Source organism: Drosophila willistoni, unplaced genomic scaffold, assembly GCF_018902025.1.
Source record: "Drosophila willistoni isolate 14030-0811.24 unplaced genomic scaffold, UCI_dwil_1.1 Seg757, whole genome shotgun sequence".
Classification (NCBI taxonomy): Eukaryota; Metazoa; Arthropoda; class Insecta; order Diptera; family Drosophilidae; genus Drosophila; species Drosophila willistoni.
Genome location: NW_025814660.1, coordinates 80370 through 152458, shown reverse-complemented (window position 1 = coordinate 152458; position 72089 = coordinate 80370).

The following is a 72089-nucleotide window of genomic DNA, read 5'->3' as shown; positions in this document are numbered from 1 at the left end:
TGATCTTCTGGCATAGACTCCGTGAAAACAAAAGTTTTATCATCGATGTATTACTGAAGTATTGCAAATTTTGACAACTTGCCCATTATGTAAAGGTAGCTGCAGTAGCAACCAACTTAAATATATACAGTCAGCAAAAAAAGTTTAAGTAAAAGAAGATTTTTTGACAAATTTTGATGAAATAGGGCTAAAACAAAAGTAATTGAAATGAAATGAAAATGAATGTGCTAAGATATAATTTATTCAATATTTGGCAACATAAAAGTCTTGAGGTTAATCCATTTTAACATACAGAACAAAAAAAAAAAAGCAAATTCATAAAAATAAACACCTAAATAATAATTTGGAAGCGGAACTAAGAGAAGCAAGTTTTACCTCGCAGCCATCAGTTGCACCGATTAGCGATAACCCTCGGAGCTACCGCCCGAATCTAAGAATCAGTCGAATCAGTTGATAGAGTTCAACTAGAAAACTTTATACAGTCAGCAGTCCAATCACAACAAATATTACCTCAGCATTAACATCGACACTTCAGAAATCTGTTCAAGAACAAATAGCTTTTTCGAATTTGGTACCTAAAGTACATATACAATATTAACTCAGCATTAACATCGACACTTCAGAAATCTGTTCAAGAACAAATAGCTTTTTCGAATTTGGTACCTAAAGTACATAGCGCACCTGAGCACAGACAGAATAATCCACAAAGAGCGTTCGAGTTAGAAATGTCTCATTCGATGTTAATTCAATGAATGGCAGTAATATATAGAATCGTCATGAAGCTAGGTCAAACAGTTCAGTCTCATATGATAAAGCAGCTAGTGTAATTCAAAGCTGGCGTCCTAAGTTATGCAAGAAGAATCTTTCTTATATTGCGTTCGAGCTTTAGCCAAACAAAACCTTAATGGTGATTTTCAGCTTTTGTGTGACCATTTGCACATGTTGTTTACAGATAAGACAAATGAATGGTATTGGAAATTTCACCGTGCCAATCAAAGTGTTACTTAGGTATAGTTTTGTAAAGAATTTCTCAAGAAGTTCAAAGACACCGATTCAGATCTTGATATCTGGGAGTTAATTAACATTCGGAGACAAGAAGATAATGAAATTGGTCGTCCACGTAATCCTATTACCGAGGAAACTTTAATTCGTCTTTTAATAAGGGATTCAAAACCTCATTGGGTTTTGAGCTTATACATTTAAATATTATGTCGATAGCACGTTTACGTCGGAAAGCCCGAACTCATGAACAGTTTTATAAACAAGTCTTGGCATTTACAAATGCCCAGGGTATTGGTGCATTCAGACCTGTGGGATGGTGTTGATCTTGGAGGATTGGATCGAAAGGCCCTATCAAGTATTACGTTGAGCGTAAAACCACCGAAATTGGCATACATAAAAAATTGTTTAACGGCATATGAGGCGTGGACAAGACTACGAGATGTCATGAAGCTAGGTCAAACAGTTAATTGTGCTTAATTTGTTTACACTTCCGCTGGTGTTGTTCGCTTGACTCCCTTGTGTTTTATTTCCATAATTCGCCAAATTAATCAGTTTAAACAGTTTTTTCTTTTTCGTGATTAGTGTTTGGTGCATTTACATATTTTTTTTTTTTCTTTTTTTTTTTTCTCTTTCGTCATTGCTTCTGCAGTTGCTCCCCTCATCGCCCCCATCTTACCATCAGTGCTAGTGGCTTTGTTGTTCTCTCTGCTTTGTGCTTGTGCTTAGCTTCTCTCCCGCGTAATCACTTTTGTAAGGCCGCCTCTCAAAGCTCGGCTTATAACTGTTCTTGCACTCTCTGTTGTGATGTGCACTCTAGCTGTCTCTTTGTTTTATTTGTAATTATTGATTATTTATCAATAATTATCTTTGTGCTGTGAATTTAATTTTTCTATATATTCTTATATATATATAATTTTTTTGCCTTTCTTTCGGCTTTTCAATGGCTTGTTGTCTACCTAATTGCAAACATTCTGATCGTTTTGATGATCAGTATAGAGCAATTTCTTGTTGGCTCTGCGATAATTTTATTCACTTAAAATGTGCTGGCCTCAATGGCCGCGACTACGACAAATTTTCTGGTTTGTCTGTGTCTAAGCCTGAGCTTCGCTTAATGCGCTGGACTTGCCCATCTTGTGCCAGCCAGCAGCTTGATTTTAGCCGTATGTATAGGGATCTTCGTTTAAGGTTTCTTTCTTTAAACAAACTGGCCAAACAGCTGTCAAACGAGTGTGACTTTAGCGTTCAATTATTGTCGCAATTCAAATTTGTTCCACCTTCTGAGAAATTGCACAAGAAATGTACCCTTGAATTGCCTCGCAAGCAGTCGCCAGCTCTCTCTATTACTTCCTCTCCGATTTTACTTTCGCCTACACCATCTTCTTGTCCCTCTTTATGCTCTTCTTTTCAGATTGAAGTACCCATTACAAGCCCTGGTGTACCTCAATCTATTCCTCACGGGAACTCTGATCAATCACAGGATCATGCCGGCTCTCAATCACTTGCGGATCCCAATGCTCCTCCGCCTCCACTAACTGTAGTGCCTCATCGCAAACAATTATTTATTTCTAGGCTTGCTCCAGATACTTCTGAGTCGTCTGTGGCAGCTTACATTGGTAATATTTGCCCTGCTAAGGTTTTAATTCAAAAGTTTTCTAGGCTTCGCGAAATCTCCTCTTTTAAAATTACAGTACCAAATGAGTACTTCTCAGCTATGGTTGACCCTAATTTTTGGCCAGAGGGCCTGGTTGTACACGAGTTTGCGCCCAATAAGCGCTTTCGTCCGTTGCCTGTCCACCTTCCTACTTTATCTTCTGCTTCAAAAAACTAATAACGTCTAGTCTTTGCATTCATTATCAAAATGTAAGAGGACTTCTTACCAAGCTGTCGAACCTTTTCTGTGATAGCCAAACCTTTTCAGCTGACATATTAGCTTTCTCTGAAACTTGGCTTAACTCCTCTGTTCTAGATAATGAAATTCTTTCTAATAATTTTATTTCTTATAGGCTTGATCGTGTTGGTCGTCGTGGCGGTGGAGTTTAGCCTATATATCTCTTGTTCTTATATTCCTCCAGCTTCTGATATCATGATCTACGTGCACCATGCTGATGCTTTACGAACTATTTTTGGTCGTCTTAAAGATCGTGATGTTCTTATAGTTTTAGGTGATTTTAACTTGCCTAATATTTCTTGGCTTGTTGATGATAATCTATCTTTCTTAATTCCTTCATCTCAACATGTTTTTCTTGATAGCCTACTTGAATGTCCACTATATCAGTTGAATTCTTTCGTTAACTGTTCTAAAAGAATCCTTGATCTTGTTTTTGTCTCTGATCCCACTGTTAGTGCTGTATCGCAAACACAGCCACTAGTGAAACCTGAAGATCCTTATCATCCTACCATTGAAGTTACTATTTCTTACAATTCCGTTACTAATTTATTTAAAAACATCTCAAATTCTCGTCGTAGATGTTTTCGTAAAACAAATTTCAATCTTCTTAACAGCCTTATTTTTTCTTTTGATTGGTCGTTTCTCTTTGAGTGCTGCGATATAGTTTGTGCAGTGAAGTTTTTCTATTCTGCTCTTAATTCTCTAATTGATAAATGCGTTCCTTATGTGAATGTCTCTACCGTCTCCAGCTCGCCAGTCTGGTTCACACGTAGGCTCTCTAATCTTCGTAACATTAAATCGAGATATTTTAAAAGACTTAAAAAAACTGGTTCGCGACTTGACTATGCAAATTATTGAATAGCCAAATCTCAATTTTGTCTCTTAAATACTCAATGCTACAACAATTATCTCGTTCGCTGTAAGGCTGAATTTTATAATAACCCCAAAAGATTTTACAACTTTGTCAATTCCAAAAGACGCTCTAATGTCCTACCTACAGTATTACTGAAGACTGTATTCTCTCTAGCTTGTCATCTATGAAGTCTTCCTTCGTTCCCGGGCCTGATGATATACCTAGTTGCATCCTTAAAATGTGTTCTATTTCCCTATCTAAGCCTTTAGCTCGGTTATTCTTTATATCGAGTGAGACTTGTAGATTTCCTGATATTTGGAAGGAGTCATTTATTATTCCGCTTTTTAAAAAGGGTAGCAAATCGGATGTTTCCAACTACCGTGGCATTGCCAAACTTTCGGCAATACCTAAACTGTTTGAGAAAATTATTACGTCTTCTCTTCAACATCTATCCAGATCCACTATTTCTCCTTGTCAGCATGGTTTCATGAAAGGTCGCTCGTCGCTTACCAACCTTTTAGAATTGACTACCCTTGTACACCATGGCTTCCGTAAAAAGTGTCAAACTGATGTTATTTATACTGACTTCAGTAAGGCTTTTGATACGGTTGATCATTCTTTGCTTCTCGCGAAACTTAACATCATGGGTTTTTCACCAAAATTATTGGGTTGGTTAAAGTCGTATCTTATTGGCAGAACCCAAAAGGTGTCTTTTCGTTCCTCGATATCTAAAACTGTTCGAGTTACGTCAGGTGTACCCCAAGGCAGTCATCTGGGCCCACTATTATTTACATTGTTTATAAATGATTTGCCTTTGGCCTTGGCGCATTCACGCGTGCTCATGTTTGCGGATGACGTCAAGATTTGTTATTCCTATAATGATCCTTCTTTCCAACAGTACTTGCAATCAGATCTCGATGCGTTCTGTGATTGGTGCCACGTTAATAAATTACACCTTAATGCCTCTAAGTGTTCTTTTATGACTTTCAGTCGTTTGTCTCCGCTCCTAGCTCATTACTCTATTAAGTCTGTTCTGTTAGATTGTGTTCCATCATTCAAAGACTTAGCGTTATGTTTGACCCAAAACTTTCATTTAATATTCATATTTCTTCAATTGTCAATAGAGCATGCAGCCTTCTTGGCTTCGTTAATCGTTGGGCCAAATAATTTGATGATCCCTATGTAACAAAGGTTTTATACACTTCGTTAGTTCGCCCTACTCTAGAATATTGCTCGCCAGTGTGGAACCCGCAATATGATGTTCACCAGCGTAGTATTGAATCGGTACAGAAGCAATTCCTTAAGTTTGCGCTACGCGGTCTAAATTGGGACCCGGGTCTTCGCCTACCTTCTTATTCTGACAGACTTCTTCTTATTAATCTTCCTTCACTTTATAACCGTAGGCTTGTTTTTGGCATTCTTTTTCTCCATAAACTAGTCAACGGCGAAGTCATTTCTACCAATTTACTAGATACGCTGTATTTTTGTGTTCCCTCACGTCGGACCAGAAACTTTTTTCCTATTCACCTTAGTAGATGTCTGACTAACTACTCTCTTCACGAACCTCTTCGTGTTCTTTGCCAATCTTTTAACAACCTTTCTCACCTTATCTCTCCTCATCTTTCTGTCACTTCTCTTCGCGCTATACTTTTTAATCATCTACAGCGAAACCAATGAAAATATTCTGGACTTGGATTGGCTGCAACTCATCCCTGGCCACATTGGCTGTGAATCGGGGCATAGCTGGCACCTTGTGCAAATAAAACACCTCCACCGGGCCGGGGATGTTTAGTTGTGTATAAAGCTAAGCTACCTTCTTCATTTAATTACTATCTGTCTTTAGCTTAAGCTTTTTCGTCGACTGCGACAAGCGGAACGAGGAGGATTGCATTCAGTTGCAAAGTTGGCTCAGCGAAATCAAGATTCGCATTCATAGCATGAAGCAGGTGTGAAGCACATCCTGCGGTATTTGGCGTCAACGATGAATAAAAAGCTACGCTATAGAAGGACCGGCCAAGCTTTTTCTGGATATGTAGATGACGACTGGGGTGGTGACAAAACTGACCGGAAGTCCTATACCGGCTATGTTTTCTTTTTGGCCCAATATCTTGGAAATCTGAGAAACAGCGCAGTGTGGCGCTAAGTAGTACTGAAACTGAGTATATAGCTTTGTCGACCGAATGCAAAGAAGCTACCGTTTTGCGACGCTTAATCATTTAACTTGGATGTGGAAATGCCGAGTTGTTGTTTTGTTTGTTGAGTTGAAGTATGTTTCGACTGATTTAGCAATAGATTACCAATCATTTTATTAGTTTTAGGATTATTTTGTTTTGTTTCTAATCGGAAACATTTACATTCAATATTATTAAGTTTAGAATTTATTGTTTTAATATTATTTTTTTTTTGTTATTTTTTTATTTAAATTTATTAAATTATGAATAATAAATCATTTGTTTTATTTTAGAATAATATTTTTAACTTTTAGAGTATGTGAAGGTGCATTAGGTTTAACAATTTTAGTTTCAATAATTCATACTCATGGTAATGATTATTTTCAATCTTTTACAATTATATAATGTTAAAATTAGTATCTTTTAAAAATTTTTTAAGTACTTAATGTTTAATCAATAATATATATTGAATGGTACAAATTTTATTGTTTTTAATTAGATTTGTTTTTTTATTAATAAATATTTTTATTGATCAGAAATTTCGTATTTTTTAGGAAGAGATATACTTTCTTATGGTTTAATTATATTAAGTTTATGAATTTGCTCATTAATATTATTAGCTAGAGAAATAGTTAATAAATATAATAATTGTTAAAATTTATTTTTATTAAATGTAGTTTTATTGTTATTATTTGTTCGTGGAGGGGCGGAAGGATCCAAATAAGACACAAGTGGTTGGCGGGTGCCAATTTCTTCAGGGGTCTGGTGCGTGAGAAATACAATTAAAACGCGCGAGAACTTCGTTAAAAATTAATGGTGGTTTATTTTCTGTATGTTACAAGATGTCCCGACACACACGAGAATGGTTCGGGTTGGAAAAATGTACAATATCGGGAAAAAACGCAATGAAAGAACGGGTGTTCGTGTTAGATGCTCGTACTGGATTAATCGGATCGCCAAGAATGGCGCGCAGTGATGGCGGAGATAGAAGTTTTTCCCATCTTGAGGCGGCGTCACCCGAATCATATGACCCAATTCCTCATACTCTTGATAAAAACACAAAAAATGGCATCGTACTGCGTTTTTAGGACGGGATCCTTGACAAGGCGTGCTTCATTCCGCAGGAATTGAGCCATCGCGATCGGTCTTGAATGACCCAAGTCGACGCTATTCGGACCTTTGAACGGTAGGGACACGACATATCGGCCGTCCTTCCTTCTTTGGGTGGTCTCCTGGAAATTCCGCTCGCAGAATACGTCACGAAATCACCAATATCCTTTTTGATCCGCTCTCCGAGGATGTGGGGAAACAGGTCTACACCGATAATCATATCAATAGGCGCGGGCTGGTTGTAGTACGGCGTCGGGCGTCGGAACCGTGTTAAGGATGGAGCCGTTGGAATGGCCAATTGACAATTTGACAATTTGGATACGACCAGGGCGGAGACCTCAATCTTGTTCAATCTGTCACATGGAGGAGACAGCATCAGCAGACACACCTTGTCGGCGCATCCTCCATCACCCTGGCCCATGCCAGTAACCGCGGCGTCTACTGGATAAAAGGGGGGCTGAACCATGTTGAAGACACGCTCGGAGAGAAAAGTTGAATCGGCCCCAGAGTCGATCAACGCACGAATATGGTGCTCCTCACCGCGATGGTGCAGAGTGACAGTGGCAAAGCTTGCAAGACGCCCGTTTGAGCTGAGCTTTCGCGGGAAACGCTTGGACCTTCATCGTTGCAGAGGATTTGCGGGGGCCAATGGGGATGGCTTGGACACTTGGGGCCGACTTATGTTCTTCGGTGGCATCCAGGACAGTAATGGCTTGAGTCATGACAAGCAGACGGCTATTTTTGTACCGTGCGGTGAGGTTCTCCCACGCGGCCTGGAAACCCTCATTTGTCAGGGGGGACTTAGCCACGATGGTTCTCGCTTCCCCTCGCGTCTTGGCGTTCAAGTGATAGAGCTTCTCCACTTGTGACAAATACGGATTCGCGATATAAATGGCGGCGAACAAATCGCGGAATGTGGCCCAAGCTAGGCTGTCGCAATCAAATGTCTCCACCTCACAGGGAGGAACTCTATACCCCGGCGGCCCCGACGGAGCGGTTGGCTGACGCATAATACTCGTCATCTTTGCCGAGAGCTTTCCTCCTCGGATTGGACCGTCAGGGCCTTGTGACAACGGGAGTATTCCATCTCGACAGTTGACTAAAGGGATTTGAGCTGCTCTAAGTGCATTTTAATGGAAAATAAGGGCACTTCAGAAGTTAGAGCTTCACTTTCACGAGCTTCAAACAGAGTCAATGCGTCGCACGCCAGAACGAAATCGGAGAGGGACATTCTGGATTCTACGCTGTTGTGATACGGATCGGGTGACGGAAGCGTCACAACAGTGCGTCACACTAACGTTCGGGTTTCAAAGGGAGACGAAAGACTGTTAGACATCGGCGCAGTCTTGGACGGCTCCGTGGACATACTCAGGGGACGACCTTACCGACGAACACCGAGTTTGGGCGCTTTTTGATTTTGGAAAAACAACAAAAAGAAGATAAGTGGACTGTATGAGGACGCAAGAATTTTCTCACTGTGCACCGCAGGATTGCGGGAGAATTCTCTTGCGTGTGGCTCGGAAACAGAGCCCTTTTAATGGGGATATATGTGGAACAATATACGAACGCACGAATGCGGATCGAAAATTACACGTAGACCAAGCGAGTTGATTACAAAACAAGTTTAGATGGATTCGTAAGTATAAAACAAAACACGGATGAAATATATAAATAAAGATGTATAGGGCAAAAAAAATATACGTTTTTATATAAATCTGGATCTGGATATATATATGTGCGCAAAATAATGGCCGGAAAAAATTATATATGATTTAGAAATATGGACGGATATATACATATATGGGCACGATAATACTGGAAAAAAATATATATGTATTTATTTAGAAATATGGGCGGATATATATATGTGCGCAAAATACTGGCCAGAAAAATTATATATATAATTTATATCAAAATTTGTTTGAGCAGGCTTCAGGTCAATCTTACTGATTTATTTGTAAGACTTTAAATCATAGGCAGCACAAAAGGTGAGCAGGTTGTCTGTATAGCTATTTCAAGAACCACCAAGTTCTATCATCAGCAGACTTCGCTAAAGAATCCACAATTGTAATGGCCATACCATATCTTCAACACTAAAACTAGTTGGGAATTACATTGCCAACTAAATGAAGCGAAAAAAGAACGGCAAAGCTTGCAACTGCAGATTCCACCTTTTTTGTGTGCATACCCATGGGCGCCAGCTGAATTAGTGTAAAGGGCTTCGCCTTAACCAACTAATCGTCGCGCCCAAATATTTTGTAATAGTATATTGTACTATATGCAAAAAAGGGGTTTTTACAGCAAGTGTAAAACGGCGGGCCTTCCGTTTTTGGTATTTGTCTAGATTTCGACCTTATTGAAGTTAATCAAAAATTTGTTTGAGCAGGCTTCAGGTCAATCTTACTGATTTATTTGTAAGACTTTAAATCATAGGCAGCACAAAAGGTGAGCAGGTTGTCTGTATAGCTATTTCAAGAACCACCAAGTTCTATCATCAGCAGACTTCGCTAAAGAATCCACAATTGTAATGGCCATACCATATCTTCAACACTAAAACTAGTTGGGAATTACATTGCCAACTAAATGAAGCGAAAAAAGAACGGCAAAGCTTGCAACTGCAGATTCCACCTTTTTTGTGTGCATACCCATGGGCGCCAGCTGAATTAGTGTAAAGGGCTTCGCCTTAACCAACTAATCGTCGCGCCCAAATATTTTGTAATAGTATATTGTACTATATGCAAAAAAGGGGTTTTTACAGCAAGTGTAAAACGGCGGGCCTTCCGTTTTTGGTATTTGTCTAGATTTCGACCTTATTGAAGTTAATCAAAAATTTGTTTGAGCAGGCTTCAGGTCAATCTTACTGATTTATTTGTAAGACTTTAAATCATAGGCAGCACAAAAGGTGAGCAGGTTGTCTGTATAGCTATTTCAAGAACCACCAAGTTCTATCATCAGCAGACTTCGCTAAAGAATCCACAATTGTAATGGCCATACCATATCTTCAACACTAAAACTAGTTGGGAATTACATTGCCAACTAAATGAAGCGAAAAAAGAACGGCAAAGCTTGCAACTGCAGATTCCACCTTTTATGTGTGCATACCCATGGGCGCCAGCTGAATTAGTGTAAAGGGCTTCGCCTTAACCAACTAATCGTCGCGCCCAAATATTTTGTAATAGTATATTGTACTATATGCAAAAAAGGGGTTTTTACAGCAAGTGTAAAACGGCGGGCCTTCCGTTTTTGGTATTTGTCTAGATTTCGACCTTATTGAAGTTAATCAAAAATTTGTTTGAGCAGGCTTCAGGTCAATCTTACTGATTTATTTGTAAGACTTTAAATCATAGGCAGCACAAAAGGTGAGCAGGTTGTCTGTATAGCTATTTCAAGAACCACCAAGTTCTATCATCAGCAGACTTCGCTAAAGAATCCACAATTGTAATGGCCATACCATATCTTCAACACTAAAACTAGTTGGGAATTACATTGCCAACTAAATGAAGCGAAAAAAGAACGGCAAAGCTTGCAACTGCAGATTCCACCTTTTTTGTGTGCATACCCATGGGCGCCAGCTGAATTAGTGTAAAGGGCTTCGCCTTAACCAACTAATCGTCGCGCCCAAATATTTTGTAATAGTATATTGTACTATATGCAAAAAAGGGGTTTTTACAGCAAGTGTAAAACGGCGGGCCTTCCGTTTTTGGTATTTGTCTAGATTTCGACCTTATTGAAGTTAATCAAAATTTGTTTGAGCAGGCTTCAGGTCAATCTTACTGATTTATTTGTAAGACTTTAAATCATAGGCAGCACAAAAGGTGAGCAGGTTGTCTGTATAGCTATTTCAAGAACCACCAAGTTCTATCATCAGCAGACTTCGCTAAAGAATCCACAATTGTAATGGCCATACCATATCTTCAACACTAAAACTAGTTGGGAATTACATTGCCAACTAAATGAAGCGAAAAAAGAACGGCAAAGCTTGCAACTGCAGATTCCACCTTTTTTGTGTGCATACCCATGGGCGCCAGCTGAATTAGTGTAAAGGGCTTCGCCTTAACCAACTAATCGTCGCGCCCAAATATTTTGTAATAGTATATTGTACTATATGCAAAAAAGGGGTTTTTACAGCAAGTGTAAAACGGCGGGCCTTCCGTTTTTGGTATTTGTCTAGATTTCGACCTTATTGAAGTTAATCAAAAATTTGTTTGAGCAGGCTTCAGGTCAATCTTACTGATTTATTTGTAAGACTTTAAATCATAGGCAGCACACAAAAAAGGTGGAATCTGCAGTTGCAAGCTTTGCCGTTCTTTTTTCGCTTCATTTAGTTGGCAATGTAATTCCCAACTAGTTTTAGTGTTGAAGATATGGTATGGCCATTACAATTGTGGATTCTTTAGCGAAGTCTGCTGATGATAGAACTTGGTGGTTCTTGAAATAGCTATACAGACAACCTGCTCACCTTTTGTGCTGCCTATGATTTAAAGTCTTACAAATAAATCAGTAAGATTGACCTGAAGCCTGCTCAAACAAATTTTTGATTAACTTCAATAAGGTCGAAATCTAGACAAATACCAAAAACGGAAGGCCCGCCGTTTTACACTTGCTGTAAAAACCCCTTTTTTGCATATAGTACAATATACTATTACAAAATATTTGGGCGCGACGATTAGTTGGTTAAGGCGAAGCCCTTTACACTAATTCAGCTGGCGCCCATGGGTATGCACACAAAAAAGGTGGAATCTGCAGTTGCAAGCTTTGCCGTTCTTTTTTCGCTTCATTTAGTTGGCAATGTAATTCCCAACTAGTTTTAGTGTTGAAGATATGGTATGGCCATTACAATTGTGGATTCTTTAGCGAAGTCTGCTGATGATAGAACTTGGTGGTTCTTGAAATAGCTATACAGACAACCTGCTCACCTTTTGTGCTGCCTATGATTTAAAGTCTTACAAATAAATCAGTAAGATTGACCTGAAGCCTGCTCAAACAAATTTTTGATTAACTTCAATAAGGTCGAAATAAGGTCAATAAGGCCTTTTGTGCTGCCTATGATTTAAAGTCTTACAAATAAATCAGTAAGATTGACCTGAAGCCTGCTCAAACAAATTTTTGATTAACTTCAATAAGGTCGAAATCTAGACAAATACCAAAAACGGAAGGCCCGCCGTTTTACACTTGCTGTAAAAACCCCTTTTTTGCATATAGTACAATATACTATTACAAAATATTTGGGCGCGACGATTAGTTGGTTAAGGCGAAGCCCTTTACACTAATTCAGCTGGCGCCCATGGGTATGCACACAAAAAAGGTGGAATCTGCAGTTGCAAGCTTTGCCGTTCTTTTTTCGCTTCATTTAGTTGGCAATGTAATTCCCAACTAGTTTTAGTGTTGAAGATATGGTATGGCCATTACAATTGTGGATTCTTTAGCGAAGTCTGCTGATGATAGAACTTGGTGGTTCTTGAAATAGCTATACAGACAACCTGCTCACCTTTTGTGCTGCCTATGATTTAAAGTCTTACAAATAAATCAGTAAGATTGACCTGAAGCCTGCTCAAACAAATTTTTGATTAACTTCAATAAGGTCGAAATCTAGACAAATATATAATTTATAAATATGGACGGATACATAAATATGGGCCCGATAGTGCTGCAAAAAATATATATGTATTTATTTATATATATGGGCGGATATATATATGTGCGCAAAATACTAGCCGGAAAAAATTATATGTAATTTATAAATATGGACGGATGTATATGGGCACGATAATGCTGGAAAAAATATATATGTATTTTGTTGAGAATCGAGTGGATTGCGTTAAATTATAAGTTTATTTTTATTAAGTGACCATACCAGTGTTTGCATTTGCTGCTACATAGCAGCAATTTCAATAAAAATATTGCTCTGCTCCTGCTACTGCTCTGATTTCGAAGGGCTACGTAGCATAGCAGAGAGCACAAACGGAAAACGATTGCTCTTCTGCTCTGCTCCGTAGTATACATCGTCGGAGCACAGAGCAATAGCAAGAGCAAAAATTTTCGATACGCTATTCATAGTTGTAGCAATAGCACAAGCATTAAAAGCGAGATGAGAGCGGAGCAAACAAAATAAATTTTTGTGCTACTGCTACGGAGCATTTCCTTTTCTGTTGCTCTCGTAGCAATTTCGTAGTCGCTCTCGTAGCAATTTCGTAGTCGCTCTCGTAGCAACTTCGTAGTCGCTCTCATAGTAGATCTGTACTAGAGGTGGGCATGGGCCGAAATGTTACATCCAATCCAACTCAGCCCATGGGCTTAAAATTTCACCCGCACCCGAAAGCAAAAAAAAATTTGGACATTCAGAGGAAACTGTAATTCTACAAACTAGGAGCACAACAGTGGCATCACTCCAGAGTTGATCCTTGGACTTTCACCTTGCGAAACACATTGATGCTTATCGCCAAGCAACTGTGAATGTAGGCGCCAAATCCAAGAACCATAAGCATTGGCTGACTCATGTTACCCAGCGATCGTGGCCACTGCTAATATTGCTCCCGGTTTGTGGCATTACAGTTTCCTCTGAATGTCCACATTTTTTTAGCTTTCGGGTGCGGGTGAAATTTTAAGCCCATGGGCTGAGTTGGGTTGGATGTAACATTTCGGCCCATGCCCACCTCTAGTACAGATCTACTATGAGAGCGACTACGAAGTTGCTACGAGAGCGACTACGAAATTGCTACGAGAGCAACAGAAAAGGAAATGCTCCGTAGCAGTAGCACAAAAATTTATTTTGTTTGCTCCGCTCTCATCTCGCTTTTAATGCTTGTGCTATTGCTACAACTATGAATAGCGTATCGAAAATTTTTTGCTCTTGCTATTGCTCTGTGCTCCGACGATCGCAATCGTTTTCCGTTTGTGCTCTTTCCCTGGTTCAATCCCTGGTCCATACACTTTCAAGGGCGGAAAAAGGAAGAAGTCAAAAAATACAGAGTTACAAAGCATCTTATATCGATAACCTACAAGCTTAGTACAATCGATATAACCAGGGATAAATACAGGACTGCAAACAGAAACATATGGTATTTTCAACACCCTTCCTCAATATGATTCTGTGTGCCAATTACAATTACTTTCTTAGTTTAAATTCAATAACTTGACACAATGATTATGCTTTTGCTTAGACAAATTTTTCGTTAATATATCAGCTACCAAGTCCTTAGTTGATATATAGTCCAGATCAATCTCGCCTCTTGTAACAACTTCTCGAACGAAATGATGTCTGATGTCAATGTGTTTCGATCGAGCATGAAACACAGGATTCTTGGCCAGAGATTGAGCACTCAAATTGTCTCCAAACAATTTCGTAGATGTCCTAGCATCTCCACATCCAATCTCGATCAACAATCGCCTCAAATGCAAAGCCTCTTTCGCCGCTAAAGATATAGCCATGTATTCGGCCTCTGTGCTGCTTAACGCCACACTGCATTGTTTTTCTGACTTCCAGGAGATAGGGCCACCTGCCAAGAAAAATACGTACTCTGTGTACGATTTGCGGTTGCTCACATCACCGCCCCAATCTGCGTCAGCGTATCCCGTAAGAGCATCTCCCCACGATCGGTAGTGCAACTTAAGATCCTTCGTTGCCGCCAAATACCTCATAACATGCTTAACTGCTGCAACATATTCACTGTGATGTTTCTTATTCCTTTGCGCTAATTTGATAACTGAATGGTAGATATCAGGTCTTGATGTTAATGCAAGCCACATCAACTCTCCGATTGCTGACTGATACATTGTTACATCCTGTATGACACATTTCTCGTCACTGCACGCCACTTGGAAACCAGCATCCAATGGAGTAGCAACTGATCGACACACTTCCATATTATGTCTTTGAAGCATGCCTTTTATGTACTGAGCCTGATTCATCAAGTTACTGCCTGTATCATCATTCCGGTCTACTTGCATGCCCAAAAACTCTCGTAACGGACCCTTATCGACGCATTCAAATTTCATCGCAATCTTTGCCTTGATTGCGATCATGTCATCCATCTTTTGGCAAGCTATAAGTAAATCATCTACATATATTAGTACCAAACAAAGTCTACCTTTTATATCCTGTTGATAAAGGCACGGCTTGTTCTTGGAAGAAGTAAATCCAAGATCACATAGTGCTGCATTCAACTTGGCATTCCACTCCCTTCCTGATTGTTTCAATCCATATATAGCTTTATTCATATGTATATTTTCTTGGGACGTCCTGGTTTACCGGTGCGAATCAAACGTGGCCTTCCAGGACCGATCTGTCCTTCCTGCCGTATCTCTTGTTTTGGTTCTTGTTCTTCCGCTTGGCCAGATTCATCATCGCTCTGCCCTGAACTCTCATCATCGAAATCTTCAGCGCTAACAAATTCCTCATTTTCCAGATCATCTTTACTTGATTCGTCCTACCGCATTTCCAAACCTGTGACTGTTTGTGCTGGACCTGGGGATTCAACAATCGAAACCACATCATTCGGATCCTTGAACATTACATCCCGTTTCTCAACGACCTCTCGTTTTTCTTTGTTATACAACCTGTATGCTTTTGAATATCCTACGAGTCGATATTCTCTGCCCTTGGCCTGAAACTTGCTTCGTCGTCTCTTATCTAATGCAACTGCTATCGATCCAAAAATGCGCATACCCTGCAAATTGGGTTTCGTTCCAGTCCATGCTTCATAAGGTGTCATACCAACTAAAGGTGCTGTTGGTGATCTGTTTCGAATGTAACACGCTGTCATTATTGCCTCTGCCCAGAGAAACTCCTGCATATCCGTGTGTACAAGCAAACATCTAGCCATCTCGACTAGCGTCCGGTTTGCTCGTTCAGCCACTCCATTCTGTTGAGGGCTATATGGAACCGTCAACTGACGCACAATTCCATGATCCTTTAATTACCGATCAAAAAGACTGTTGATGAATTCCCGGCCGTTGTCACTTCTTATTGCCTTCAGTTTTTGGCCAGTCTGTCATTCAGCCATCTCTTTAAATTCCGAATACTTCATCCTTCGATTTTAGACAAATATTCGTCTCGACATGTCGTCTTTGAATGTCAAAAAATATGAAGAACCGCCTGAAGAACGTTGCTTAACAGGTCCACTTACATCGGTATGTAGCAATTCCAAAAGATGCTGAGCTCTATGTTCAGACGCTGACGGCAAAGGTTAAGTATGAATCTTGCTTCTCATAAAAGTCACACATGGCATCTTCTCGGAAAAATCCACATTTTCCATGCCAGTCACCATCCTGCGTTTAACAATATTCATCAGACTTGAATAATTCAAATGATCATACCTGTGGTGCCAATCTTCTGCACTTATTTTTTTTGCTCCAAAGCATCGATTGCCTGTCTCCTTAAACACAAAGAGCTTTCCTTGCCTCTCTGCTATTAGTAACATCTCGTCGTCTTGGCGAACCGTCGCTGAATTTTTGTCGAAAGTCACAGTGCATCGCCTATCGACTGCTCGATCAACCGACATAAAATTCGTCTCCAACCCTGATAAGTGCAAAACATTCTCCAATTTCAGCTCACAAAATCCTGTTTGTACAAGCACGTCACCTCTGCCAACTGCTTTTATGACGTGGTTGTTGGCCAATACAACATCTTCCTCATGTGCAACATAATTCGCAAACATACTGCGCCTGCCACATAAATGAGCCGTTGCTCCCGAATCGACACACCAGCTCGAAGCATCTAGATTTCCTGCCTGTGCCGCAGCTAGAATAGTGTACGATCGATGTTGTGATTGCCGATTTTCCTTTGGCTTTTCTTGAAGCTTTGGGCAGTCCCTCTTATAGTGACCTCGTTGCCCACAACTGCAGCACTCTATATCCACCAGAGACCTCTTCTTACGAATTGAATTTTTTTAGCACATTTGCCTGGTGTGCCCGTTGCTCTTCTGGGGTTGACATTCTCTCGTTACTCCTGCGATCTCCTTCTTCCAGCAACTTAATCCTTAGACTGTCCAAAGAAGGAAGACTATCACTTGAAAGTAAAATGATCACCGCTAGTTCGTCTTCTAGCTTAATATTCACTTCAGCAAGTTTGTCCTTTGTAGAGAAGAACATATTGAGATAGTCGCTCATCTTGTCCTCTTTCAGCTGCAACCCAAGCAACTTTTTATATAGCGACACCCTCCGGACGGGTCCGCTTGGCTCGTACGTTTCCTTGAGCTTATCCCATGATTCCTTTGCTGTAGCACAATTCTTGAGGTAAACCAACTGAGACGGTCTTACACTCAGCGTTATCGTCGCCAACGCTTTCTGGTTCCGTGCATCCCACGCAGCAACCGCATTCGCTTCCGTAGGCCTCGTCATGCCTATGGAGTTCCATAATTCCGCATGGATCAACACGCTGCGCATTTGAACGGACCAGGTATCATAATTCCCCTCCTCCAACTTTTCTATTTGGTAAAAAGAACTCATATATTACCACGCGCCTTATGCCGTGTGTCTTTCCGCACAATTACTTTTCGCCAGCCGCGAAATATCTACTTAAACTTTTAACACAAATCCTCCTGCCCACACTCGCGTGTATCTGGGCCCATAACCTGTTGAGAATCGAGTGGATCGCGTTAAATTATAAGTTTATCTTTATTAAGTGTCCATACACTTTCAAGTGCGGAAAAAAAAGAAGTCAAAAACTACAGAGTTACAAAGCATCTTATATCGATAAACTACAAGCTTAGTACAATCGATATAACCAGGGATAAATACGGTGCTGCAAACAGAAACATATGGTATTTTCAACATATTTATTTAGAAATATGGGCGGATATATATATGTGCGCAAAATACTAGCCGGAAAAATTATATATATAATTTATAAATATGGACGGATACATAAATATGGGCCCGATAGTGCTGGAAAAAAATATATATGTATTGATTTACATATATGTGCGGATCTATATGTACATGTACAAGTGAGTGTAAACAAGTTTTACATATGTATGTATGTAAAAAAGTGGAATTGGACAGGTGCGAGGAAAAAAAAATTAATAAAAATGTGTAGTCGTGGAATGGAAAACAAAAACGTTGGACAAACACGATAAGGATTGGGAACTACCATGTAACCTTGGAACAGGTCAGGTATGTAGTACATACAATGTATAAAAGTGTGTAGGTCGCTATGGAAGAACGGGAAAACCTCACACTTTTATTAGTATGTAGGGGCAAATGAAATAAATAGTGAAATTTTGTACTTATCAGGAATTCCGCCGATGCAAGCTGGAGCGGAAGGGTATCCGGCTCGAAGGACCAATGTTCGTGGCGGGGCGGAAGGATCCAAATAAGACCCAAGTGGTTGGCGGGTGCCAATTTCTTCAGGGGTCTGGTGCGTGAGTAATGCAATTAAATCGCGCGAGAACTTCGTTTAAAATTAATGGTGGTTTATTTTCTGTATGTTACAAGATGTCCCGACACACAGGAGAATGGTTCGGGTTGGAAAAATGTACAATATCGCAAAAAACGCAATGAAAGAACGGGTGTTCGGGTTAGATGCTCGTACTGGATTAAATGGCGATGCCCATCAGAAAAATCAAGTCACTCCTCCTGGTGTGTCCGTAAACGCCGAGGATCAAAAAACCCTCCTCACTCCTCACTGCTCTTCGCCGCTCACTGCTGTTCACCCGGTGGCGTGAACATTATTATTAATTTTAACATTTAGAAGAACAAATTTATTTATATTTTTTTTTATTTTTTGAAAGAAGATTAATTCCTACATTATTTTTAATTTTAGGTTGAGGATATCAACCTGAACGATTGCAAGCTGGAATTTATTTATTGTCTTATACTTTATTAGTTTCTTTACCAATATTAATTGGTATTTTTTACTTATTAAATAAAATTGGTACAATAAATTTTTATTTAATGAATAATTTTTTATTTTTATATTTAATTATGATTTACTTTTTTTGTAATTTATGTGCTTTTTTAGTTAAAATACCTATATTTTTAGTTCATTTATGATTACCTAAGGCTCATGTCGAAGCTCATGTTTCTGGGTCAATAATTTTGGCTGGAATTATGTTAAAATTAGGAGGTTGTGAATTATTACGGGTATTTTCTATTTTACAATTAATAAATTTAAAATATGGATTTATTTGAATTAGAATTAGATTAGTAGGGTGAGTTTTAGTTAGATATGTTTGTTTACGTCAAACAGATTTAAATTGTTTCTTGTGTTTCATGTGTTTCTATAATTATATTACCTTTATTATCTTTTTTTAGAGCTGCTTATTCATTATATTTATATTCTTTTAGTCAACAGTTAGTTAGTTTATTCATTTAGTAATGGTAAAATTCGTGAATATTTATTATTATTATTACATTGATAACCTTTAAATTTATTAATTTTAAAAATACATATAAGTATGTTGTGATTACATTTAAATAGTTTAAAAAATAATACTAATTTGTGGTGTTAGTGATATGAGTCATTCATTTTAGATCGTGATATATTTATCAATTTGTAGAATTAGATTTGTAAGTTTAATTTGTATTAGTGTTTAAGAATAAACATCGTGTTCATCTGAAGCGGCTTTACCAAATCAGATGCGTTAAAGAAATTGTAATACAAATGTACTTGTGTCACAAACAACTAACATAGCATATAAGTTAGAATTACAATCAGCCACACGCGTTGTGGGAAAAACACTTGTAATTGTAAACTAACCCAAAACGATCACAACGGCAGGATGTCAAGTGGCCGACGCCGTGCCCAAAATAATAATAATTTTTCTACCCCCGAATACGTGGGTGTGACTCGTACTAGAATAAGATCTCGTTAGGAACAATTGTTACCTCCTAGAGCCTAAGAATTCCTATATAAACTCCGTACTTTTGTAAATAAAATCAGTTCATATTTTGACTTCAACGATTGAAGATTGCGTTAATTTTCCTTCTCCCGGAATTCCTATTCATTTTGGTCCTTCGAGTAAAAGGAACTCTGTAGTTTTCCCCCACCAGTGGTAACAGACTCAGAGATTGTATCAGCTCCTTCAAGTCTGGATTCTTATGCAAGTGTAAATGCTAAGATCAGCTAAAGGTAGCAAAATAAAAAAAAAACTCTTGTTTTCCCCCACCAGTGGTAAGAGACAGAGTATAATATAAAAGCAAAATATTGCTAAATAAATAAAAAGTGCGTGCGACCGAGTATATAAAGGCAGTTTGGCTAGTCGAGCAGTTGGAATAATTTCGGCGGCGGTAAAAAAAATTAATTACGGATTTGGTGTGTGGCGTATTCGAAGTCCTAATATCGAAAAAAGTGAACTAGTGTATATATAATTAAATATTCGATTTTCCCAATAAGGAAAAAAAAGATATTTTTCGTGAGTTAAAAGCAACGTACTTTATTATTTGAAAGAAAACTTAGAACTGATTACAAAAATGTCTTATGGTTATATTTATAGCTAAATTTGGGAGCCCTTTGGTGGCGTGGTTGATATTTCGACGATTTGATTGGTCCGATTTTAATTGCTGAGTTAGCGTTCTCACGCCTTTGGTTGTTAGGGGGACAATTATTATTTCAAGTGTTCAATTGTTTATGTTAGTTTTTATGGATTAGCGTTCATACGCTTTGGTTTTGAGGGGGACAATTATTACTTCAAGTGTTCAATTGTTTATGTTAATTTTTTATGGATTAGCGTTCATACGCTTTGGTTTTGAGGGGGACAATTGTTTATAAAAACGGATGTTTACTTTAACGTTATGAATTTTAGGGGCCGAAATATTTATATGTTATTGGGTATTGGAGTCGGATATATGACTCCCCCATCCTAAAGAAAATAGCCTGTCCTCAGGCAGATACATTGGGATATAGCGAGGGGTTTTTCTCAGCTGTAAATATTGGAGTATCAATTTTGTTTATAATTTTTTTCAACAATTGGGGTTTCGATTATGTCTGTGGGACCACGATTGTTATTTGATCGAAAATGCTTAATTATTAATTTTTGTGGCATTGCCTTAAACTTATAGATTAAGTATGTAATCAAACTTATTATAGTAAGTATAAAAGTGGTTAATGTAATAGTTTGAAATGCAGTATAATATTTCGTATGTTCGTTAATTATCTCTTTTGTTTGGATAAAGGAAATAGGTTCTAGCCTGGTGATATTGTTTGTTACATAAATGCTTTGGCTATAGTCAAGCAATGAATTTATTATTGATATTTCGTTTAGTTGTAAGGTACAATTGTAAATTTTTATTATGTTATTGCCTTCTATTATTAATTTGTTGTTTACGCAATTTTGATTAAGTTTAGTTTTTGGTAAATTCCATGTTATAATTATGTTTGGTTCAATGTAATTAGTTCGAAAATTCTTATATGTCTTATTGTTAGTGTATTTACAAGTGGTTGGGATTTGATTTAAAATGCCTATTATACATTCGTTAGTTTCTATTTGTTTTGTATTTTTATTAAACAAAGTGTTGTTGTTAAAATAGTGTTTATCGTATGAATTTTCTGTCAAAATATTTTTATTCTCGTCTGGATAAGGAAGTATCTCAAAGATAGGGGTTTTTATTATTTTTTGAGGAATGTTTGAAATGATAAATATCTCGTTTGAACTTGGTTTAAGCCAGGTGGAAGTTTTTGTATTCAATAGTTTTTCCGAATTAACATGACTTAAGTGATTATGTTTTAGAAGTTTTGGGTTGAAAATTCCTAGTCTAGTGAGCTGCATGCCCATTTCTATGTCTTCAATGTATTCTGTGAAATGCTCAAAATTAAAGATTAGAACTTCTAATCTTACTGATTTTTCTTTTTCTTCCCTGAGGCTGTTTATTACTTCTAAACCTTTATTAACAGTATCTATTACGTAATTTAGTTCGTTTGCTTGTACGCTATTGCTTTCAAGATTATTTATTTTTTCTTCTAATTCATCTTTATCTTCCTGATCAAGAGTACCAAAAAGATATTTGTATATTGAACCAATTCCGTTAATTAGTCCTCGTTTATTACGTTTTACAATGTGTATTCCATTAATTTCCCTACTTAGTTTTTCTGTTAAGTATTGAATATGGATTAGGTTTTTAAATTCTTGTGCTTGTTGCATTAAATTATTATATGTAATGTCTATTAGAGTTAAATTTACTTTTAAATAATGATATTCAAAGTTTGTCGGTAAGTCCATGGTTCCTGTTTTAAATATTAAGTAACCGTTTGGTGCTTTTACTGGGTTTATGTCAATGGATTGACTGCATGTTGATTTTAATGTTAAGAATAGCATGATGCTTAAAAAAGTCATCTTGAGTTGTTGACCTGTAATTAATTAATTGTCGTATTTGCTTTTATTAACTTTCTTTTTCTTCTTGAATTTTGATTTGTAGTGTGTAACTTTTTGTCCTCTATTTCTTTCTTCAAAATGTTTCTCGTCTTACTGATTTATTTCTCCTGTCTTTTTGTCAAAAATTTGGATTTGTCGTTTTTGACTTTACTAATGGTGCTTGTTTAAATCTAGTGTCGATTTCGAAGTCGTGTCTATCTTCATTTAAATTGTTTATTTGATGTATTTTTCTTGTTTGGGTATTATAGTCGGGGGATCCTGCATAGGTAAAAATATCCGCTGGTGTTCGGTTAGTTGTTTTATGTCTCGTCTTATGGTTGTATACGTAGAGAATTTTTTCAAATTTAAGTAATTTATCTTCGATGTCATTTTCACTATTTATAATTCTGAGTTTTTCATTTACTGTTTTATGGAATCTTTCTACATCTGAGATGCCGTTTTTACTTGATGTGATTTCTAACTTTACATTTTCTTCTTGTAGCCAATTTTTTAGTGCTATACACAGAAATGCTGAATCTTTGTCTGATTTTATTTCTATTGGTTTGCCCATTTCAGTGAATACTTTCATAATTGCTCTCTTGGCTTCTAACCAATCTCTAGACTTTACTTCTACAAGTGTTGCAAATTTCGAGTAAATGTCAATGCATGAAAGGAATTGTAAATTGTCGATCATGTAAAAGTCCATGACGTATTTTTCTCTGATATTAAAAAGTTCTGGTGTTATTTCAAAAGTTAGTTTTGTATTTCTATTTTCTGTCTTTGCGATATTGCATACTGAGCATTCATTAATAATGTTTTGAATTAGGTTTTGAAAATCGGGAAAATAATATTTTTCTTTAAACAGATTAATCGTTTTTTCAATTCCTGGATGTAATAATTCTTTATGTTGTTTTAGGATTATTTCTTTAAATTGTGCAAACGTTTGAAGGTCCTCTAACTTAATGCTAGATTTCGAGGTTTTTGTATTTGCGTTTGGTTGTATTATTTCGATAAAAGCTTGTTGGAATATGGGAATATGTTCATTATGAAAATATAGTACAGTGTTCTTACTGCAAAGATATCTTATGATTATATCCCTTGCGTAAGCATTGGTCATTTCTTTGTATGTTATTTTTATGTTTGTTTTGTAAAAGTAAGTTGTTGTTTCTGCTTTGTCTTCTGAACATCTAATGAATTCTATTTGTCTGTTGTAATAATTAATGGGTCTTCCTACTATTGGAATGTAGTTTTCATTATCCTCGTGAGCACTATGTATTGTAGCTGCTGTGCTTTCTGTTGATCCTAAAAAGTTTTCATCTATTTTAACTCTGGAAAGGGCATCTGCTACATGATTTTCTTTGCCAGGTAAATATTTAATTTTGTAATCAAACTCATTTAGTCTTACTTTCCATCTTTGAAGTTTCATATTTGGTTCTTTTATATTGTTGAGCCATACTAAAGGCTTATGGTCGCTTAGAATCTCGAACTTTCTACCGAAAAGGTATGGCCTAAAATATTTGGTTGTCCATACAATAGATAGTAATTCCTTTTCTATGGCTGAATAATTAAGTTCGTGTTCGTTAAGTGTTCTACTACCATAAGAAATAGGTCTATGGTCCTGTGAAAGGAACGCACCTAAAGCTATGTTGCTAGCATCTGTGGTTAGGAAAAATGGTTTTTTGAAATCGGGATATGCAAGTATAGGATCATTCATAAGGAGATATTTTAATTTTTCGAAGGATGAAATATAATTTGGGTCGTTTATATTTATTTTAGCTCCTTTTTTTAATCCTAGAGTTAAAGGTTTTGCAATATGTGCAAAGTTGGGTATAAATTTCCTGAAGAATCCGCATAATCCTAAGAATGATTTAATTTCTTTTGGAGTTTTGGGTATCGGAAATTTTTGAATTGCTTTGACTTTATCTGGGTTAGGTTTTATACCTTCTGTTGTTATTATATGACCAAGGAATGCTGTTTCCTTTTTCATAAATTCGCATTTGTCGAGTTGGAGTTTAAGATTAGCTTCTCATAGTTTGTTAAATACCTTTCTGATTGATAGTATGTGTTCCTCCAATGAAGTGGAGTACACAATGATGTCATCCAGATAAACAAGGCAATCCTTATGAATAAGGTCTTCCAAGAGATTATTCATGCATCTTTGGAATGTTGCCGGGGCATTTTTAAAACCAAATGGCATACGTGTGTATTCGTAATGGCCATGTTTAGTTGAGAAAGCTGTTTTTGCAATAGATTCAGGATCCATTTAAATTTGATGAAATCCCTTAGCTAAATCAATGGTGGTAAAGTATTGGCATTTTCCTAGTTTGTCGAGAATTTCGTCCATGACTGGAATTGGAAATTTGTCGTCTATTGTGACTTCATTTAGATTTCGATAGTCACTGACTAATCTGAATTTTTGTTTCTTGGAAGCATCTCCTTTTTTTGGAACGATCCAAATGGGTGAACAGTAGGGAGAATTCGATTTTCGAATGATACCCTGTTCAATCATTTCATTTATTTGTTTGTTGACTTCCATATCAAATGTATGGGGATATTTGTATGGTCGTTTATAGATTGGGTCCTCATGTTTTGTATGAATAGAGTGCTTTATTGTACTCGTGAAAGTCAAATTTTCACCTTCGCGGTACTGAATGTCACTGAATTCGTACAAGACCTTTTTTAGTTTTGAGTTTCTTCGTTGTTTAAATGGTCGAGTCTATACTCATTGCTTTCTATTATTTCGTTTTCAATCGCTAAATTTGTTTCCGGGTCCCTTTTTGTGGGTGGGTCCAAAACTTCTATGTTTTTTTCTTCTTCTATTTCTTCAACATCTCTAAAGTAAAATGTATAGTTTCCTAATTTTGCGTATTCTTCTTCATAATTTATTTGTGCTTTGCAGGCTTTTAGGAAAGTTCAAGTTTAACTTATCTTCTAATTCTGTTACAAACTTACGAAGATTTCCTGCATAGCTGGTGTTGTAGAGGCGTCGCAGAAGTTCCTCACAGGGGGTCTGCGTTTTTAATTCGTTGATGAGGAGTGTCCTTAGTTCCGGCCAGGTGTTGGCTTGTCCAATTTGTGAGAGTCGTTGTGCTTCTCCAGTGAGCTGCATCTCGATTGCACTGAACAATATGTTATGCTGCCTTATATCATGGGTTGGATATAGGTGCACAATAAAATCTATCCTCCTTATAAACGACGTCAGATTTTCTGGAGCTCCATCGTAATTTGCCACCTGTCTTAACGAAGACAGTGTTTGATTGAGGTGGGCTTCGGTGAGTTCTACAGCCATTTTATTTCTTCTTTTTTTTTGTTTTAGTGGTGTTTTATTTTTTTTGATTTTCTGGGTTTTAGTGATGTTTTGTTTTGTTTTTTTTTCTGGGTTTTAGTGATGTGTTTTTTTGTTTTTTTTTTCTGGGTTTTAGTGATGTGTTGTTTTGTTGATCTTCTGGGTTTTTTGTGGTGTTTTGTTTTGTTAATTTTCTGGGTTTTGGTTATGTTTTATTTTGGATTTTGGTTTTTTGTTCGCACACAAGTTGGCGTTTTTGTTCCTCAATTGGATTTAATAGTTGTAACACACAGTTAATATTTTCGCGCACAGTTGGCGTAAATATTTTTTTTTTTTTTGGTTGCAACACACAGTTGATATTTCCGCGCACAGTTGGCAGAAAATATTTTTCACTGTTGTAGACTTTTGAGCACTACCCGTAAGTTTTTGATGTCGGATCGGAATTTTATAGTGATTATTCACTTATTCTGTGTAACGCACGGATAACAATTCTACGCGTCGCACGGATAGAATAACAGTTCACTACAATGATTATTCACCAATTCTATGTAACACACGGATAACAATTCTATATGTAACACGGATAGAATAACTTTTTTCCAATCCTACCGACTGCGCCAATTAAATATTCGACTTTCCCAATAAGGAAAAAAAAGTTATTTTTCGTGAGTTAAAAGCAACGTACTTTATTATTTGAAAGAAAACTTAGAACTGATTACAAAAATGTCTTATGGTTATATTTATAGCTAAATTTGGGAGCCCTTTGGTGGCGTGGTTGATATTTCGACGATTTGATTGGTCCGATTTTAATTGCTGAGTTAGCGTTCTCACGCCTTTGGTTGTTAGGGGGACAATTATTATTTCAAGTGTTCAATTGTTTATGTTAGTTTTTATGGATTAGCGTTCATACGCTTTGGTTTTGAGGGGGACAATTATTACTTCAAGTGTTCAATTGTTTATGTTAATTTTTTATGGATTAGCGTTCATACGCTTTGGTTTTGAGGGGGACAATTGTTTATAAAAACGGATGTTTACTTTAACGTTATGAATTTTAGGGGCGAAATATTTATATGTTATTGGGTATTGGAGTCGGATATATGACTATATACACTATATGCAGTTGCAAGTCGGCAACTGCCAACAGCAGCAGAGCAACAAGACGTAATATAAAACAAAAAGGCGAGCAAACTATCGCTACCCATTGGCAGACAAGCAGCGGCAGACAACTCTACTTGGCGGACAACAGTGGCGAACGGTGTCTACAACAGGATCATCAGATAAGATATAAATTAAAATAGTTATAAGTAGATTTTTATTATTATATATGTATACTTATATACAAAAATGTTCCCCACAAAAACTGAAAAGTTGTTAGCGAAGCAACACGAGTTGCATAAAAAATTGAAGAAGCTAGAACAGTTAGATGCTAGTAAGTTTACTAGCAAGATTCTCAACGAACTAAGTGAGATACAGAAGCTATGGATTAGTAACCATAGCCAAATGCTACAGAGTGGAGTAACCCAACACTACTATTTCACAGATGGAAAGTATGAGGAAGGTTTAGATATGGCAGCCAGATTACTAGCCAAAGGAGAGTCTAGCAGGCAGAGCACTGTTGTTTCGGAAAACATTGAAGCAGATGCAACAATGTCAGAAAATGTTGAGGTCAACAACGGAGAGTCGCGGGGAAACGCGACCTCCAGTAATGAGAACCAGGAAAAATTTGAAGAAAAGGTTCGTCATCTCCATCAATATTTGGAGATGGTGAGCAAAGATTTACGTACGATTGACAATAGAACAGGCGAAAGGTATATTAAGAAAATAAAATTCTTGTTCAGGAAGGTACAGGTGTGCCAAGCTCATACACATGAACTATACAGAGATAATGAAACGTTTAAAGAGGTCATAGAAGAATTGTAGTTGGACCTCCAGAATACCTTGGTATCATTAAAAGAGAAAATAAACGATCAGAAAAGTTTGAAAGTTGAGAATGTTACCGTGAGACTCGAACTACCGGTGTTGCCAAAAATACAGGTACTCACATTTTCTGAGAAACTAGAGAATGGGATCTGTTTGTGGAATTATTCACGGAATTAATTGAAAAAAGAGAGGATTTAAGTCTTAAGTCTCTTAAGTTCAATTATTTAAAATCCGCGTTAAAGGGCGAAGCAAGGAGCATGGTAGCTCATCAATTGTCAGGTTCAGCTGACAATTATAGTGCCGCTTAGGAACTGTTAACCATGCGGTACGAGAATAATCGGAGGGTATTTTCCGAACAACTAAGTCGGATCGTTGACTTACCGATGAAATCCGCAAAAAGTGTAAAGGGAGTGATTGATATAATTAATGAGTCAATAAACTTAATTAAAATGAAAGCAAATTTGTCAGATGAAGTTGACGTAATATTCGCTCAACTGCTGCTAAGGAAATTTGACAGAGAGGCTCTGCAATTGTATGAGAGCCAAATTAGAAAAACAAAGGAAAATCAAAAGCTATCTGATGTCATGGAATACTTGGAGCAAAGATATTGCTCGTTAAATGCCATGAGCAAAGAAGGGAAATAAACAGGCTACAAACTGTTTTAAATTATGCGGAATTCGAAGATAAATGTCCGATTTGCAAAATTGCCGGGCATAAAGCGTATAAGTGCTATAAGTTTGAAGGATTGAAAGGTATGGTATGGTACGGAAAGGTATGAAACAGCCAAAAAAGTACACCTGTGCTAGAGTTGCAAATCTATCGATGGTCACGCCATCGATTGTTTTTACCATCGATGGAAAAAACCATCGATTGTTTTACCATCGGTGTTGAAAACAATCGATACTATCGATAGTACTAACGGAAGTTTAAATTTTTGTTTCAATGTCCGCATTTTCAGGATCCCAATTAAAATAATAAAAATTATGAAATATAATAAGCTTAATTTGTTTTTAAGTCTGCATTTAATTTTCAAGTTAGCAAACAAAAACAAAACAAGATTTTAAGTTCTAGCTTACAATTAAGTAAATAAAAGTAAACAATTAAATCAAGAAAATATTCAAAATTCATACTTAAAGTTAAGAAAGTCTAAGATATATCAAAGTTCAGCTTTTGATTAACTGAGATCAACAAAATATTCAAAGTTCATACTTAAAGTTAAGAAAGGCAAAGATCAAATATGAGATCTAAAACTGAGATGCTTTCAATCATGAAGCCATATGTTCTTGTTAAGAAAAGAAGAGTGTCAACATTTTTTGGTTTTAGCCTTGTTCTGCTGTTTCCAATTATTTCCCCGGCTTTACTGAAAGTACGCTCCGATTCAGTGGAGGTATTTTGAAGCGCACCGTGCGATGTGCTTGAATTGTTGCGAATTAATCTGCAAAGTTCAAAGTTTTTAAAGAGTCATATTTATAAATAGTGGAACTAAAAATTTACCTTCCAGTACTCCAAGGGGTCAATAACCTGTTCAGAATTTTGCTGCTCAAGGTATTGCCTCATAGTTATAATTGCATCTGATCTACCAGTTCGGTGTTTTTGCTGAATCCTATCAGCCAAAAACTTAAGAACATTGTCAGACTGCTTTGGCGGTTCTTCCATGGGTGGCTCATTTTCGTCAGCATTAATCAAACTGGTGACTTCGCTTTCTAGAGCTGCCAAGGCTTGTTGGGCATTGACAGGATTTCCGAAACCTTCCTTCTTAAATCTAGGGTCCAATATTGTGGCCAAGCGCGGAACTGTCCTCGTCTCATAATGTAATAGTCTTGATTTGAGCCGATTCATAATGAAAGAACAAGCTTCAGACCCAATTGGTGTCCTCATTTTGCTCTTAAGTCCATCTAAAGTGCATACCAAGCCATAAACATTTGGTATAATTAGGGATACTGACACCGCCTTCACAGCTGAAGCCTGCTTTGTCACGTCGTCGAACGGCTTTAAGATTTCACATAAATCTGTTATGCAATCATATTGTTCGTTTCTTAAAGGTGATGGCGCTTTTGAACAATTAAGAAGGACGCGACCAATAGCATCTCTTACAAGTAAAATCCGTTGCATCATATGTAACGCACTATTCCATCTAGTTGGAACTTCTTGTATTAGGCTATACTGTCTTTCTTGTCCTTGAGCCTCTTTAAGTTTTGCATATTCAATTGTGCTACTTTTGAAATAAGTCACTATTTGTTTTACAGTGCGTAGTAATGCTTTCACACTTTCGAGGGACAAGAGATCCTGCACCAGTAAATTTATTGAATGTGCAAAGCAAGGCAAATGTTTTTTTGATAAAATGTCACATGCCTTGATCATGGAATGTGCATTGTCAGTTACAATAGTAACGATTTTCGGATATAAGTGCCACTCATCAGCAATCTCTTTACTAGTCTCTGCTATATTTTGACTGCCATGGTTTGTTTCATTATTAAGCGGTCTGGTTGAGAGTACTGCGGACTTAAGACAAGAATTTTGTACAAAATGGCATGTAACTGTAATGAATACTCCCACTAATAACGAGGGAAAGAACAAAACATCAACAAATAAAATTCAAATTTTTAGAAATTACTTACATGTTTCTCGGCCATCTCCCAGAAATACTATCGAGGTATCGCCATTTCGTAAAACCATCGATATTATCGATAGTGCCATCGATTGTTTTGCAACCCTATGCCGGACTATCAGCTTTGTAGCCCACTGTTGGGTGGGTAGAGCGATTTGTCCTTTAGGGATGCCAGCGAAGCGATTGGCCCGATCGCGTACGTACAATACTCCATGGTCATTTAAGAAGAATTGTAACCTCCATAGCGGACTGCTTCGGCAAACGTGGTGGCCGTTTTCGGTGGCTGTGTACTCTTCTTTGTAACATTCTTGTTGTATGTTCCGGTATAGAAACATTCTGGCTTCATTAATTTTTTTTCAATTGCCCTTCTCTCTTTATTTTATTTCGAAAAGTACTTGTAGTTGTGCGTGCCAATTTTTAAAATAACACCTCGGAATTTGCACGTCCTCTATCAAGGGTTAGGCGTCTTCTTCTCTTACTGCTATTCGATAGAACATTTCGGCGATATCACCGCTCACGCTAATTGCTCTCATTCTAAAGTTATACATAATCTGCGCATTCATTTAGGGCCGCTCCCTATGATTGAGCTGCCGCGTTCCATACCAATCTGATTTGTCAGGTTTATGTGGGTTTCGTACCGTAAAAATGGGCAACTATCTTGCGTTTTCAAGTTTCACCACGATTTTCTTCCTGTGCCGACTTTCTAGCATAGCCTTTGGCTATTATGGCCAAATGGCCATATAGCTTATTTGCAAAAGTAGGGTCTGCTGCCACCGATGCAGGTTGGGTCCTCCACCAGATCGTCCCGATCCGCCATATAGTCCATCCTAGTCTCGTTTTTGCAGCAATTGGTTGCTGCCCTTCTCCTTCGCGCACCTTTAGCCAAGCTATCAGATTTGGATTATTACTGCCAATTATCATATGATGCAATGCGTTAATGAAGCTCGCAATAGGCAGGTTTTTTAAATGCGGATATATCTGTTTAATCCTATCTGCTATCATCGTCTCGGCTGGAAGACCAATGGACTTAACTGTAAAGACTTCATTTATTTTAAATAATTTATTGCCCAATTTTTCTTCTACAAGTGTTAGAGTCGATCCGTCATCCATAAATGCGTAGATGTCGACGTATTTTGAGCTGAGTGAAAACGATGTTGTTTTGCTTTGCAGCCTCGTCAAGATACTCGGTTAATTCGTCTACTAGGCGGCCTCGCTGATCGCAACCAAACAAAAATATTGACACTTACTGTCAGGCTCTGAAGTTCAATAATGAAACGAAAGGAATGTGATGTGCTGGCGTCAAAATCAAATTACCTCAACTTGAAGCACCACCAGAGCCACTGTGAACACTACTTTCCGGATCCACTACTTAATCGAATCATTTCCTATCAAACATTAGGAAATATAATTCCTTCTTCCAAATGACGTTTCGCAACTACAGGAGATTCTCCAAAATCAAAGCAATTTAATGCGTTTGGTCAAAACAGAAATAGTGGAGGTCGAGACAAACTGGGAAAAGATTCCTAATCAGGCGGAGGCACAGCGAAGCCTGGCATGGTTTCAATTGCACATATTGTCACTCATCGAAGTCGGTCGTGTTTTTTTTGCGCTCTCGCTTAATTTTTGTCTTTCATTCTTTCGTGAAGCTAATTTATAATATTCAATTTAAATTCATTGCCTTACTAATTCTTAATAAATCGCTATACTCATCGCGAAGTTTGCTTTAAATTTAAAAACATTCATATAAATTTATTATCAAAACTTTAACAAACGCAAATATAATTTTGTTGTTGCGCTGCTTAGTTTTTGATTTCGTTCTAATTTTGCTCCCACCCGCGCTCTCAATTTACAGATCATAGATTGTTTTTGTTTGTGTGGTGTTGGTGCTCTCTATTCGTTTGTTTTCTCTTTTGATCGCGCTCGCGGCCGTTAACTTCGCGCTGGTGACAAGTTTTTGTTGATGTGTGTTTTAATACAGATAAGTACAAATATTCTCTCTTTTTGATTTCTCTTTCTAATTTGCATATTGCAGTTAGCTTTTGCCTTATTTTTGGTCTACACTAGATTTTACTAGAAAATTATTTATATGCAAAATAACGTTTGCCGGGATTTCTAAAATGCAGATTTACAAATGAACGAGGAAACTCACAGTGAAGCATTAATTTTAATTAAGGACATGTGCTTGATGCTGTCAAAAAAGTATTAATACAAATAGGAATGATAGCACCCAATCGTCCAATGGACAACTCATTTGATCAAGAATTGAGACGCGAAGCCCAATACGATTCCGAAACATTAAGAGAAATGGTTGATAGAACAGTACCCATTTTGAATCAACAACAAAAATATGCCTACGAAACGCTCATGAAAGTAGTGAACGATGGAACTGGCAGATTTTATTTTTTAGATGCTCCTGATGGTAACAGAAAACGTTTCTGTTATCATTGATTTTAGCCACGATTCGATCGCAAATTGGAATTGCTTCATCAGGTATTGCAGCTACGTTGCTGGAAGGCGGTCGAACAGCTCATTCAGCTCTCAAGTTGCCGTTGAACCTTCAAATAAATCAAACTCCAACTTCCAACCTTTCGAGGAATTCTGCCATGGGCAAAGTGCTGCAGCAAACCAGATTGATCATTTGGGATGAATGCACGATGGCACACAAAAAATCTTTAGAGGCATTAGATCGCTCAATGCAAGATTTACGAAATAACAGAAACCGGTCTGGTGGTGCAATGATACTAATGGCAGGTGATTTTCGACAAATATTGCTAGTTGTTCCACGCTCAACACCAGCTGATGAACTAAATGCATGTTTGAAGTCCTCCATTTTATGGAAATACATTAAAATACTTAAATTGAGTATAAACATGAGAGTCGAATTGCATGAAAACCAGTCTGGAGAAGTGATTTCCAAACAACTGCTCGATATTGGTAATGGTAATATTGCTTTTGATACATCATCGGGATACATTACATTTCCTACCAATTTATGTAACTTTTGTGAATCAAAGACCGAACTCATGGAGATAGTTTTCCCAAACAGCTCAAAATTACGTAAATCACAATTAGGTAAGCAACCGTGTTATATTGGCCGCAAAAAAAGTTGATGTGAACGAAATGAATTTTCAGATTCAAGAGAAAATAGCTGGCGAAATGAAGAATTACAAATCAGTTGATTCCGTTACTAATGATGATGATGTTTTCAATTATCCAACAGAATTTTTAAATTCGATGGAATTACCCGGCTTACCACCTCATAATCTGCAAGTAAAAATCGGATCAGTAATTATTATGGTTCGGAACATAAACTAGTCACGTCTGTGTAATGGCACCCGGCTTGCGGTGAAGAAATTATTGAACAATGTCATCGAAGCAACAATTTTAAAAGGGAAGTACAAGACCGAACGACATGCCATTCAGCTTTAAGCGTTTACGGTTTCCAGTGCAGCTTGCATTTGCAATGTCAATAAATAAATCGAAAGGGCAGTCGCTAAGTGTATGTGGCATCAACCTACAAAATCCATGTTTTGCACATGGCCAATTATATGTCGCCTGATCCCGTGTCGGAAAACCAACAACATTATTTATTTACGCGCCAGAACATAAAACTAAAAATATAGTTTATCAAAAAGCATTAGAGTAGAGAGAAGCAGTGAAGAGTACAGAGCTTAGTGTTTAAATGATTCCTAAAAGATAAACACTATTATGAAAATATATATTTTGTTTTGACCAGGGAATTATGGATTAATTTTTATATTGATGATTCAAATCAAATTGAATAGGTACTCCTAAGATAGGTCAGCTATACAAAATAAAGTAGTGGGTCATTGCAACGCTAAGGCGGTACGAAGTTCGCCGGGTCAGCTAGTACAATATAAAAACCAGAGGGCCGGGGCTAACTTTGACCGCGTCAAAGTTTGTATACCCTTGCAAGTTTTTTGTGTAAAAGGTCCAATGTTTGCGAAAAAACGGCTTAGGAAATAAAGAAGATATTGATCAAAGTCTTTGTTCACCTCAGCTTGTTCCTATGGGAGCTATATGATATAGACGCCCGAGCCTAATCAAATTTGGCACAGTCATTAATACTTATGCTAAACTGAGAAATATAAATTTTTATGGCCATTGCTTTAAAAGTAACGAAGTTATTGACCAAATTGCTTTAAAAGTAACGAAGTTATTGACCAAAATCAAAATGTTTTCCACCGATCGGTCCTATGGGAGCTTGTTATGGACCTGCCAGATGAAAAAAAAAATTTTCTCACCCTGGTCCCGCGTATATCGATGGGGCTCACTCCGGCTAGCTATCGGAAAAGAAGGTCGTGAGTTCCTACAACCCATCCCCAATACACGCAACAATAAACATTCAGGTAATTGACGAACAGCTGAACATCAATACCCCTTCGTCTGAAGGAATCCCAACACAGTACGAGGATCACTTCAGACGCCACTCCACTGGACAACACTTACGATACATAAATCACATGAAACACAACTATCTAACAAACTCACTAATTATTTATTCTTACCCCCTCACAGGAATGATGTCGTCGCCGCCGCTCCATGTGAACCGGACCTCCTCTTCCGGATTATCGAGGTCGAACGGGCCCTCCCTTTCCTTCGTGGCATGTCGATGAGGTATGCCACCCCATATATATAGCAGTCGTCACCTATAACATATCATCATCACCACTCCTCAACATTTCCCCCCCTTCAAGAAAACACTCAGCAATTCATTTTTTTGTTGTTCATTACTCTTAATTATAATTAACACACGAATTTATTAACAATTCTTGCCCTGGTGTATATATGAGCAGGTGTCTGCCACAGATTACATTACATTTCCTTTTTTTTTTTGCAAAATCAATTTCCTTCCCGATTCCCACCTACCTATCAGAGCTCCTTTAGGGGGGCAAGATCGAAGAAAAATTATCCCGTTTATTGGTATCCTTTTCACCTTTTTTCTTTTCTTTCTTCTTTCAGGTATCTAGTGTCAAAACCACACCAAGGGTCGTGAACAACATGGGACTTAGGAATAATGAAATACACAAAAAAAAGAATGCGCACGTGGGCAACCAAAAAGGATAAAATAAATATTTAACGCTAAACAAAATAATAAATAAGGGAATAATTAAATATATATAAGGGAATAAATAAATATATATAAGGGAATAAATAAATAAGTAATTAGGCTAGTGAATTAAAAAATTTTATATGTACCTGTCCCCCAAACTAAATTCTTGGTCCCGTCGGCCCATTGGGACAGGTACAAATAAAATTTTTTCAGAACGTGGACAGGGGCTGCGGGTGCTCCTGCGTAGCTCGATTTAACCGGCCTATTTTGGGGCAATTATTTTAAATTTAAAAAAGTCCCTAACTTGCATGGTAACCGAACACTTACCCAATTTTGACGGCCGGTTTCGCCTTGCTGCGCCTCGGGATTACACAAAATTTTTCACACAAAAAAAAATCCAAAAATTTTCTGTTTGGCTACTTCAGCCAAACTTGAGCTCCTCGGCTTGATGGAAGGAGCTGTTTTTTTTTTTTTTTTTTTAATTTCAAGGATTTCAAGGATATATTTTCAGTTAATTATACTTCATTATTAAGATATTTAAACTGCACTTCTTTCTCCTTGTTTCTTTTTTTTTGTTTGTCAACCGCCGCACCTCACTGTCCACGTTAAACTGACTTTAACCTTTTTACCCTTCTAGAATCAGACGACTCATCGCCTGATCTTACGGTTCCTTCCTTAGACCCGAGCCTGGGTCAACAGCCTTTTGACCGCTGGACGACTTTCAAATTCAAAAAAAATCCCTTTATAATTGTGATCTACCCAACACTAGATCCCCCTCTATTCCCCGACTTGCCCACTATTTTCTGCCCCTATTGTCACTATCGATAGGTCTCTACCGATAGCCTCAGGGCTGGCCATAACAAGCTATATGATATAGTCACCCGATCTTGATCAAGTTTGGCACAGTCGTTTGTTAGTGTAATAAAATCATAAATATTTAATTTCACGACAATAGGTCAAAAAATAACGAAGGTGTTGAGAAAAGTCACTGTCCATATGATATAGTGATCCGAACCGGCTGAATCCTAGATATACAAACTGTGCAGTATATAAAAACCTACATGCAAAATTTCAGCTCTCTAGCTCTTACGGTCTAGGAGGAGATCGCGTCGATCCAGACCGACGGACGGACGGACGGACATAGCTATTTGACTCGTCTCGTCGTGCTGATCGAGAATATATATACTTTATATGGTCGGAGATGCTTCCTTCTATGCGTTGCACACTTCTGACCAAAATTAATATACCCTTTTTGCAAGGGTATAATAAGTATTACAAACAGAAACTCAGTTTTATCACACGCATGCATCCACTTGGCTTGAGTCGAGCTGATTCTAAGATTCCTTTGTACGTTCATTGAGTAAGTTGACAATCGTCAATATCAGTAACTTCTTAACTGTCATTTGAAAGGACTCGATTTCTCTTATAAGGACCACGGTACTTAGGATCGAACTTTCTACTCGACCCGGGAGTGACATCAACATTGCGAATGGCAACAAAATCATTGACTCAATAGGATTATAGAAAATGTTCATGTTTTGACGTGGGACAGCTCCAAAAAAGTTCGCGAGTCGAACATATACCCCGAGCCCTCTAACCAAACAATTGAACGCCGGTTTTGTGTTGTATTGCGCTATATTCAGTTGCACAATTTGTGGGCACATCGATCGGTTAGATCGGTTGGCTGAAATCTTTATTTCAATGTTAATTCAAATTTCTCACATTTTTTTTATTTTATCTTACATTTGTGTTTTTCTCTCCTTTTCACGTCTTTACTGCTTGCCTAATTTCCTGTGACTAGCGCGCCGTCATAGCGGGCCGCCACTCTGTCACCAGTGCAAGCAAAGACAAAGTAAATTCTAACTGTTCTTCTTCGAATAAGAGAGAATAAAAACCAGGGCGCATTGGGGTAAGCCTTTCTACTTGCGCGGGGCGGCAGTTAAGCCTGCACCGCAACATTCCCCACCCCGTAATTCACCAGCGTCTTCGTGCGGTGGATTACTCTCCAAATTCAGTACGGCCAGCTTCACTGTTGGTCGCGTCACAAGTCCATCTACTGTGCGAACGACTGCGCTTCGCACCTGTCCGTCTTTCCCGCGATGAACGTCGATCACTCTTCCCTTTGGCCACGTATTATTTAGCGGCATCGTCTACAATTATCACTACGTCATCTACTGCTATCGGCTTGAGCTGTGGTTGGAACCATTTCGTGCGCCTTGTGATTGTAGGTAGATACTCTCTTAGCCACCTCTTCCAGAAACGGTCGGCAATTTGGCTGGCAACACGATACCCTTTTGCGAGTTGCGGACCAGACTGTTCCAGTGAACCGCTCTCACGTAGGCCACTAGAACTGCCTTTTAGAAAATGATTCGGCGTTAATGCTTCGAATTCGGCGCTTTCTAAAGGCACATACGTCAGAGGCCTTGAATTCAAAATTTGCTCTACGTCAGCAAACGCTCCTCTTAGCACCTCTTTCTTCAGGCCGGCCTTTGGCAGTATTTCTGAAAGTATAGATTTAGTTGAACGTACCAGTCGCTCCCAAACGACGCCCATGTGCGGTGAACCTGGAGGGTTAAACTTAAACTCCAACGTCGGAAACTGTTGCTTCACAGCTGAAGTTGATATCCGTTCTATGTGCTCCTTCAATACGCGGCTGGCTCCTCTAAAATTTGTACCATTGTCCGATAGTATAGTACGCGGCACTCCTCTTCTGGCTACAAACGCCTTCAATACGCAGAGGAATGAGTCGGTTGACAGTGATGCAGCAATTTCTAGGTGTACCGCTCGGGTCGTAAGGCATGTGAATAACACGCCCCATCTCTTCTCGTGCCTGCGGCCCACTGCGACTTCAAATGGGCCGAAGCAGTCCACTCCAGTAAAGGTGAATGGTTGTGTGTGAGGCGATAACCTCTCCTTTGGTAAATCGCCCATCTTTGGTGGCACTGGTCGGGCCACTCGTATACGGCACGCTACACAGGCGTTCGCAACTTTTCTCACTAAAGCGCGTAAGCCGGTTATCCAGTACCGCTGTCGTACCTCGTTAACGACAATTTCATTGTGCAAATGGTAATTCTTCCTGTAATATCTACGCCTTCAATTCTGTCGATTCGTCCTTTGACACGTAGCACTCCTAACTCGTCCAGGTAAGGAGTGCACTTTCCTATTTGTTATGCCACGTCCATGGTTTAAGCATCTGATCTCTTCTGGAGACTCCTCTTCTTGGCATGCACGAATAAAAACTGCATCGGTTTCCACATCGCGGTTAATAGCCAAAATGTTCCTCAGTTGTTCTCCGCAAGACCTCTTACATATGCCTTGCAAAAAGTTTAGAATTCGCCTTTGTACCGCCCGTAGCTTTTCCAACGTTCCGAATCGTTCCGGATCATGTGTGATGCAAGCCAAACTAGAATTCCCTTTGACTTTCTCCTCATGGTGCAATATACTTAACCCTCGTCTTGCTCGGGCTCTGCTCCATGCTAGGCCATTGTGTGTCTTGTTCATACAAGAATCTCGGGCCAACAAACCACCTTGAATTCCCGGTCATGTCTGGCATCTTTGTCCATTTCGTGCCATCGTCTGCAACGTTATGCTGGGTGGGCACCCATCGCCAAGATAGCACGTCAGAGTCTTCCAGAATTTCTTCAACTCGCAATGCCACAAATTGATTGTATTTGCGGGCATCTGATCTAATCCAGCATAAAACGTCCTTCGAATCCGTCCAGAAAATACGCTGACATACTGTTACTGAGAGTTCAGGTTCGATGAATTTCGTCAGCCGTAAACCTAAAACAGCAGCCATCAGTTCCATCCGTGGTATTGAGACTGGCTTCAAGCGGGCCACTCGTGTTTTAGACGATACCAGGGAACATTGGACTATTCCATCCACTTCTGCTCGCAGGTAGACAAGCGCTGCATAAGCGTTGATGCTGGCGTCCACAAACGTGTGAAGTTATACTCGTCTTGCACAACAAACCTTCGGCATGCACCTTGAAATCCTCACTTCGTTGATTTTGGGTAACAGCTTCACCCAAATTTTCCAGTCTTCTTGGTCATTTTCCTGAAGAGACTCATCCCAATCCGTTCCTGCTCGCCAGATATTCTGCAAAATAATTTTAGCACGAACAGTGAAAAAGCCAAGCAATCCAAGTGGGTCAAAAATTGACATAACCACACTTAACACAGTTCTTTTGGTCCGATAGTCTTTCGATGCTCTTTCCATCAAATCCGGCTTGACTACATACGTAAGTTGATCTGTCACGGGCAGCCACCACATGCCTAAAACCTTATCTTGCGTTTTTTCAAGGAATCCACCTCCCTAGGCACGTCTCTTTCTTGGTTCTTGAGCGCTCTCACTACGGTCGCAGAATTCGAGGTCCAGCGCCTCATGTTGAATCCACCCTCCAAGTGAATTCTCTGCACCTCCATGGTCAACTCCATCATCTCGTCTTCGGTGTTTGTCGACTCGAGCCAGTCGTCGACAAACGTGTTTCTACAAATGGCCGCAACAGCTTTTGGAGATTCCTTTCTGAACCGCTCTGCGTTGCGATTCTTTATGTAATTAGCTAAGGCCGACGAGCAGGAAGCCCCGAATGTCATAACCTGCATCACGTACGTTTCTGCCGCTTTAGCCGAATTTCCACTGCGCTATAGAAACTTCTGAGCCGTCTGGTCCTCTGGGCGCACTCTTACTTGGTGAAACATCTCACTTATATCACCAGCCACTGCTACTGGTCGCTCCCGAAAACGTATTAGCATGCCAACTAGAGATGCCAGTATATCCGGGCCCTTAAGCAAGACGTCGTTCAATGACGTGCCTTTGACTTTCGCAGCTGCATCCCAGACCAGCCTCGTCTTGTTCTTGTTTGAGTTAGTGACTGTAAATATAGGAAGAAACCATGAACTTTTACCCTTATTTAGCTCACTTTCAGTTAATCTCCGGATGTATCCCTTTTCTTCATAGCTTTGCATAGTGTCCAACATAAAGCTTCTAAGGTCGATGTCCTTTGCCATTTTCGCTTCTAAACACTGAAGACGCCGCAGTCCAGTTTGCCAACGTTTGTCAATCGGGCAATAACTTGTGGTCGCCTCCATAATCTGCAACGCGCGCTCGTTGTCTTTCGATCTTAATGGCTTGCTTGGCACACGTGTTCCCGAGGACTCCATAGCAAAGTATTCTTTCATTGACGCATCCAAAGCGCGCATGCTGCTCGCTTCATTGCACTCACATATGTGCAATATGTGTGAGGACGCTGGAGCGGCGTCGCTGAGCCGGCCATACACAGACCAGCCCAATCTACAGCGCGCCGCGACCACGTCGTCTCCTTCGGATTCCCGTATTCCAAAGGCACACAAACTTTCAGATTATCCAGACCAATAATTAAGCTTGCTTTTACGTTACAGTAACTTAAATTTGGTAAATACTGTAGATGCTTTCTCGATGTTACCAGTTCGTCGGTAACTGTTTGCGTAGGCAAGTCTAGCTTATGTACCGTGCGCAAGCTCTTGAGTTCAAATCGCGTCGCACCTTGACACATCGATGACACTCCGACACTCACATACTTGGACGCGCTTTCTGTTTGAGTGACTTGACTGGTCCACTTTAAGCACAGTTCTTCGGCCGGGCCGTCTGCCAGAGTTTCTTCAATCAAAGAGCAAGCTGCTTCCTCGTCCAGTAAGGCATATGTCGCTAAATTTCGCTTCCTTCCGTATAACATGATTGGCATATAACTGAATAATGCCTTGCTTGTTGTATCTCCATGGAATAAAATTGGTGGATGAACTGGTTTATCATCCTCATTCGTCTGCCACTGCGATTTGCTTTCCCTGTAGTGTGATGTATCTGCCTGCACCCATCGACACCACAACTTCTTTTACTTTTGCAATTCCGTATCACGTGCTGATCAAAACAACAATAGCAGAGCCTCTTTTGTCGCACGAACTCCTTTCTCTGCTTTATGCTCATTTCTCGAAAGTGGCGACAGTCTGCTAGGTTATGACTCCCTGTACATTTGGGACACAAACGCATGCGTACGTCCTGCGTTTTCGTTTCCTGACTAGATCCACTTTGCAACTCGTTGTGCAGAAAAACTCGCTCTTTGGTTCTCTTTGCTCCATCCTTAGCTGGAATTGTGTACGGCGTAACCATTGAGGCACACATTGCAATGCCAAACAAACAATTGTCAAAGATAGACAAGTTAGCCAAACATCCAATAGTTCTGCACTGCCAAGGCTAGCTGAATAACAGAATCCAAATTATTTGATCGTGCCGCTGGTTCTTCTCTTAGTTTCCTTTGTAGGCTCGAGTGAATAATCTCCGGTCTTCCGTAAAGCATCCGTAACGTACCGATTGCATACGGCACCGTTTCTGGACACATTAGCTTTCGTCGAACGGCATCCCAAGCCGCTCCTTTTAAGGACTTTTGGAGCCGAATAAGATTCTCTTCGTTACTAATTCCACATCTTTCAGTAGATTGTTCGTAGTGGCTTATAAACAACAACCACTCTTCTGGCTTACCGGAAAACACGGGTAAGTCTTTGTTTAGTACTTGGCGGGCCGCTATCTGTTCTGATGACAATAAAGTTTTCTTGTGTCCTAAATCCGTAAAGTGCACTCCAGGGTTTAACGTCGAGTGTCCGGTAGCCGACTGTTGGCTTCCAGGTCCATGCTGCATTCCACCCGCGTTACTCATTTGTCCTTGGGTCCACAATCCGTTATGAAGATTAGCTGTATTGGCCAGAAACGGTAGACTCACTCCTTGAATAGTCGATTGCGCCAACGCAGGTACGGACCACGGAGGTGGATCAATTTTACTGGGCCGTTTAATTGCCGTACCGTTTCCTGCGTGACTCTCGAACATTCCATTAAGAATCGTTTGTTGTTCGTAGTCTTCTGCCGCGGTCGCTCTCACGAAGGAAGCTTCTGGAAGATATTCAGACTCTGCTAATATCTCTGGAGCCAAAGAAATAAATATTTCAGGTTATAGAAAATGTTCAGGTTTTGACGTGGGACAGCTCCAAAAAAGTTCGCGAGTCGAACATATACCCCGAGCCCTCTAACCAAACAATTGAACGCCGGTTTTGTGTTGTATTGCGTTATATTCAGTTGAACAATTTGTGGGCACATCGATCGGTTAGATCGGTTGGCTGAAATCTTTATTTCAATGTTAATTCAAATTTCTCACATGTTTTTTATATTATCTTACATTTGTGTTTTTCTCTCCTTTTCACGTCTTTCTTGCTTGCCTAATTTTCTGTGACTAGCGCGCCGTCATAGCGGGCCGCCGCTCTGTCCCCAGTGCAAGCAAAGACAAAGTAAATTCTAACTGTTCGTCTTCGAATAAGAGAGAATAAAAACCAGGGGCGTATTGGGGTAAGCCTTTCTACTGGCGCGGGGCGGCAGTTAAGCCTGCACCGCAACAAGGATAATGGTGTCTTTGCCTTAGGGCGTACCGCTTTTCATTACAGTCCTGCGATAATTGCATTTTCGCACTTGCCTCTTGCTTAGTGGCTTCAAGGTTACAGGGGTTTTCTGAACTAAATTTCTCGTCGAGATACTCGGTTAATTCGTCTACTAGGCGGCCTCGCTGATCGCAACCAAAGAACAATATTGACACTTACTGTCAGGCTCTGAAGTTCAATAATGAATAGAAAGGAATGTGTTGTGCTGGCGGCAAAATCAAATTACCTCAACTTGAAGCACCACCAGAGCCACTGTGAACACTACTTTCCGGATCCACTACTTAATCGAATCATTTCCTATCAAACATTAGGAAATATAATTCCTTCTTCCAAATGACGTTTCGCAACTACAGGAGATTCTCCAAAATCAAAGCAATTTAATGCGTTTGGTCAAAACAGAAATAGTGGAGGTCGAGACAAACTGGGAAAAGATTCCTAATCAGGCGGAGGCACAGCGAAGCCTGGCATGGTTTCAATTGCACATATTGTCACTCATCGAAGTCGGTCGTGTTTTTTTTGCGCTCTCGCTTAATTTTTGTCTTTCATTCTTTCGTGAAGCTAATTTATAATATTCAATTTAAATTCATTGCCTTACTAATTCTTAATAAATCGCTATACTCATCGCGAAGTTTGCTTTAAATTTAAAAACATTCATATAAATTTATTATCAAAACTTTAACAAACGCAAATATAATTTTGTTGTTGCGCTGCTTAGTTTTTGATTTCGTTCTAATTTTGCTCCCACCCGCGCTCTCAATTTACAGATCATAGATTGTTTTTGTTTGTGTGGTGTTGGTGCTCTCTATTCGTTTGTTTTCTCTTTTGATCGCGCTCGCGGCCGTTAACTTCGCGCTGGTGACAAGTTTTTGTTGATGTGTGTTTTAATACAGATAAGTACAAATATTCTCTCTTTTTGATTTCTCTTTCTAATTTGCATATTGCAGTTAGCTTTTGCCTTATTTTTGGTCTACACTAGATTTTACTAGAAAATTATTTATATGCAAAATAACGTTTGCCGGGATTTCTAAAATGCAGATTTACAAATGAACGAGGAAACTCACAGTGAAGCATTAATTTTAATTAAGGACATGTGCTTGATGCTGTCAAAAAAGTATTAATACAAATAGGAATGATAGCACCCAATCGTCCAATGGACAACTCATTTGATCAAGAATTGAGACGCGAAGCCCAATACGATTCCGAAACATTAAGAGAAATGGTTGATAGAACAGTACCCATTTTGAATCAACAACAAAAATATGCCTACGAAACGCTCATGAAAGTAGTGAACGATGGAACTGGCAGATTTTATTTTTTAGATGCTCCTGATGGTAACAGAAAACGTTTCTGTTATCATTGATTTTAGCCACGATTCGATCGCAAATTGGAATTGCTTCATCAGGTATTGCAGCTACGTTGCTGGAAGGCGGTCGAACAGCTCATTCAGCTCTCAAGTTGCCGTTGAACCTTCAAATAAATCAAACTCCAACTTCCAACCTTTCGAGGAATTCTGCCATGGGCAAAGTGCTGCAGCAAACCAGATTGATCATTTGGGATGAATGCACGATGGCACACAAAAAATCTTTAGAGGCATTAGATCGCTCAATGCAAGATTTACGAAATAACAGAAACCGGTCTGGTGGTGCAATGATACTAATGGCAGGTGATTTTCGACAAATATTGCTAGTTGTTCCACGCTCAACACCAGCTGATGAACTAAATGCATGTTTGAAGTCCTCCATTTTATGGAAATACATTAAAATACTTAAATTGAGTATAAACATGAGAGTCGAATTGCATGAAAACCAGTCTGGAGAAGTGATTTCCAAACAACTGCTCGATATTGGTAATGGTAATATTGCTTTTGATACATCATCGGGATACATTACATTTCCTACCAATTTATGTAACTTTTGTGAATCAAAGACCGAACTCATGGAGATAGTTTTCCCAAACAGCTCAAAATTACGTAAATCACAATTAGGTAAGCAACCGTGTTATATTGGCCGCAAAAAAAGTTGATGTGAACGAAATGAATTTTCAGATTCAAGAGAAAATAGCTGGCGAAATGAAGAATTACAAATCAGTTGATTCCGTTACTAATGATGATGATGTTTTCAATTATCCAACAGAATTTTTAAATTCGATGGAATTACCCGGCTTACCACCTCATAATCTGCAAGTAAAAATCGGATCAGTAATTATTATGGTTCGGAACATAAACTAGTCACGTCTGTGTAATGGCACCCGGCTTGCGGTGAAGAAATTATTGAACAATGTCATCGAAGCAACAATTTTAAAAGGGAAGTACAAGACCGAACGACATGCCATTCAGCTTTAAGCGTTTACGGTTTCCAGTGCAGCTTGCATTTGCAATGTCAATAAATAAATCGGAAGGGCAGTCGCTAAGTGTATGTGGCATCAACCTACAAAATCCATGTTTTGCACATGGCCAATTATATGTCGCCTGATCCCGTGTCGGAAAACCAACAACATTATTTATTTACGCGCCAGAACATAAAACTAAAAATATAGTTTATCAAAAAGCATTAGAGTAGAGAGAAGCAGTGAAGAGTACAGAGCTTAGTGTTTAAATGATTCCTAAAAGATAAACACTATTATGAAAATATATATTTTGTTTTGACCAGGGAATTATGGATTAATTTTTATATTGAGGATTCAAATCATATTGAATAGGTACTCATACCTAAGATAGGTCAGCTATACAAAATAAAGTAGTGGATCATTGCAACGCTAAGGCGATACGAAGTTCGCCGGGTCAGCTAGTACAATATAAAAATAAATATTACAAACAGAAACTCAGTTTTATCACACGCATGCATCCACGGCTTGAGTCGGGCTGATTCTAAGATTCATTTGTACGTCCATTGAGTAAGTTGACAATCGTCAATATCAGTGACTTCTAAACGGTCATTTGAAAGGACTCGATTTCTCTTATAAGGACCACGGTACTTAGGAGCGAACTTTTTGCTCGACCCGGGAGGGACATCAACATTGCGAATGGCAACAAAATCATTGAATCAATAGGATAATGGTGCCTTTGCCTTAGGGCGTACCGCTTTTCATTACACTCCTGCGATAATTAAATTTTCGCACTGGCCTCTTGCTTAGTGGCTTCAAGGTTACAGGGGTTTTCAAACTAAATTTCTCGTCAAGATACTCGGTTAATTCGTCTACTAGGCGGCCTCGCTGATCGCAACCAAACAACAATATTGACGGAGTTTTATCGGTACTACACTGCACTGAGTTATTAATAGCGAACTCCACACGATTAACTAATTTATACCAATCGGCTTGGGCTAAAGGTTCTGACAGCTTTCCCAACATTGGGGTCAACACAGGGTTCATACGCTCGACCTGCCCATTGGCTTGAGGGGCAGCAGTCGCTACTTTAAAGTGGTCAATCTTTCGGTTTTCTGCAAATTCAGCAAACTCAAACGACTTAAAACACGTACCTTTGTCGGATAAAACTTTTCTTGGTCCGCTATTATATTTTTCTTACGCGGCGGTAACTTCTTTGGTACTAGTGGGATTTACAGGATACAATTTCACAAACTTTGTAAATGCGTCAGTCACTACCAAAAGGCGTTTTTTTTTGATGTGACACTCGGTGAGGGACCTAAGTGGTCAACATGAATAATATCAAATGGAATCGGACTCTTCGGAATACTATGTAAGTTTCTATTATGTATAGTTCTTAGAACACTATGTGAAATACACGTCACACAATCTTTTATAACGCCTCAACCTTGGATTCATTATCGGAAACCAGTACGTTTCTTTCAAATTGTTTACACATTTCTCAACGCCTAAATGACCTGTCCTTCTAAGAAGCCGGATAATAAGTGCACGCTAGCCTACTGCTTTAGTGTCAAACCAGGACACACCATTAACTACGCGTTCACTACATTCTGTAAACCAACAACGGATTAAACCAAATCATCAGAAAAACCAGAGGGCCGGGGCTAACTTCGACCACGTCAAAGTTTGTATACCCTTGCAACTTTTTTGGTAACTTTTTCCTTACTTATAGCCATGAAAGTGGAAAAACGTTTTATCTAAAAAGGCTAATGTTTGCGAAAGAACGGCCAACAATCTTTGCATAGGGAATAACGAAGATATTGATCAAAGTCACTGTTTTCCACCGATCGTTCCTATGGGAGCTATATGATATATAACCCGATATTTATCAAATTCGGCACAGTCATTAACAGATACACTAATGAAAGCAATCGCGTCAAAAGTAACGAAGTTATTGAAGAAAGTCACTGTTTTCGACCGATCGTTCCTATGGGAGCTATATGATATAGTCAGCCGATCTTGATCAAATTTGGCACAGTCGTTTATATGTGTAATTAACTCACCAATATTAAATTTCATGACAATAGTTTAGAAAATAACGAAGGTTTTGAGAAAAGTCACTGTTCGTGACTTTGCCATTTGTATGGGAGCTATACGATATAGCGATCCGATCCGGCCGAATCCGAGATATACAACGCCTGCAGTATATACAAGCCTACATGCAAAATTTCAGCTCTGTAGCTCTTACGGTATAGGAGGAGTTTGCGTTGATCTATATCTATATCTGTTAATGACTGTGCCGAATTTGATAAAGATCGGGTGACTATATCATATAGCTCCCATAGGAACGATCAGTGGAAAACAGTGACTTTGATCAATATCTTTCCTATGCTAAGATTGTAGGCCGTTCTTTAGCCTTTTTAGAAAAAAACGTTTTTCCATTTTGATGGCTATAGGTAAGGAAAGTGTTTAAGAATAAACACCGTGTCCATCTGAAGCGGCTTCACAAAATCAGATGCACTAAAGAAAATATAATACAACTGTACTTTGGCACAAACAACTAACCTAGCATATGACTAGAATTACAATCAGCCACACGCGTTGTGGGAAAAACACTTGTAATTGTAAACTAACCCAAACGATCACAACGGCAGGATGTCAAGTGGCCGACGCCGTGCCCAAAATAATAATAATTTTTCAACCCCCGAATACGTGGGTGTGAGTCGTACTAGAATAAGATATCCTTAAGAACAATTGTTACCTCCTAGAGCCTAAGATTTCCTATATAAACTCCGTACTTTTGTAAATAAAATTAGTTCATATTTTGAATTCAACGAATGAAGATTGGGTTATTTTCCTTCTCTCCGGAATTCCCTATTCATTTTGGTCCTTCGAGCCGGATAGATCATGTTTGGTCCTTCGATAAGAAAGAACTCTGTAGTTTTAACCCACAAGTGGTAAGAGACTCAGAGGTTCAATCAGCTCCTTAAAGTCTGAATTCTTATGATAAGATCAGCTAAAGGTAGCAAAATAAAAAACTCTTGTTTTCCCTCACCAGTGGTAAGAGACAGAGTATAAAATTAAAGCAAAATATTATTGCTTAATAAATAAAAAATGCGTGCGTCTGAATTTAAAGGCAGTTTGGCTAGTGGAGCAACTGTAGTATCTTCAGCGGCGGGAGAGTTTTTAACCGATCTTAAAGGCAGTTTGGCTAGTGGAGCAACTGTAGTAATTTCGGCAGTGTGTATGTACACTAATATCGTTGCAAACGCTGTATGTAGTTGCAAGTAGGCAACAAAGATCAGCAGCAGAGCAATGAAACAGTTGCAATTAGCCAACAAAGGACAGCAGAAGAGCAATGAAATATTTGCAAAGAGGCAACACGTTAGCAGAAGAGCACCAACATAGTTTCAGAGACGAAAAGGATGGTGCCAGGTGGCCGCAGGAGCAGATCGGAGAGGCGAGCGGAGTCCGAACGAATTTAAGGAGAGGCGAGCGGAGGCAAAGCATGGTTTTCTAACAATTTAAAGGTCGCTTAAATCAAAAACTAACTACATACTATAAAAATAAATTCCAAACCACCCCATTTGGCGGCCCCTCGCAGAATAAAGTTTAAGAATAAACACCGTGTCCATCTGAAGCGGCTTCACCAAATCAGATGCACTAAAGAAAATATAATACAACTGTACTTTGGCACAAACAACTAACCTAGCATATGACTAGAATTACAATCAGCCACACGCGTTGTGGGAAAAACACTTGTAATTGTAAACTAACCCAAACGATCACAACGGCAGGATGTCAAGTGGCCGACGCCGTGCCCAAAATAATAATAATTTTTCAACCCCCGAATGCGTGGGTATGAGTCGTACTAGAATAAGATCTCCTTAAGAACAATTGTTACCTCCTAGAGCCTAAGATTTCCTATATAAACTCCGTACTTTTGTAAATAAAATTAGTTCATTTTTTGAATTCAACGAATGAAGATTGGGTTATTTTCCTTCTCTCCGGAATTCCCTATTCAGAAAGAGTTACCAAAAAGTTGCAAGGGTATACAAACTTTGACGCGGTCGAAGTTAGCCCCGGCCCTCTGGTTATGGTAACTCTTTTCTTACCTATAGCCATCAAAGTGAAAAAACGTTTAAGCTAAAAAGGCTAATGTTTCCGAAAGAACGGCCTACAATCTTAGCATAGGAAATAACGAAGATACTGATCAAAGTCACTGTTTTCCACCGATCGTTCCTATGGGAGCTATATGATATAGTTACCCGATCCTTATCAAATTTGGCACAGTCATTAACAGATATATTAAACTAACAAATGTTTAATTTGAAAGCAATAGCGGCAAAAGTAACGAAGTTATTGACAAAAGTCACTGTTTTCGAAAGATCGTTCCCATGGGAGCTATATGATATAGTCACACGATCTTGATCAAATTTGGCACAGTCGTTTATATGTGTAATTAACTCACCAATATTAAATTTCATGACAATAGTTTAGAAAATAACGAAGGTTTTGAGAAAAGTCACTGTTCGTGACTTTGCCATTTGTATGGGAGCTATACGATATAGTGATCCGATCCGGCCGAATCCGAGATATACAACGCCTGCAGTATATACAAGCCTACATACAAAATTTTAGCTCTGTACTTCTTACGGTCTAGGAGTTTGCGTTGATCCAGACGGACGGACGGACGGACGGACATGGCTATTTGATCTCGTCTCATCGTGCTGATCAAGAATATATATACTTTATATGGTCGGAGATGCTTCCTTCTATGCGTTGCACACTTTTGACCAAAATTAATATACCCTTTTTGCAAGGGTATAAAAATCGGCTATTAGCAAGATATCCTCAACTATTATAAGATGAAATGGACAATATCAGGTAAACATAACCTGTAAAAGCGACATGGTGAAGCTCCCAGTCTTCAAATGGCAGAACATAGCCTAAAATGTTTAGAAAGAAAGCTAAACAGTGAACGTGAACTATCGCGAGCATACCAAAATGAAGTGGAAAAGCTACTGAAGAATGTGGTTCTTGTAGATACCTACAAAAAGAAAGGTGCTTGCAGTGGTCAACTCAATATTTGATCCATTGGGAATGGTGGCCTCAGTAACAATAAAAGGTCGGATCTTAATGCGTAATATTTAGGAGCTTGGCATTGAATGGGATGATGTCATTAAAGGCGACCCTGTCAAAAAGTGGCAAGAGTGGTGAAACTATCTGAAAAGACTACACGATGTTAGAATACCAAGATGTTACTCCCAACACTTATATATTGCTAAGAAAGTCGAACTACATGTTTTTTGTGACGCTAGTAGCAAAGCATACGCTGCAGCAGCATATATGCGAGTAAGTTACAAGGATGGAGGAGCCGCATCAAAATATGACGTCATGCTTATAGCATCTCGGGTTCGTGTTTCACCATTGAAACATGTTACGATTCTCAAACTTGAAACATTGTCAGCTGTCATGGGATGACTGGCAAAAACTATTGAAAACGAAATACATTTAAGATTTGATGATCGATTTTTCTGGACAGACTCACAAATTTCACTGATTTTATGGGTGAACAGTAACGAAAGGCTGCAAGTTTTCGTAGCCAACAGAATAAGCGAAATATGAGAAAAGTCCAAGAGAGCAGCATAGAATCGAGTTTCAACCATGCGAAACATTGCTGATATCATAACTAGAGATAATCCCATAAAAGTTGCCACAGACAGATGGCAACAAGGTCTAGCTTTTCTTGGATTAGATAAAAAGAAGTGGCTGTTGAGTTTGCCGCTAAGGTTCGATGTTTTAGTAGGTCCACAAGAAAACACTTCACTTTCACGTGATACTTCATTTATTTCTTCTTCTTCTATGCGAGCTAGTCGCTATAAATTAATCGCCCTTACTCGTAGTTGTTATCAAACTGTTTTGTCCGCCGCTTAGTAACAAGCATAAAACCTACCATGTAAGCTTAAAGCGCAAGATTCAACGGTTAATTCACCCCTTATGAGGAGCGGCTGGTGGATTAAATTTCCATTTGATGTCATCAAACGCCGGTTTCACGGCGTTGAAGTTGATCGTCTGAGCTTTGTCGCAGATAATCTTTTTGGCGTCTTTGAAATTAGTGCCATTGTCGCTGTAAATTTCTCTTGGAGTCCTGCACCGATTGATGAAGTTTCGAATTCACATTATTCACGATGAAGGGATCCATTTGCAGGAACGGCGCTCTCGTTTTGACAGAGTTGGCAAGACTTTCACATGCCTGGGATGTGTGGTACATTTCCTGATGATACCAGTTCACTATGAGCCGAGTAATGTGGTGCCCATATGGGAGCAGAATTTGGTTTTCGCAGTCTAGGTTTTTTGCTAGCCCTCGGGTACGCAGGATCTGATTTTCGTCTACGAAATACTAAAACATATGAGCTTAGAATTTGTTTTTAAAGGTTTACCTCTCGCAAAGTTGCGAATTTCTAGATTGAATTCAGACAACTGACCATGCCGAAGTAGGAGTGTGCTGAATCATCTCGTAAGACACCTCTGTAGGTGGCGATGCCTTCTTTTGTTTCGCCTTCAGTTTCTCAATATAGGGAATAAAGCGCGCTAAAGCTCGATATAGCCTGCGCCAATAGCAAAAATATTCCGCGTTAAGTTTTAGCTCCATCGGCGAATTGTAGATGAAGAGTATGGTATGCATGACTTCAGCATTCTTTGGTGGCCCCAAATCATCGCATTTTGGCCACTCGTGTTGATCCTGCAGCAAATAGACTGAACCGTTGGCACCTTTTTTTTTAGTAGCAAGATGTGAAGGTTAAGGTTAAGTTTGGTTGGAACCCAGTTCCATTGGCTAACGTTTTTGAATTTCAGTATTTCGCCCACGCGGTGCATGGCGAATTGCTGAAACTTTCGTGGATCCATACGAAGCCATTTCAGAACAATCTTCGATCGGAAACAATTACAACTCAAATTAATTGCTTAAAAATTCAACTGCCGTGTACAGACGTGTTTTTTAATGCATTCCGCAAAAATTGAGTGTAAAAAAAAAAGACCGCGTTTGCAAAAATTTGTGTAGGAGCCCTACAGTCGCCTCAGAGACGCCTATTTACAATCATATTGCTATTAGATTGCTCCACTTTTCGGTGGTGTCGCCGACCCACTGAATGCCGTGAAGCCAACTGCAGCGCCCTGATTTCGAAGCTAGTAGAAACAGTAGGGGCAAATAACTTTGTTGTAACCCCTCTCAAAAGGGGTACATTAAAGAAATTAAATGTCAAACCCAAACTGAGACAATTTCCGTACCTCCGTAATGCAAACATCAACTTTTTTACCTACCAACTATAAAACAATAAAGGGCTCCAATTTGTGTTAATGGGGATTGAGCCATCGGTCCCTACTCAAGAAATAGCAGACGCATTGGCCGAAAAAGAGTTTGCGGTCAAGATCGTTGTCAGCATCATCAACCGGAACAAAGTCGCACAGCCGCTCTTTAAAATCGAGCTCCAACCAGATGCAAAGCGGTCGAAGCCAAATGAAGTGCACGCAATCTACAACCTACAGCTCCTATTGCACAAAAGAATCACCGTAGAGGAGCCCCATAAAAGATACCAACCACCGCAGTGTACAAACTGCCCGGAATACAACCACACCTCTAACAATTGCAATCTTAGGTCAGTGTGTATTAGCTGCGGCGAACATCATAAATATGGCATTTGCACCAAGGACAGAAACAACGTCGCACTAAGACTATGCAGCAACTGTGGAGGGAACCACACGGCCAACTACAGAGGATGTCCTGTCTTTAAGTATCTTAAATCACACCTAAACGGGCGCAAACCCCCAGCTGGACCAAAAATCACCTTCAACGCCTCCAAAACTACACCGGAGGTATTCTTCGCCAAGGCTGTTAGATCATTCAACATGCCTGCTACAACCAGTACTAGTGTATCCTTCGCTAGTTTGCTCCGAACTGGACAGACGGAGCCGGCGAAAGAGACCCCGTCACTCCACCATCTACAGAATCCGTAACCTAGCGCACCAGAGCTTGGCCAGCAAACTCCAAGTGGTTTAGAGGCCCTATTTATCTCACTCAATCAAAACATGACCACTTTTATGACGTTCATGCAAAACTGTATGCACGAACTGATGCGGAATCAAAACCTGCTTATCCAGCAGCTTATCGAGAATAAATAATGACTTCCCTACGTATATGTCTTTGGAATGGTAACGTCATGTCCAAGCACAAAAATGAACTGAAACTATTCCTAGACTCAAGTGAAATCGACGTTTTGCTGATTTCGGAAACATATTTAACATCAAATAATAATTTTCAAATACCAAAATATACCTTCTACGCAACAAACCATCCAAACGGAAGAGCTCATGGCGGGACTGGTATCCTAATCAAAAACCGTATAAAACACTCGTTCCTCAACAGATTTGAAACACAGCAAGCAACTGCTATAACCGTCCAAACCAGCTGCGGCAACACTACATTGGTTGCCCTGTAGTGCCCACCATGCTTTTCAATCTCTGAAAAGGAATTTACCGATTTCTTTAACACACTCGGAGATCGCTTCATTGCAGCAGGGGACTATAACGCCAAACATACGTACTGGTGATCTCGCCTGGTAAATCCTAAAGGCAAGCAGTTGCACAACACAATAGTCAACAATCGCTTCATTGCAGCAGGGGACTATAACGCCAAACATACGTACTGGTGATCTCGCCTGGTAAATCCTAAAGGCAAGCAGTTGCACAACACAATAGTCAACCCTCTCAATAAGATGGATTGCGTCTCACCGGGTAGTCCTACTTATTGGAGTCCTACAACCAAACAAATTGGCTTAAATTTAAAATGAGTGCCCACATTGTCTGTTCGCCGAAACTGGATGCTGCAGAGGACATTCACATGTGCGTCTCTGCACTTGAGTCTATGATAGGAGCTGCAGCAAGAGTCTACGGCCTACGAACCGGCGGATAGAACAATAACGGAAAAACGACGTCTAAGAAGAGAATGGCAGATTACTCGCTCACCAGCAGCAAAACTTCGCCTAAGGCATGCCAATCGCAACCTCTCCAAGACGTTAAGAGAAAAGGAAAGCTGGGCTCAAAGGAAGAGCTCAGTCCAACCAGCACTAAACATCCTCTGTGGAAAGCCCACCCAGCTTTAAGCGCTCCTACAGAGACAGTTTCACCGATAAGTAGTCCAACCGGTGGATGGGCCCGCAGTGACGAAGAGAGGACATCCGTATTTGCCACACACCTAAAAAATCAAAGCTGGTGTACCGCAAGGCAGTGTAGTCGGCCCATTGCTCTACCTGCTGTACACTGCAGACTTACCAACGAGTTTAGGACCTACATTGTCCATTTTTGCCGATGACACGGCAATCCTCAGCAGATCCAAATGCCCAAATGCCTTTGCAAAATTAGGGGAACACCTCAAGGTGGTAGAGGAATGGCTAGCAACCTTGCGTATCCGGGTCAACGAGCAGAAATGCAAACATGTTACATGTACGTTTAACAGAAGAAACTGTCCAGCTCTAATGCTAAACAACGTACCAGTTCCTCAAGCCGTGGATGTCACTTACCTTGGCATCCACCTAGACAGAAGACTAACTTGGCGCAAGCACATCGAAACAAAAAAGTCACAGCTTAAACTGAAAGCGAGTAGCCTACATTGGATCATCAATGCTCGGTCCCCTCTACGTCTGGAGTATAAAGTCCTCTTATACAACTCCGTACTGAAACCCATCTGGACTTACGGAGCCGTACTATGGGGAAATGCAAGTACCAGCAATGTCGATATTATACAAAGAGCGCAGTCGAAGTTTTTAAGATCAATCACGTGGGGCCCATTCAAAATGATCTAAATATACCTAGCGTAAAATCTGAAATAAGTAGTCAACAACTAAAGTTTTTGCGAAACTGGATGCACACCCAAATGTTCTTGCCAATTCCCTTTCGCGAACTAATAATAGAACTCGTCTTAAAAGAAATGACAGACCAACCCAAACAAATATATATTACGTTAAAGAAAAAAAAATCTGCTCCCTTTTCGCTCTAGGTTTTGAAGTCTGCTACGGCTACGTATAAAAACTCGATTCATTTTAGCTATTGCTATTGCTATAGCTTTTTTAAGCGTCAAGAACTGTAGCAGAGCATAGCATTTGTTTTTCGTAGTTTGCCTTTGACTCTGCTTCTGCTCTCGTCAAAAACGGTAGCCGTAGAAGTAGCATAGCAAAATTGTCAATGCTCTTGCTACTAAAGAGCAGTTTTTGCAAACCTTGGTTACAAGTTTTTTTTCACAACGAGTGTGGCTGGTTGTAATTCTAGCTATATGATATTATATTTTCTTTAATGCATCTGACTTGGTGAAGCCGATAAACACGATGTTTATTCTTAAACACCGTGTATGACCCATCCAAGTTTGGTTTTTGCCAGGAGGTGGAGTGATGCATGTCATTGTCCAATGAGGAGATCAGGCTGAGGATTTCGAATCGAGTTCAATTTTGCCATTTTTGTATGTCTAAAATCATTCTGTATAGCTTCGTAATCTATTCGTTGAGTTGGTAAATTCAAATCCTTAACAAATCTGTGTAATCTACACAACCAAGAAGAGATCAGGTTCGGCCTATAAAGGTAGTCTCTCTCGCAGTCCCTAATCATCAGATGATATGATGGGTAAGAGCACCACAAATCAGGCCAAAGCCAACATATACGCGCTTAACGTATCGATAAGTTTGTTCCGGGTGGGACTTCTGGCTGTACGCTAGCGTTTCTCAATACACCCGTAGTACATAAAATAAAACAAAAGTCCCTAGAGCACGAATATTACACAATTACTGACTCAAAGAGATAAACTAGAAGGATTGTGAGAAAGGGTATAGTAGTATCGCACGAATAGGGAAGCTTCGAGGATGATATTATAGCTTTGCGTCTAAACCCTGCCAACCACTGATTTTCCTTTCGCAAGTTTCTGGAAAATCCCAACACAAATTATGCTCACCGCTCACATTTCGCCATAAGGAAGATCACAAAACTTTTACTCAAACATTATAAATGATATTTATTCACGAGGGTTACGAAATACCAAAATACTTTAATAAGTCGGAAACATAATCCGAGTTGACTAAACTAAAATGGTGATTCTTATAATATACGGTAATCAAATTAAATAGTTGAATCATTTCAGACATCCAAAACACAAATTAGGGATAATATGTTTTGTTTTGTCGAAGTGGATATATATAAATGTCAATTGGAATTTGGAAGTCTCCAACTTAAATTACGATGTTAATTATAAATAATTGTTGGCTCGCTGACACAGTCAAAGGCGATGTTTTAGTTTTTAAACAATAATTGGGAATTTTCTTTTTCTTTAATATTTTCTTTGAGCTTTACTGTACTTGAGAGAGTTTTTTTTTATTTGCAGATTATTTGACACTGAGCTCGCTTTCATTTTGCATAAAATAACAGCGAAATACCAGATCGATTATGATCTATGGTTTAGAACTTAGGACTTAGGCCTTCATCGTCCGCTGGATGATGCTTAGGAATAAAATGTTAGGTTAAATCAAGCGGCTGGCATTGCTATGCAGTCCCGGACTGGGACCCTGAGGGCCCACCGGGCATTCAAGTTGAAGGCCCCCTATACTACAATCTTGAAAAATTATGTCGAGGAAAATTAAAGGTGCACATTTTTAGGTTTTACATCAAGTATGATCGCTTATGTGAATAAAACAAAAACGACTTCTTACAAACAAACAAACAATTTTATTTGCCTATCTTTTTTCAACAATGCACATCTATGTACGTAAGGCGTATCTTTACTAGATTTTAAATCATCAAATTTTCTTTGGTGCATCAGTAAGTTATTGATTGTAATTATCTTCTTGTATATATCATAATACAATCTCTCATAATACAAAATTACATTCTGCAGCTCCTAATTTTGGAGCGGTTAAATATAAACTCCGTTCTTAAGTAACTTTTGTGTATCGATGAATTTGCATTGTACAAACTCCAACGTTGAATTGATATTTTGAACAGAGCAGTTACATTCGTGAAAATCTCCAGTTTATTTTACAATATATTTTATTTCCTGGCTTTTGCCATCAGTTCGAACGACACATTTTCTGGAGCTCCATATTTGTTGTCCAAAATTGCTGAATAGGGATTCCGGGAGAAGGAAAATAACCCAGTTCATTCGTTGAATTCAAATTATGAACTGATTTTATTTACAAAAGTGTTGTGTATATAAATGAACTCTTAGACTCTAGGCGACAATTGTTCTTAAAAATACTTATTCTAATGACCCACGTTTTCGGGGGTTGACAATTGTTTATAATCTTAAGTGTTTTCCACACAGTGTGGATGCATGTTTTGGTTTTAAGCAATAATTGTCATATGAATCTTTATGACTTATTTTTGTGCTATGTTTTTGTTTCGTTTTGTATATTTCTTGGTGCATATATAATTTTTCTTCCCCAGTTTTTACTTTACCTCCAATGTGAGGTCCTGCCGGGAGCCATAAATTTATTTTCTGAGTTTTGTTGTTGAGTTTGTTTGGCATTCTAATTTTTTTATTTTGATATTTACCTTTCTTGTTCTTCCAATTTTGTTTAAAACCTGTGACATCTATTGTTGTTGCCACTACAGGTTTATACTTTTTTTATTCGGTGCATCCCGAGACGATCCAACCAAATTGAGTATTTTAGCTTAGCAGGCCATCAACATTACCCGGTTTCTTAAAGGTAGGATCAGCTAGCACGTAAGTTTGCCATTTTGACATATCCACGTTTACTGTTTTTAATGGAAGAGCTTCCATTAACTTTGGCAACACAATTGCCACACTTTACATCTATTTTTACCTTATATTTTGATTTTTTGGCTTTTATTGAGGACACGCCACTTATTTCTGTATTTTGTTTAATTTTAGGTAATTTTAATATTTGAGCGGCCTCTTCGGACAAAATGGTGCTCTGTGAACCACAATCAATAAGGGCTCTTAGAGTCTTATATCCCCCATTTACATTTTTTACTTGTATTACAGCTGTGGCCAACAGTGTTGGTTGTGCCGCTACACAAGTATTAATACTCTACTGTTTTTCTTCAAAATGGAGTAAGGTATGGTGTCCCTTACTGCACAATGAACAGACCATTTCATTAGTGCGGTTTCTTCTCTTCTTTGCTCATGGCACTTAACGAGCAATATCTTTGCTCCAAGTATTCCATGACATCAGATAGCTTTTGAATTTCCCTTGTTTTTCTAATTTGGCTCTTATACAATTGCGGAGCCTCTCTGTCAAATTTCCTTAGCAGCAGTTGAGCGAATATTACATCAACTTCATCGGACAAATTTGCTTTAATTTTGATCAGGTGCACTGACTCATTAATTATGTCAATCACTTCCCTAACATTTTTCGCGGATTCATTGTTGATCATCGGTAAATCAACGATCCGACTTAGTTGTTCGGAAAATACCCTCCGATTATTCTCGTACCGCTTGGTTAACAGTTCCCAAGCGGCACTATAATTGTCTGCTGAACCTGACATTAGATGAGCTACCATGCTCCTTGCTTCGCCCTTTAATGCGGATTTTAAATAATTGAACTTAAGAGCCAGACTTAAATCCTCTCCTTTTTCAATTAATTCCGTGAATAATTCCACAAACAGATCCCATTCTCTAGGTTCTCCAGAAAATGTGGGTACCTGTATTTTTGGCAACACCGGTAGTTCCTCTCTCACGGTAACATTCTCAACTTTCAAATTCTTCTGATCGTTTATTTTCTCTTCGAATGCTACCAAGGTATTCTGAAGGTCGAACTCCAATTCTTCTATGACCTCTTTAAATGTTTCATTATCTCTGTATAGTTCATGTGTATAAGCTTGGCACACCTGTACCTTCCTGAACAAGAATTTTATTTTCTTAATGTACATTTTCGCCTGTTCTATTGTCTATCGTACGTAAATCTTTGCTCACCATCTCAAAATATTGCTGGAGATGACGAACCTTTTCTTCAAATTTTTCCTGGTTCTCATTACTGGAGGTCGCTTTTCCCCGCGACTCTCCGTTGCTGACCTCAACATTTTCTGACATTGTTGCATCTGCTTCAATGGTTTCCGAAACAACAGTGCTCTGCCTGCTAGACTCTCCTTTGGCTATTAATTTGGCTGCCATATCTAACCCTTCCTCATACTTTCCATCTGTAAAATAGTAGTGTTGGGTAACTCCACTCTTTAGCATTTAGCTATGGTAACTAATCCATAGCTTCTGTATCTCACTCAGTTCGTTAAGAATCTTGCTAGTAAACTTACTAGCATCTAACTGTTCTAGCTTCTTCAATTTTTTATGCAACTCGTGTTGCTTCGCTAACAACTTTTCAGTTTTTGTGGGGAACATTTTTGTCTTATTCATATATTAGGATACCGGTATAAGTATATAAGTATATATAATAATAAAAATCTACTTATAACTATTTTAATTTATATCTTATCTGATGATCCTGTTGTAGACACCGTTCGCCACTGTTGTCCGCCAAGTAGAGTTGTCTGCCGCTGCTTGTTTGCCGCTGCTTGTCTGCCAATGGGTAGCGATAGTTTGCTCGCCTTTTTGTTTTATATTACGTCTTGTTGCTCTGCTGCTGTTGGCAGTTGCCGACTTGCAACTGCATATAGTGTATATAGTCATATATCCGACTCCAATACCCAATAACATATAAATATTTCGGCCCCTAAAATTCATAACGTTAAAGAAAACATCCGTTTTTATAAACAATTGTCCCCCTCAAAACCAAAGCGTATGAACGCTAATCCATAAAAAATTAACATAAACAATTGAACACTTGAAGTAATAATTGTCCCCCTCAAAACCAAAGCGTATGAACGCTAATCCATAAAAACTAACATAAACAATTGAACACTTGAAATAATAATTGTCCCCCTAACAACCAAAGGCGTGAGAACGCTAACTCAGCAATTAAAATCGGACCAATCAAATCGTCGAAATATCAACCACGCCACCAAAGGGCTCCCAAATTTAGCTATAAATATAACCATAAGACATTTTTGTAATCAGTTCTAAGTTTTCTTTCAAATAATAAAGTACGTTGCTTTTAACTCACGAAAAATATCTTTTTTTCCTTATTGGGAAAATCGAATATTTAATTGGCGCAGTCGGTAGGATTGGAAAAAAGTTATTCTATCCGTGTTACATATAGAATTGTTATCCGTGTGTTACATAGAATTGGTGAATAATCATTGTAGTGAACTGTTATTCTAACCGTGCGACGCGTAGAATTGTTATCCGTGCGTTACACAGAATTAGTGAATAATCACTATAAAATTCCGATCCGACATCAAAAACTTACGGGTAGTGCTCAAAAGTCTACAACAGTGAAAAATATTTTCTGCCAACTGTGCGCGGAAATATCAAGTGTGTGTTGCAACCAAAAAAAAAAAAAAAAAAATATTTACGCCAACTGTGCGCGAAAATATTAACTGTGTGTTACAACTATTAAATCCAATTGAGGAACAAAAACGCCAACTTGTGTGCGAACAAAAAACCAAAATCCAAAATAAAACATAACCAAAACCCAGAAAATTAACAAAACAAAACACCACAAAAAACCCAGAAGATCAACAAAACAACACATCACTAAAACCCAGAAAAAAAAAAAAAAACAAAACATCACTAAAACCCAGAAAATCAAAAAAAATAAAACACCACTAAAACCCAGAAAATCAAAAAAATAAAACACCACTAAACAAAAAAAAAAGAAGAAATAAAATGGCTGTAGAACTCACCGAAGCCCACCTCAATCAAGCACTGTCTTCGTTAAGACAGGTGGCAAATTACGATGGAGCTCCAGAAAATCTGACGTCGTTTATAAGGAGGATAGATTTTATTATGCACCTATATCCAACCCATGATATAAGGCAGCATAACATATTGTTCAGTGCAATCGAGATGCAGCTCACTGGAGAAGCACAACGACTCTCACAAATTGGACAAGCCAACACCTGGCCGGAACAAAGGACACTCCTCATCAACGAATTAAAAACGCAGACCCCCTGTGAGGAACTTCTGCGACGCCTCTACAACACCAGCTATGCAGGAAATCTTCGTAAGTTTGTAACAGAATTAGAAGATAAGTCCTACATTATAATAAACAAATTAAGTCTAGAAAACGATGCAAATAACACCGCTCTTTATACAAACGCGTTAAATAGCACTATAAAAGACGTAATAAACAAAAAATTAGCCGATAGATTATTCATGACGTTAGCTAGATACGATATAACCACAGTCAGCAAATTGAAGCAAGTAGCTCAAAGAGAAGGGTTATACGAGAATAGTATAACAGAAATAAGAAAATCAAATCAAAGCCAAAATCAGAATCAAAAAGGTGGAAAAACTTTTGTACCCAATAGTACAACTCCGTCTCAAACAAAACAATCAGATACAATACAAAACCAAAAACTATTCCAAGAATTTCAACAAAAATTAAATATTGACAGGGCTCAAAATCCAATGAATAGTCAACAGCAAAACAACTATTCAAAGAATAATGTAGCAAACCAGCCTACAAAAAGGCAAAGAGAAAGTAATAGTGGAATTAGCAAAATGGACACATCCGAAAATTTTCATCAGAATGCCTCGGATCAATCGGAAGAAGAGATAGAGACAAGTCCTTCATCAGAATAATGATGAACAATAAACCTTTGAGATGTGTAGTCGACTCAGGCTCTTCAATCAATATAATGTCCGAAAACTTTTTTAATTTCAAAACCTATTTAGGAGATTCCAAAATTCACATGATTGAAGGAGCAGTAGAACTAAAAGAAATTATTTTCCTTGCACCCAGCAAACTTTGTCCGACAGAACAAAAATTTTATATCCATAAATTTTCAAATAAATACGACATGTTGATAGGCAGAACTTTCCTTAAAGCCAGCAAAGCACAAATAAATTATGAAGAAGAATACGCAAAATTAGGAAACTATACATTTTACTTTAGAGATGTTGAAGAAATAGAAGAAGAACAAAACATAGAAGTTTTGGACCCACCCACAGAAAGGGACCCGGAAACAAATTTAGCGATTGAAAACGAAATAATAGAAAGCAATGAGATAGACTCGACCATTTAAACAACGAAGAAACTCAAAAACTAAAAAAGGTCTTGTACGAATTCAGTGACATTCAGTACCGCGAAGGTGAAAATTTGACTTTCACGAGTACAATAAAGCACTCTATTCATACAAAACATGAGGACCCAATCTATAAACGACCATACAAATATCCCCAAACATTTGATATGAAAGTCAACAAACAAATAAATGAAATGATTGAACAGGGTATCATTCGAAAATGAATGAATGATCCCCCTACTGTTCACCCATTTGGATCGTTCCAAAAAAAGGAGATGCTTCCAAGAAACAAAAATTCAGATTAGTCATTGACTATCGAAATCTAAATGAAGTCACAATAGACGACAAATTTCCAATTCCAGTCATGGACGAAATTCTCGACAAACTAGGAAAATGCCAATACTTTACCACCATTGATTTAGCTAAGGGATTTCATCAAATTTAAATGGATCCTGAATCTATTGCAAAAACAGCTTTCTCAACTAAACATGGCCATTACGAATAAACACGTATGCCATTTGGTTTTAAAAATGCCCCGGCAACATTCCAAAGATGCATGAATAATCTCTTGGAAGACCTTATTTATAAGGATTGCCTTGTTTACCTGGATGACATCATTGTGTACTCCACTTCATTGGAGGAACACATACTATCACTCAGAAAGGTATTTAACAAACTAAGAGAAGCTAATCTTAAACTCCAACTCGACAAATGCGAATTTATGAAAAAGGAAACAGCATTCCTTGGTCATATAATAACAACAGAAGGTATAAAACCTAACCCAGATAAAGTCAAAGCAATTCAAAAATTTCCGATACCCAAAACTCCAAAAGAAATTAAATCATTCTTAGGATTATGCGGATTCTTCAGGAAATTTATACCCAACTTTGCACATATTGCAAAACCTTTAACTCTAGGATTAAAGAAAGGAGCTAAAATAAATATAAACGACCCAAATTATATTTCATCCTTCGAAAAATTAAAATATCTCCTTATGAATGATCCTATACTTGCATATCCCGATTTCAAAAAACCATTTTTCCTAACCACAGATGCTAGCAACATAGCTTTAGGTGCGTTCCTTTCACAGGACCATAGACCTATTTCTTATGGTAGTAGAACACTTAACGAACACGAACTTAATTATTCAGCCATAGAAAAGGAATTACTATCTATTGTATGGACAACCAAATATTTTAGGCCATACCTTTTCGGTAGAAAGTTCGAGATTCTAAGCGACCATAAGCCTTTAGTATGGCTCAACAATATAAAAGAACCAAATATGAAACTTCAAAGATGGAAAGTAAGACTAAATGAGTTTGATTACAAAATTAAATATTTACCTGGCAAAGAAAATGATGTAGCAGATGCCCTTTCCAGAGTTAAAATAGATGAAAACTTTTTAGGATCAACAGAAAGCACAGCAGCTACAATACATAGTGCTCACGAGGATAATGAAAACTACATTCCAATAGTAGAAAGACCCATTAATTATTACAACAGACAAATAGAATTCATTAGAGGTTCAGAAGACAAAGCAGAAACAACAACTTACTTTTACAAAACAAACATAAAAATAACATACAAAGAAATGACCAATGCTTACGCAAGGGATATAATCATAAATTATCTTTGCAGTAAGAACACTGTACTATATTTTCATAATGAACAAGATTTTCCCATATTCCAACAAGCTTTTATCGAAATAATACAACCAAACGCAAATACAATTAGAGGACCTTCAAACGTTTGCACAATTTAAAGAAATAATCCTAAAACAACATAAAAAATTATTACATCCAGGAATTGAAAAAACGATTAATCTGTTTAAAGAAAAATATTATTTTCCCGATTTTCAAAACCTAATTCAAAACATTATTAATGAATGCTCAGTATGCAATATCGCAAAGACAGAAAATAGAAATACAAAACTAACTTTTGAAATAACACCAGAACTTTTTAATATCAGAGAAAAATACGTCATGGACTTTTACATGATCGACAATTTACAATTCCTTTCATGCATTGACATTTACTCGAAATTTGCAACACTTGTAGAAGTAAAGTCTAGAGATTGGTTAGAAGCCAAGAGAGCAATTATGAAAGTATTCACTGAAATGGGCAAACCAATAGAAATAAAATCAGACAAAGATTCAGCATTTCTGTGTATAGCACTAAAAAATTGGCTACAAGAAGAAAATGTAAAGTTAGAAATCACATCAAGTAAAAACGGCATCTCAGATGTAGAAAGATTCCATAAAACAGTAAATGAAAAACTCAGAATTATAAATAGTGAAAATGACATCGAAGATAAATTACTTAAATTTGAAAAAATTCTCTACGTATACAACCATAAGACGAGACATAAAACAACTAACCGAACACCAGCGGACATTTTTATCTATGCAGGATCCCCCGACTATAATACCCAAACAAGAAAAATACATCAAATAAACAATTTAAATGAAGATAGACACGACTTCGAAATCGACACTAGATTTAAACAAGCACCATTAGTAAAGTCAAAAACGACAAATCCATTCAAAACGACAGGAGAAATAAATCAGTTAGACGAGAAACAATTTGAAGAAAGAAACAGAGGACAAAAAGTTACACACTACAAATCAAAATTCAAGAAGAAAAAGAAAGTTAATAAAAGCAAATACGACAATTAATTAATTACAGGTCAACAACTCAAGATGACTTTTTTATGCATCATGCTATTCTTAACATTAAAATCAACATGCAGTCAATCCATTGACATAAACCCAGTAAAAGCACCAAACGGTTACTTAATATTTAAAACAGGAACCATGGACTTACCGACAAACTTTGAATATCATTATTTAAAAGTGAATTTAACTCTAATAGACATTACATATAATAATTTAATGCAACAAGCACAAGAATTTAAAAACCTAATCCATATTCAATACTTAACAGAAAAACTAAGTAGGGAAATTAATGGAATACACATTGTAAAACGTAATAAACGAGGACTAATTAACGGAATTGGTTCAATATACAAATATCTTTTTGGTACTCTTGATCAGGAAGATAAAGATGAATTAGAAGAAAAAATAAATAATCTTGAAAGCAATAGCGTACAAGCAAACGAACTAAATTACGTAATAGACACTGTTAATAAAGGTTTAGAAGTAATAAACAGCCTCAGGGAAGAAAAAGAAAAATCAGTAAGATTAGAAGTTCTAATCTTTAATTTTGAGCATTTTACAGAATACATTGAAGACATAGAAATGGGCATGCAGCTCACTAGACTAGGAATTTTCAACCCAAAACTTCTAAAACATAATCACTTAAGTCATGTTAATTCGGAAAAACTATTGAATACAAAAACTTCCACCTGGCTTAAACCACGTTCAAACGAGATATTTATTATTTCAAACATTCCTCAAGAAATAATAAAAACCCCTATCTTTGAGATACTTCCTTATCCAGACGAGAATAAAAATATTTTGACAGAAAATTCATACGATAAATACTATTTTAATAACAACACTTTGTTCAATAAAAACACAAAACAAATAGAAACTAACGAATGTATAATAGGCATTTTAAATCAAATCCCAACCACTTGTAAATACACTAAGACATATAAGAATTTTCAAACTAATTACATTGAACCAAATATAATTGTAACATGGAATCTACCAAAAACTAAACTTAATCAAAATTGCGTAAACAACGAATTAATAATAGAAGGCAATAACATAATAAAAATTTACGATTGTGCCTTACAACTAAACGAAATATCAATAATAAATTCATTGCTTGACTATAGCCAAAGCATTTATGTAACAAACAATATCACCAGGCTAGAACCTATTTCCTTTATCCAAACAAAAGAGATAATTAACGAACATACGAAATATTATACATACTGCATTTCAAACTATTACATTAACCACTTTTATACTTACTATAATAAGTTTGATTACATACTTAATCTATAAGTTTAAGGCAATGCCACAAAAATTAATAATTAAGCATTTTCGATCAAATAACAATCGTGGTCCCACAGACATAATCGAAACCCCAATTGTTGAAAAAATTGAGTCCCAAATTATAAACAAAATTGATACTCCAATATTTACAGCTGAGAAAAACCCCTCGCTATATCCCAATGTATCCGCCTGAGGACAGGCTATTTTCTTTAGGATGGGGCGTCATATATCCGACTCCAATACCCAATAACATATAAATATTTCGCCCCCTAAAATTCATAACGTTAAAGTAAACATCCGTTTTTATAAACAATTGTCCCCCTTAAAACCAAAGCGTATGAACGCTAATCCATAAAATTAACATAAACAATTGAACACTTGAAATAATAATTGTCCCCCTAACAACCAAAAGCGTGAGAACGCTAACTCAGCAATTAAAATCGGACCAATCAAATCATCGAAATATCAATCACGCCACCAAAGGGCTCCCAAATTTAGCTTATAAATATAACCATAAGACATTTTTGTAACCAGTTCTAAGTTTTCATTCAAATAATAAAGTACGTTGCTTTTAACTCACAAAAAATATCTTTTTTTTCCTTATTGGGAAAATTGGATATATAATTATATATACTTTCTGGTCGGAAAAGCTTCCTTCTAGTATCGCACTGTGAGGAACATATATTTGACAATAATGTCCCACACAACAACATGTAAAATCAATACAATGTAAAAAGAAGGATGCATGATGCCCGGCAACATGTTGCCAAAGATCATGGTTAGCAACATGTTGCTGCAATTAAAACACCCAACATTTCGATACGACGCAACATGTTCGATCGGACCACATACGACCAACAGCAATTTCGTCACAGCGGGAAGATGCGTGGGAGGCAGAAAGCACAAAAACCAACGGCGGGAGAGCATAGGCACAAGAGAGCGGGCCCCGATGCTCCAATCACAAGAGGGCATGGACCGATTAAGAGAGGGCATGCATGGAGAGCTGAGAATGCAGCAATACAGCAGAGGTAGGCGCCCATAGCCCGTGCGGGCACTTTTGCTCGGCAATTGCTCGTGTATGCATGCCGATGTGAGCACGAAGTACAAGTTGAGAGCGTAAAAAAACAGCTAGTGTCGCACAGACTTTTGACGAAAGCAGTACTATGTCGCTTTGTTACGCAGCTACACGCAGAAAAATTTATGCTTCACTTTCTTACATGGCAACTTTAAAAATATTTTGTCCCTATAGGGTAAAAAGTATATTATAATATAAGCGAACATGCATAATGTAATATAAATGTAAGATATACATGTATGCACATATATGTATAGTATGAAAAATATATACATATAATAGCCGATACAAAATATGCATTCATTTTTATGACATTTAGGTAAAACGTAAATTTTCGACAATGAAATTAATTAAAGATTCAATTTGAAATAGTCTTACTGATAGCCATTTAGCGTATAAAAAGTTATCCAAACAATATAGAAGTAAAGGAAATAGTTGAGTTTCTGAACAACAATTAGGTCGGAATTATTCTTTTTCACTTGCAGTTTAATTTTTAAAGCAGCTTACGCACACAAGCAAGCGCACGCATACATTGACAGTTTGAGCAGGCTCTCTTTGTGCCTACCCCTGCAATACAGTCGCAGCACACCGACACTATGCGTGTGATAATTGAGAGCAGGTACCGGTGGATGGAGCGCGCTCTATGAGGCTGAACAATTAGAGAGACAAAGAACAGCCAAAGTGAGGGCAAAGCATGTTCAACGGGGGATAATGGGGAAGGGGCTGTGTGCATATCAAAGCGAAGCCAATATCGTCGATCAAGTTCGATGGGCAAAGGGGGGTATGTGCAAGCCGAAGAAAGGGGAATGGGGTATTGGGGAAGCCCTGTCTACGAGGCAAATAACATATGGATGACGTAGACAAATGATTTGAGTTAATATCGAATTAAATTAACTAAATCCAAATTAACAAAATTCCATATGATGCTCACATAAAGTAAACGGCCAAATAAACATAAAATCAATATGTTGCTCACATAAAGTGAACGGCCATATAGAAGAGCAAACATGCAAACAAATTCGAGAGAGCAAGCCCATAAGGAGAAGGACATGCGACCAGAGCAGAAACTAGAAAAGGATGGAGGCCTGCATAGCAACAGAGACGCTATGTGGGCAAAGCAGAGCAACAAGGACAAGAGTCGATGGGCGCACAGCAGTCAAGAAAGTGGATGCGGTTCACCACGCATGGCAACAGCATGGATGAAAGGATGGGCCGATGGAAATTTACCGGCTGTATAGCGGTATCACACCAAGTGATTCTGGAGGCCCAGGTTGCCTATATAAGGCGAGCAGCGAGTCAGGACATCATCAAGTCATCGAGTCAAGATCAAGCAATCAAGTCATCGAGTCCTGATCAGCAAGCGAAGCAACAAATATCTTTTGGCCTTACGAGTAACCTTAAGAATATTTGGCGCCTAGCAATCTACAAGTGCGAGCAAGTCATCGAGTTATAAGGCCTTACGAGTAACCTTATAGACTCATTATCTACATATAATTACAACAAGTGCACAGCCAATACAAACATCAACCCGAATCGGGGTAAAATCATATCTGAACATTTAACCAAAAGTCTAAAGCAGTTATATACATGAATTATTGTGTCATGATTCATATAAACATTTAACCAAAACCCAAAATATATAAATAAACTCCAACATACATTTCTATATACATAAATAATTGTGTCGTGATTTCACTGGGGCACAAAATAAAATTTGTTGTGCCGAACCTCGCCCTAAAGATTGAAATTATCCTGAAGGACGAAAAAAGATCGTAAAACTGGCGCCCAACGTGCTATACTAGTGAAAAATTAAAACGAAAATAAATAAAAAGTGTATAAGAAATTCAAAATGGGTAGAAATTGAAAATTGGTAAAGTGTCTTGGGGAATGTCCCTGGTTCGATTCCCATTTCGGAACCGACCAATATGTTTTTTTCTATTTTTTAATAAATAAATAAATAATAAATGAATATTATTCATTGAATAAAAAAGAAAAACAAAGAAACAAAAAATCCACAAAAAAAAAACAAAATTATAAAATAAAAAAAAATTCTATTTAAGCCGCCAAGCGAACACTCTATCGTCACAGCCACCGGGATACATACGAAGCAGATGGCAATATTTTTATATATTCTTTCCACGGGGGCATATCCTATTCGCATTGCTGCTGTTTTGTCGAAAATGAAAAATTTTGGTCGAGAGAGCTATTGAAATGCGATGTTGTACAACTTCACGTCACACACACACTACGAAGCCTGAGCATGTACCGACGAGTGTACACATACATAGACAGAACGAAATTACAAGCGACGTAGGCCTGCCTTCGTCGTTCTGTAGTCTGTGCTAGACTGAATTATTTTCGTAGCTGCTTGGCCCTCTCCCTACTTTACGCTCTCATTGAGAGTACGAACGTTCGGGTTTTCCCGAAGCTCTCTGGGGTTCCATGACTAGGCTAGCGTTTGCAATCAAAAAATCATGAGTTTGTCCCATCTATGTGTTCTATGGTTAGTGATATTAGTGTACAGTTCACTTACTGTACAGTCAGTTAAGATTATTTGTTTAAAAAAATAAAAAAAATATATAAAAATAAAGAAAATAAATAAAAAATCAGAATGTCATATGCAAGAAAAGTTAGCCAATATAACTTTTAATATTACAAATTTATTTCAGAAAATAACTTATTATATAAAACTTCAACATTTGAGTGCAAGAACATAATCTTATTCACCTTATCATCTGTGGTTGCGATTTTACAGCGTTTGTAATGAATAAGGTTTTTGGCAACAGAGAAAGCTCTTTCTGATGCTGCACTGCTCGCAGGAACGGCTAATAACTTGCAAGCAACCTTAAAAAGTAAGGGAAATTGCTGGTTGTTGCTTTTCGACCAACTCAGAACATCAAACTCTGCGCTATATGGAATATTTACATTTTGATATTTTCGAATTTCATTACTTATAATAGATTGAATATTATTATTATGGATGGGTTGTACATAATCGGCGAAAATATCATCTATTTCTTGGCTGGATGGAATAATGTTATAACTTTCTTCAGTTTGAGTTCTAAGCTGAATATCTATCATAATTGCTTCAAGGTCTTCGATAGTCTTTTCCTTCTCCAATTCAGTAAAAAAAACTTACGCTTACGTTCGCATTTATTGCGTTTGCGTCATTTTCTTTGGCAGCCATGTCTTCGTTGTTTAAAATATTATACTCATCTGTACAGATGAATGACAAAATGTATTCACTGTTCCAGTGGTGAAAAACATGAAAAAAAGTGACATATACTGTACTCACTTACAAAGGGTACATTTATTACTGTCACTCACTCTAAGTGAGTACAGTATTTTTACTGTACTCGGTTCTTATAGCTACTCGAATATACTGTACAGAGTACAGTATTTTTAAGAACACTTAACTACTGTACAGTACTATGATGTTAGAAATGAATACATTCATGCAGACCTCTAATATGTATACACTAGTTAACTTTTTTTTTTTTAATATTAGGACTTCAAGTACGCCACACACCAACTTTATATATTTATATTTTTATTTTTTTTTCATTTTCGATATCTGGGCTTCGAATGAGCCACACACCAACTTTATATTTTTATATTGCTTTTTTTTCACTTTCGATCTCTGGGCTTTGAATTAGCCACACACCAACTTTATATCGTTCTTTTTTTTTACCGCCGCCGAAATTATTGCAGTTGCTCGACTAGCCAAACTGCCCTTATATACTCGATCGCACGCATTTTTATTTATTAAGCAATATTTTGCTTTTATATTATACTCTGTCTCTTACCACTGGTGGGGGAAAACAAGAGTTTTTTATTTTGCAACCTTTAGCTGATCTTATCATAAGAATTCAGACTTTAAGGAGCTGATTTATTCTCTGAGTCTCTTACCACTGGTGGGGGAAAACTACAGAGTTCCTTTTTCTCGAAGGACCACAATGAATAGGGATTCCGGGCGAAGGAAAATAACCCAATCTTCATTCGTTGAATTCAAAATATGAACTGATTTTATTTACAAAAGTGTTGTGTATATAAATGAACTCTTAGACTCTAGGCGACAATTGTTCTTAAAAATACTTATTCTAATGACCCACGTTTTCGGGGGTTGACAATTGTTTATAATCTTAAGTGTTTTCCACACAGTGTGGATGCATGTTTTGGTTTTAAGCAATAATTGTCATATGAATCTTTATGACTTATTTTTGTGTTATGTTTTTGTTTCGTTTTGTACATTTCTTGGTGCATCTGATTTGGTGAAGATATGTCAGATGAACACGATGTTTAATCTTAAACAATGGCTATAATTTTCGATGGCTCCTTGGCCGACATCAACAAAATTTCACCTTCTTACTTGACTTGTCCACATGAAATACATCCTCTTCTCCAGAAAATTGCCAATGAACGTGGGCCAATTCTTGCGATTTCAACGACTTCAATTTCTTTTCTACCAACTGTACATTTTTGTAAACTTTTGTGGACTGTATTTAATGATCCGTCTCGAAGGACCAATTGTATGCTGTGGTTTTGACCATTGTTTTATATTTTGTAGAGATCTTTATTATTTTATTCTTGTAGGCACGTTTTTCTTCGGCATAGTTTTTATTAAGAGTGTGACGATCTCTTTCTTAAAACAAAAATATAAATTGATTTATGTACTAGATTCAAGAACAGAAATGGTATTTTTCGGTAACATAGCTTGAATACAAATGAAATTATTTTAACACAGTATTAAAAGATATTGAAACCCGCTGGTGTCTTTTCTTAATAATAACATTATCTTTCATGGTCTGTACTTTTGGTCAGAATTGTGCAAGGCATAGAAGGAAGCATCCTTAAATCCCATCTGCTTAAGAGTTTTACAAGGTGCTGATGACACGGCTATTATATCTAGTGCATACGACCCACAAGATGCG